The sequence below is a fragment of the Ascaphus truei genome, unplaced genomic scaffold, assembly GCF_040206685.1.
Source record: "Ascaphus truei isolate aAscTru1 unplaced genomic scaffold, aAscTru1.hap1 HAP1_SCAFFOLD_692, whole genome shotgun sequence".
Lineage (NCBI taxonomy): Eukaryota > Metazoa > Chordata > Amphibia > Anura > Ascaphidae > Ascaphus > Ascaphus truei.
In genome coordinates this window covers 44,237-116,325 of record NW_027457026.1, presented here as the reverse complement: position 1 = coordinate 116,325, position 72,089 = coordinate 44,237, and positions in this window count along the sequence as shown.

Here is a 72,089-nt window from a genome sequence, read left to right as displayed (position 1 = left end):
GATGGCTATATAATCTGACTCAAAATCTTCAATAATCAGGAGAACAGTTTTTGACAAAGCTTCACTGGTTGTCTGACTCAATTACTGCTTTCCTCCGAGCTCGTCCGCCATTTTGTCTTTCCAGATAATCAGCGCTTTAAGAGTGGGTTTGAAGCCTCCGGAGGTGAATCATTACAAGTGGCAGGAGACGATTCTCACGCAGCGACGTTAGAGAATAGGATACTTTCAGCGTTAGTTACCCTTGGTGCCCTTTTGCGTTCTCTGGTTTTTCCATGTGCATGATAGCTCACGGTGGTTGCTGGCACAACAAGGCCAGAAGTAGCTAACCAGCGTTGGATAGCAGCAATTCGGTGTCCGCTCGTGTACATCTCCTTAATTCGCATGCTGAGATCCTTTGAAATATTTTTAACAGGCATTGCTGCAAGAAGAAAGAAATACAAACACAAGAATGTATATTCGATGTTTAGTCGATGTGTATTCAATGTGCAGTGAATCCACAAAATGGATGGTGTATTTATACGGTAATGACTCACATTAGACTACGCCCACTTTTAACACCTGTACCTCGCTGCCATGCATAAAAGGTTACACACTTTGCATAGCCCACCACTCCATGATCTTTATCTGAACTTGCCCTTGTCCAGATACTGCATTGTGCCATCTGCTTCCATGGATCAACCCCGATTCTACGGACGCAGGAACCCACTCGCCTCTGCCGTGCCTGTCATGCAGAAAAGGCGGTTGCCATTTCCACGCCAAGGCCAAAGCGACAGACTAAGGTAAATAAAGAAAACCTTCTGCTGACCCCAAAGGCTAAGGGTTTTAATAGACGTCAAACTTTAAAAATACTATTTCTATTCCTATCCTTTAACATGGTGTATGCTTGTTTTTAATTCCTCTATGTGTATTAGCATACATGCAGGTTATATCTAGGACCCTCTCTCTTTAAACATAGTGCATGATTTTCCTCTTTAAACCAGACTACTGCGCTATTGGTCTACGGTTGCTATACCAACCGAGCATGCTATTTAAGAGAGTCCCCTGATATTCCTGTACTTACCAGCCTCTGAAGAAGCTCCCAGGTGGGAGGGAAACGCGTTAGGCAGTGCACGTGGTGACATAATCGGACGCAGGCACGTGGTGACGCCATCGTTGGGGGAGTGACAGACTCCGTGTATCGACACTGTGGCAGTTTGCAGCATGCATTGTTGTATCAGGCTGAGAGAAAACACCGCCGAGTGCTAGCTTACTATGAATTCCTACCACTGGCTTAGTTGTGTGCATTAAGTGAGACTGTATCACCATTTATTTGAGCAACAAATGACTTCCCATTGTTGGTAAAATTGCATGTTTAGGGGGTCACAGAAACGGAATCAATCCACTTACCTCTCACCATTTACTGTGTAGTGCATTGCACCATATCTCATGCACTGATTACTCCTACTAATATTATTGTGTAATTATTGTATTGCTATTAGTTAAGGGTAAAATTATACAATGATGTTGGAACTGTGTCATATAGATTGTGACGTTTATATATAGTGAGGGACATTAGATCTGAATCATCAGCAGTTTCATTAAGGTGTTTATGCACTAATTGCATGGTCTATGGTGAGCTATTAGGTAAGCTGTATCTCTGACCCACCTCCATTTACATAGCAATAAGTCATATATCAATTAGGACTACCAATGTGTTCAATTCCTTATGCATAGATATTTCTTTTCCTGTGGTAGGGAGATATACAGACAAATGTCTGAAAATTGATGTCAGCATTACCACTTTAACTGCATCCAGAAATATACACCGATCCATCATTGGAGGATTATTATATCATAAATATCCTATGACTATATAATGATGGTTTTGGACTAACAACAGAGTCTCCAATTGGCACCCCCTATTGAATTATTTTTAATAACACAATACACACAGTTTAATTTTTTGACATTAGGTTTATTAATATAGATGTGTACCATTATTTTATTCAAGCAATATAAAGGTTAAGTTTTAACAGCCTACGTGTGCACCGTGAATGTGCTCCTTGTTGGAGAAAGTCTTTACAATATGAAGCCTTCCACCTTCTTTGTAAATACATTTCAGATTAGCACATAGGTAGCACCCATTATCAAACTTGATATCTTAGGCTACAATCATAAATACAAACCTCAAAATTACACTTATTAGTGAGCGTTATACTCCATATGGTTTTTGCAGAAGTAGCTAACCATTGTTTGATAGCAGCAATTCGGTGTCCGCTTGTGTACATCTCCTTAATTCGCATGCTGAGATCCTTTGAAATCTTTTTAACAGGCATTGCTGTGAGTAGAAAGAAATACAAACACAAGAATGTATATTCGATGTTTAGTCCATGTGTATTCAATGTGCAGTGAATCCACAAATGGATGGTGTATTTATACGGTAATGGCTCACAATAGAGTACGCCCACTTTCAACACCTGTACCTCTCCGCCATGCATAAAAGGAAACCCACAGGCCATCTTCTCCAGTTCTATTCGACGATGCTGCCGCGGGTGCCTCTGAAATCCATGGGTCACTTTCTCCTTTGCGCTTAGACGACTCTGCTTCTCGCCCGGAAATCCAGAGGTCACTTTCTCCATCCCTCTTCGACGACGCTGCCGGTTCTCCTCTACCGGATATCCACAGGTCACCTCCTCCACCTTTCTTCGACGATGCTGCCGCTTCTCTCCATGGAACCCCCATCTCATCCTCCGTAGCACCCATCCACCCAGATTTCCACGCGCCATGCACAAGAAGCAGCTCGTTAGACCGGATGCTGAATGGGATAAGTGTGGATATCCCCGTGGACTCCATTATGCTGACAAAGATAGATCTGCTTCTGGAGACCATGCTAAATATGGAGCAACGGATGCTACATATGGATCAATGGATGGATCGACGGATGGAGAAGATAGAGGCTGACATAGTGGGGATACATCATTTGCTCGGTGTTCATGCCCCTGTTTCCCCGACGCCGGAGCAGGAGGGTGGCATGGATGTGATGAATGGGAGCATCGACACCCTTCCATCACCAAGCGCACCCCCTCAACAAGTAGATTTAGTGTACATGTATGCCGTTGAGGAGGACATGACAACCCCGTCAAGACCACGCCAGGAGACAACACGGCGACCAAGACCGGAGGAAAGCTTCCTCCCAGACAACCTACCATCGCCCGCCGCCGCAAGGACACCCGCTCACAGAAGACCTACATTCGCTATCATCGATACGGTGCCCACCATCACCCTGCGCGATCTGCCACCGGCACTCAGGGAGAATTATAGGGTGATGAGTGCTTGTGCACCCCATAAGTATGCCTTCTTCATTTTTAAGCACCATGTGCCCTACTCGTTGTACTGCGACTGGGCCTTCAGAGTGAACTACGAAGGAAATCGCGTAAAAAAGGCGCTTCCTGACAATTTAAGAAAGACTATTCTGGAGGAATTGCAGCGCTTTTATTCAATTACAGATCCTGTAATGAAAGGCGTTCGAGACTGCATTAATGGCGTTCTGCGCCATGCAAGGCATCGGCCATGGAAGGACAATCTGGTGGGGTACGCATTTGAGTGAGTGTTCAACTGTTGAAAATGTTTGGTAAATCTTTTATTCCAGTCCCCAAGGGCCACAAACAGGCCCGGTTTTCAAGGTTGTCCTGAAAACCGGGCCTGTTTGCTGCCCTCGAAGACTGTAGTGGTGCATGCCTGACTGACTGTTCTGCACACCATCCCACTGTATATGTTTTGACTTGCTGTTCTTGTGTAAAGGAGATGTTCTGTTAGTATATTTTATGAATAAATAAAAAAAATTAATCACAGGTAAGATCATACTGTTGTGCTGAACTGTACTGTACATGTTTTGACCGGCTTTACTTAAATAAAGGAGATGTTGTTGTGTGTTTTAACTTGTATTTATACAGAAATGTTTTAACTTGCTGTACACACACACAGGACCTGCACAATTCCAGTCCCTGAGTGCCGCGAACAGACCCGGTTTTCAAGGTTGTCCTGAAAACCGGGCCTGTTTGCTGCCCTTGAGGACAGTCAGTGGTGCAGGCCTGACTGACTGTTTTGCATACCATCCCACTGTATATGTTTTGACTTGCCGTTCTTTAATAAAGGAGATGTTGCATTTTGTATACTGTATTTTATGAATAAAGATTTTTTTTTAATCACAGGTAAGACCATACTGTTGTGCTGAACTGTACTGTACTGTACATGTTTTGACCTGCTGTACTTAAATAAAGGAGAAGTTGTGTGTTTTAACTTGTATTAATAAAAAAATAATTGTATTTACTGTACACAAGACCTGCACAATTCCAGTCCCGAGGGCCGCAAACAGGCACGGTTTTCAAATGTTACCCTGAAAACCAGGCCTGTTTGCTGCCCTCGAGGACTGTAGTGGTGCAGACTGTTTTGCACACCATCCCACTGTATATGTTTTGACTTGCCGTTCTTTAATAAAGGAGATGTTGCGTTTTGTATATTTTATGAATAAAGAATTTGTTTTTATAACATGTGACTGTAAACCATACTGACTGACTGTAAATGTTTTTACTTTCTATACATAAATGTTTTCACTAGCAGCAAACCATACTCCTGTTGATGTTTTGAATTGCTGTGCACTTAAAATGTTTTTACATTGTACAGTATTTGTAAATAAATGTTTTTGTACTTACTCCACCAATAAAAGAACATGTTGATTTGTTTTAAATTGTTCCATTGGCTCCTTTGATGCTGTAACAAAATACAGTGTTTCTAGAATGTTCACTACTGTCCTGGCATACTGTACTGTATACTATAGGCATGCTCAGTACAAGAGTATTAAAAAAAAATAGAAGACACATACTGTACTGTATGTACTCTTACTGTATTGAAGACACATATTGTATGTACTGTAATACATGTAGAATAAATGCATACTTTTAATTTTTTTCGGGTTTATTACACAGTATACTGTATATAAAAAAGTATTGTATACTGTATGGTCGGAAAACTTCAGCATACTGTTTCAGGTACTGTATTCTATCCTAATCAATAACAACGGCCACTAACTGTAGACTCCGGTACGTGATTTTTTAAATCCGATTCAGCAATGTGCAGGCATTGTCACACAAAGCGATATTATCCATCGAAATCCCTCCATTAGCCGTTTTCTTTTCTGAGGAAAAACAAAAAGAAAAGTTTTACTGTAATGGTCATTCCCCTTAAGAAGTTCCCAGGCAGTCCAGCCAATAATTTTCTCGGGGGGCGTCTCATGTTCACATGCGCATGCGCCTACCGTGGATGCGATGACACGCATATGCGTTTCAAGAAGGTTCCAATGCTCATGCGCCTATCGTTCCACCAATTATTCAGAATCTACAGTACTGTAGAAGCCGCTCAGCAAGTGATATTGCTTACAGTAGAATCGCTTGACTTTTGAATCGCACCGATATTGATATTGTCAAAATAAAAAAAACACAGAAAATAATACGGCAACAATACTCACCATAGACGGGCCACTGCCAGTCCAGTATTCTTGATCATACATGTTGATAGTTGGCAGCGGGACTACTACACCAGTCAGCTGATGAGGCTGGAAATCGCTTAGGTACAGTACATGCAAGCTTTATCGAAACTGCACGAGAAATCCGGCTCAGGCTTGCTTTACAGACAGCAAGGGTTGTCACTGATGGTGGGACTGTTATTGGAAGCCGGTGCTGGTGCTGGCGCATTGCTTGGAAGCAACTGTCGTTTCACAACCTTTCGCCTTTTGCCGTCTGCATGATCATAGATACAGGAAAAAGCCGGTGATACACACCAATACCCTCCAATAAATTGTGGATCAATACGATAAAAACATGGATCGCTCCATAACCTTTTCTTTATTGCACGCTTCCACACATGAGGAGCTGGCGAAAATTTGTAAAAGTCATAGTTTTCGATAAAATACTGATACATTTGAACAACTGTTGCCATCTTATCATCAGTTGTATTAATCGCGGCCCATATCAAATACGCGTAAGTTCTGTCGGGTTTTTGGAAAATGGGCTGCACTTGAACACTCATGGTGGCAGGTCTCTGGAGAATAACAGAAACTGGTCTTTGTCTTTCTTTAATATGAAAAGCCTAAATTGATACATTATTGTAACCTCTTCCTTCAGTCTCAAGGCCAATTTACAATAGCACACTGTGGTATCTTTTTTAAATGAAACACCTGCAAGTCGACACATTAATGAAGCGCATGCACATTACAATTCATGAATATCTGCCATCTGGCAGACACGCGAAGAATTGCAACCTATTAAATCCGAACCATTCTCAATAAACGCATCAACCGCGTGTCAACCGCGCATGACCCGCGCATGACCCGCACATGACCCGTGCCTGAGAACGCAAAATGAATGCGGCATGCTCCCGGTGAAGTGCATCGCATTCAAGAAAAAAGCCAGGAAAAAAGCGGCCATGTTTTAGAATAAAATGAGCCGCAGCAGTAACACTAATATAAATTCTTAATAACATGTATGTTACCAGGAAGAATGATTTATAATAAATCTGTCAAAATTAGTTGCATAGTTCTAAGTCTGATTGAAGCTCTTATTAACCTGTACATTACCTGGAAAAGCACTCTGTATTAGAGTTGTCGCAATCAACCTATAAGCAAGTTCCCCTGAGACTGGGATTTGCAATGGAGTGAGCTTTTAACCATTTAAAAGTGGGAGGGGGTGAGCTCCAAACTAGGGAGGAGGAGCCACCTTCCAAATCAGCCATGACCAGCTGAACAAGATATTGTAAAACATACAGGACACCTACAAGCTCATATTGAACCCCCAAAATAACCACAATATATATATAAGCGTATAAGTGTCACAGAGGAGTGCTACTGAGCATGGCAATATATTTTTAAAACCAGAGACAGAACATGAAACACAGACAGAGCTCAGTTATTTTGGGGGTTCAATATGAGCTTGTAGGTGTCCTGTATGTTTGTTATAGTTTTAACCATTTATTTCTGTTAATCAGGCACAGGTAAGAATTAATTCGTGTTTGCCAAAAAAAAAAATTGTTTTAAAAATTTTTTTTTGAAATAAATTCTGTATTGTTATTGTTTTAACCATTTTTTCTGTTAATCAGGCACAGGTAAGTATGATACAGGCACTTTACTGCACAGTAAGTACTGTATGGCACTCAAACTAACCATGTCTGCATTTATTGTTTCCTTTTTTTTTTTCAGAACTGCCGCAAGCAAGGAAGGTGGGGGGGATGTGTAAGATAATAGTATGTGTTCATGTACAAACCAGCCTGTGTCTTACACAAACACCCCCTCTCTCAGTAGTTACTGTATAGAAATTCGTGTTTGCCAAAAAAAAAATGGTTTTAAAAAAAATCTTTGAAATACTATATTTTCAGAGCTGCAGCCCCTTCTCTCCCCATCTCGCAATGCCATAACGAAGAGAAAGACAAGAGCTATTTTATGTATTTTTGTACTGTATAATGCATTAAAAAATAAAATCTATTTTTTAAACCGACACCCTCTTGCAGACCTGAAATTCTTATGAACAGTTCAACAAACAAAGCATTGCACTTCACATTAGTTTCGGAAAAAATATATATAAAAACCAAAAATGCTTTATAAAAATTATTATATTTTTATTGTTTAATCATTCATTTCTGTTAATAATGCAATAAAATTCTATAGAAAAATACTATTTTCCTGCATTAAGGATTATCCAACATGTCTTCTGCCCAGGTCATGATAATCACGCAACAGTACATTTACGTTAATGGCTCTGTTGGAGGGCTCTGTTGTTGTGTTGTTGATAAGCGTTGAACTTCAAGTTGACTTTTTTTGTTACAGTACAATAGGAGTTTTAGAAGGGCTTGCTTAGATAGGCCTTTATCTCACACAACATGTTAATCTTATTACTAGTGGAGGGGGGGAGTGTTGTGTTGAAGAAAAGGCAAGTTAGAAGGGCTTATCTTTCGCACTTGCGCATGCGTGGCATGGTTTGTCAGAGGTGTTGATAATCAACAATTAATAATCAACAAGGTCCCAGGTCCCAACCAAAAAGAATTACACGCAGGCGCAGAACTGTGAGAGCAGGCTCGGGAAGATTAATGCAACCACAAAGCCAAGCATTTGAAAATGGATGGTTTGTCAGAGGTGTTGATAAGAGGTTGAAATCCTTGAGCCATGTGTGTACGGGAGGGTGGGAGGGGGTGCGTGCTGTGCTAGCTGTATGAAGTTCCAAGCTGTAGTTCAAAGACATATTCTCAACAGGTTATCATAATTTTTTGATCCCCATACCCCCAAATAAAAATCACAGTACTACAGTATGCTACTCACCTCAGAAAGAACGTACATGACAAGTGTGGAATTAAAAAGCAACAGTGCTGTCTGATTCTCATAACCCCCAAAAATATATATTTGTAAAACTTGAATTAAAATAATAAAATGTATTTTTTGACCGACCCCCTATTGCAGACCTGAAATTCTTTTTAACAGTTCAACAATGCATTGCACTTCACAAACTGTAATGTAATGCAAGGGCATTTCTCTTACTGTATCTATTATTAAAAAAAATGTCAAAATGAGACATACTATACAACACAGTACAGTACACGCATGCGCATACCAGCAAAAGAAAAACAGTAGTACTTTTGCAAAAGTTGAAAGCATTGAATAATAAATACTGTATAGAATACATACTGTATAGAATAAAAGATACAGTATACATTTTTATTTTTGGTGTTTATAAGAAAAGTTGTGAAGATGACAGTACTTTACAATGAAGAAGTCGCAGGCAGCGATGAAACGTACTGTACGTCGGGTCTTTGCCGACAGATTCTGTACTGTACTGCACCGACACACTTTATTCGAGCAAATACCCGGTATGTACCTGGCAGATACCTGGAATGCGCCACTCCTCACCTCTGACAAGCCCCGTTGCATTTGCCTTCCCAGCCTGGGTTCATGCCTGGCTGATGGGCAGCTGATCTGTTAAATGATAATGATTAGGATTTAATAGGCTGCAATGCTTCGCGTGTCTACCAGATGGCATAAATTCATGAATTGTAATGCAGTATATATATATATACTGTGCATTATTGCAGCCAGCGGGAATAAAATGCTTCAATCCCTGCTTGGAAAATACCTCAATGCACTCGGGCAGAAAACAGTCACAAACCTCAATACACCCGGGTATACCCGAATTCGTGGGACTAGCCAAGCTCGAATAAAGTGTGTCGCCAGTGTAGGTAAACTCAGCTGGATCGTGGAGTTTACCGGTGTGCTGACAGTCTACCAGTTATATACTTGACACGCATGTGTCAGACTGTGGCACTATTTCGCTATTCTGATACACCCATTTAAAGAGGTGTTGTTAACGCATTACCAGAGGGTAATGCATTTTGCTCTCACTGCATAGGGATTTCGCCCGTATCGATCAAGCTACATTCTCTCCCTTGTATACAGATAGGGACCGTAGGCATACTAAGCTTACCATAACTACATCAGAAGTGTTACGAGCGACTTGTGTAACATTCTGTATATGTGACTCACCTAACACTTGTTTTGAAAGACTGAATATAGCTTTATTTCACATATTAGGAATTACTTACTCCGTTCTCCCCTTGCACATCGCTCTGTTCACCAAAGCAGGACACTCACAGGCTGACAGTGACGCATGCGCACTGAGATTCAGGCAGCCTATTAAGGTTATAGGGAAATGCAGCTACACTAAAATTTGGAATCAACTAGGAAGACATACCTGATATATGATTCATACAGAGCACCCACAAGGCATCTGCAAAAAACAAAGAAGTATTTTGGCTAGTGTGAGTGGCTAATACAGCACTAAACAAAAGTAAATGATAGAAACCCACACAGCCAATGTGATGATTTTTTTCTGCAAGGAATTAGTAAAGTACCAATTCCTCCCTATTTACCCTGATGTGCAAGTAGTGATCTATGCACCATTCTATCTGTGTAGTTCAGAGACCTTCCCCTCATAAAATTTCGTTCTATAAACTAGGTGACACCTACCCTGTCTCTCCTCCGCATATCGCCTTGATCACCAAACCAGGACTCTCACGGAGTAATGGTGACGCATGCGCAGTGAGAGGCATATAAATTACCTCACGCAATAGGGAATTGCAGCTACACTATAATATTCATTTGAATGGAGGATGCAACTTGCATCGGGTCTGTGTAATACTGGCAAAGAGCACACATCAGGCATTTGCTAAACCACAATATTACATCTGGGTAATACTATTGGCTACTATAGCACTACACAATACTATATGAGAACAAGTCATCACAGCCGTTGTGACTTCCTTTGCAAGGGACAACCGAAATATTCATCCTTCCCTAACAAACATTTATCAAAGTGGTGTAGACTTATATTTCTAGACCTGTATCCTCTTCACCTGAGATAACTATGAGAGTAATGTGTGAGAAAAAATACTAATCTCAAAATTCATGATAACGCACAGAGACAGGTCAAAGATTCTCAAATACCAAACAAAATAAACTACATCTCCGGCAAATAACACTTGACTAAGACAAAATGCTCTGCAAACCTACCTTAGCTTGAATCAATAGGATCAACTGAGTGACCACAGTACAATACATAGACATATACTGTATAACACTCAACTATATATATATATATATATATATATATATATATATATATATATATATATATATATATATGTCCAGTTTTTAAACACTCCATACTTATGTTAATAAAATTGATTTTATGTATTTTTTTTCTGCTACCTCTGACCGCAATATAACATAAAGGTCTGCGGTGCGCCTTAATAGGGATCTTACTGTATCTAGCTGTGGATACAGAACACTAAATTACTGTACAATGTAAAAAGAAGATTTGAAGATTTAAAAAGCAGCATACTGTACAGTATAAGGTTTTCTATAAAGCTCACAATTGTTATATAAATAAAAATGGCACTGTCACTAAATGTTTGCCTACATGGCAAACAATGCGCAAGCAACTTTTAAAAAAAAAAGCTATATTGGAGGTCCATCCAAATCCCTTCTTTTGTCTTTTTCCGCTTGATGACAAAGTTTATTTTCTGGGAAAAAGAAACAAATATGCTATTATTACCGGTATTGCACATGCGTCAAGTCGTGTCATTGGGAATTAAAGCAGCCGTTCAAGCAATATCCTACATCTGTGTCTGTAGGATGAGAACAAACTTCTGATTGGCTCTGACTCTTCAACCCCACCCTCTCCCTACATTTTAAGCTGCAGTGTCACGTACTTCGACAGCCAATCAAATCATTCTTCACAGTGCTCTCAACAGAGTAACATCCAATCAATTCGCATACAGTATTGTATTGATGCACTGTAAAGTACGTACCAGTATAGTATTGTTTAAAAAATCATTTTGTTTTGACACGCAAGCTTGAACTGCATCTCTAAACTTACAGTAATACTGTCATGTACTGCACAGTATAGTGTAATACAGTGTAGTACATTACTGTCCTGTATATTTACCTTCATTATAAACTTTGCCAAACGGGAGGTGATGACTCACTGTGACTCCTCAAGTCTGCATTATAGTTGACAGGAGACAGCTGGCCTGGTACACTTGTAGTTGACAGCTGATGAAGCTGTAAATCATTTTGGTACTGGTAAATGCAAGCTTGCTGGTACATGTACGCAAAATAATGCTCAGGCTGGAGATTTTCCAGGTATTCAGGCGGGGACACGTACAAAGGATTGCCGTTCACCAGGTTATCACTGACGGTCAGACCGGCCGGTGCTGGTGCTGTTGCCGGCACATTGCTGGATCGGGATTGACGATTCTTATATGGGTTAAAACCGACCTTTCTTCTTTTGAAATTGCCATGATCAAACATACTGTGAAATTTTGGCATGACAACCCAATACCCGAAAATCTCTCCGGCAGGAGGGGCAATGCGAAAAAAACACTGATCGTTACTTAAGCTTTTTCTTATCGCACTCTTCCACCCATGAACATCTGGTGAAAACTTGTAAAAATCGTAGTTCGAAATTAAATATCCATATATTTCAGATACAGTCGCCATTTTATCTGCTGCAGCATTTATTGCCGAATATATTAAAAATGCATAACTACAGTCAGGTTTTTTAAATGCCTGTGGTGCAGCCATAATGTCCACTCAGCTCAGCAATTGTGGGGAAAGAAAAAGGCACACATTGAGTATTTCATGCTTTTTATTAAGAACGCTGTTGCAGGGTACATGCAACTACACACGTGGGTTTCTTGCCAAGGCTTATTTATTAGCCTTAACAGATATACAAGGAAAAAGAGAAAATTTGCGCCAAGAAAAGTTTTTTGCCTACTATTCAAGGTGTGGCTTCAGTCCTTTCCACAGAATGATTCCGCTGCCTGAGTCTTTCAGAGGTTATTCACCAACCTCTGTATATGTATGAGTAGAAAAAGGGGGGGAAAAGTCCTCAGGCGCGTCACTCTGCTCCCAGCTCCACGACGTATGTTACGTATAAAATAGAAGAGAGAGGGGAGGGCCACAATAAAAAACAACTCAAAGTTATACACACTTCTTTCTTTAGAGTGGGAAGGGAGGGGTGGGAGGGGAAAACAGGGGAAGAATGATATTACAACACACTGTTTGGGTAGAGACACACTCACATGAAATTTCTAATATCATGAGCTGGTGTTCTCTCCTCAACACATGATGACACAGGTTGTAGGTGAGGAAGTGCCCTCTGGTATCTTCCTTGACAAAAATAAAAGGGAAAACAAAATAATGCAATACAATTTAATTAGACAGTGGGTGAATGAGATTTAAAACTTACAAGCGACCGATATTTTCAGGCATAGAAAGGAGATGTCGCCAGACTCCACAGCATATCCCTTTCTGGGTTGCAGTGTTGATTCTCGGCTGATCCCTGCTGGTAAAAGGTCTTTGTATCTGTATGTGGGGATGGTTCTGGCTGCAGTGTGGATACTTAAGGCCCGTGCACAGGCTATGTTCTCCTCCGGCCGCCTTTCTCCTCCACAGATGCAGTCTTCAGCTTCCTTAGTCCGTTGCGCGTGCGCATGCGCAGACGGCAAGACGCTGTGCCAGGATACAGGGAAAAGAAACTCCTCGCTACGGTGGCTTGGAAGAACCAAAAACCGTCAGACGCGTTTCGCCAATGCTTCCTCAGTGACGTTGCGGAGAAAACACCAGCTCATGATATTAGAAATTCCATGTGAGTGTGTCTCTACCCAAACAGTGTGTTGTAATATCATTCTTCCCCTGTTTTCCCCTCCCACCCCTCCCTTCCCACTCTAAAGAAAGAAGTGTGTATAACTTTGAGTTGTTTTTTATTGTGGCCCTCCCCTCTCTCTTCTATTTTATACGTAACATACGTCATGGAGCTGGGAGCAGAGTGACGCGCCCGAGGACTTTTCCCCCCCTTTATCTACTTAACAGATATACAACACACAAAACAAAAATAGCTTTTCTTCAGCAAAAACAAAATTAAACAGTTTCTCTTTAGCAGACAGTGTGTAACTCAGGCAGCAACCCTTTTCTAAGCAGGAGACAGACAGTTTATATTTCAGTTACTTTGTTTATCAGACCTTGTTTTCAGGAATCACTTTAGCAGCTTACTCCTCTCTCATCAACCGCCTCCCTCTGCCTACAGCCTGGGTTTTAACACACCTTGATTAGGCAGCTGGGATCCAACTAATTATCCTGAGGTTCCCAGCTGAAGTTAACATAGTCAGTGCTGCACTGCAGACTAGACATAGGTTTTCCAGGCATATAACTGGTGGCTTTTGTTTACCCTGTCAAAAACACCTAATTTGATAACGTCTTCGAAAAATCAATGTCAATTCACAATGGGCCACTGTAAGTATGTACCAGTATAGACGTGGGTGCTATCTGTTTTAAACACCTGCACCCTTACATTGTAGCAAAATAATGTATACTGTAGCACTGTACCATGCACATTACACTTCAATACAATTCATTAAATGCATCAATTTCTGCCACCTGGCGGATACGCAAAGAATAGCAACCAAATTATAATTCATTAACTTCTGCCACATGGTGGATATGCGAAGAATTGCATCCAAAGAAACAATAAACCATTAAATTAAACAGATCAACCGCGTGTGGCTGCCCGGTGCCGGATTGCGCGAACGCGGCATGAATAGTGGTCAAAACGCAGAAATACCGAATGGAATACAGCAGTCAACACGAAAACTGATTTGAGATCCGTTCGAATAACGGCCGTCCTATCAGTATCAGAAAACTAACAAATGTAGTGCTCAGACAATAGACTATAAACAAACTACACCGGTCTACTAAAAGATACTTAAAAGGATAAACAAATATCCATACAGATGTGCAGATAGTAACATATCTCATAAGGGGATCTATAACCTTATAGCACTCTACCAGTTCAGAGATGCCTTGAGGAAAAGCTACAAAGTAACTGGCACAACCAAGGATCTCAATCAGTACAGATGCCTGCGGAACATGTGCACAAGGCAAACAAGGCATGCAAAAGCACAATATTACTCTGACAATCTCCTCCAGAATACATCAAACCCAGCTAACTTCTGGAAGGTTATCAACAACATATTCCAGCCTTCTAACCATCAACAGCCAAGTAACATCACTAAGGGGGATATTACTCTGACAAACCCCACCGACATTGCAAATGCATTCAATGATTACTTTGTGGGGTGTGCTACTAACTTATTAGCGAAATGCAACCCAAACCACAAACCTGAATCTCATCCTGGGAGTACCCATATAGCCACACACCCTCCCAACACTGCCCACAATTTTCAATTTGACCCAGTATCCGAAGAGGAGATTACACAAGTGCTCCTCAAATTAAAACTAAGCAGCCAATGTGGACCTGACCTACTACAATCTAGGTTCCTAAGACGTGGTGCCCCAGCAATTGCCAAACCAATTGCTTCCATAGTCAACTCTATCCTGTCTGCAGGCCATATCCCTAAGACCTGGAAAACTGCCAGAGTTGTCCCAATCTTCAAAAGTGGGGACAAAAACTCAAACTACAGGCCAATCTCCCTTCTCCCAATCCTATCCAAAGTCATGGAAAAATGTGTCCACTCCCAATGAAGTGATTACAATAGCAAGACAAATTTCCCTAGCCAATTCCAATCAGGCTTTCGCCCCAAACACTCCACGGTAACTACCCTGCTAAAAGTTTGCAATGAAATCCAGTGTGGAATGGAACGGGGACGGGAAGGGAACGGGGTCAACTCACTGGTGCAATATTCCTAGATTTTGCAAAAGCTTTTGATATTGTTGATCATGGTATCCTGCTTAACAAACTCCAGACCTCTGGAATAGGGAAGCATGTTTTAAACTGGTTTCAGTCCAACCTATCAGGTAGATCCCAACATGTTTCCATCTCAGGCTCTAACTCCAACCCCTTGGATATCACCTGTGGCGTCCCGCAGGGCTCTGTTCTGTGGCCCCTACTCTTCTCAGTGTTCATCAATGATCTTCCCACAGTTTGTAAGGAAGCCTCAATACACATGTATGCAGATGACACAATCCTATATGCACACAGCCATAGCCTCTCTGACCTTGAACACATACTTCAGTCTGACTTTTTGAGACTCGAAAACTGGATTTCCCAAAACAAACTGTTTTTAAACACTGACAAGGCTGTAACAATGGTATTTGGGACCAAGACTAAATTTTTCAAGCTTCCAGTGACTGAGCTCCAGATCAGAACCAACGCTAACACCACCCTAAGTCCTGTTACTAGTTTTAAATACTTAGGCATATGGTTTGACTCCCACTTAACATTCGGAATGCACATTGATACCCTGACATCCAAAACCTATGCCAAACTAGGTGTACTTTACAGGAACAAATCCTCCCTAAGCCTGCTGGTCAGAAAGTGCATTGCACAAGAGATGCTAATGCAAATTATCGACTATGGAGACATAGGGGCCTATGCAGAGAGCTGCGAATTTTCGAAATTCGCCATTTTTTGGAGATAATCGCGCAGAAAACAGCAGAAAATGGAGATTTCCGAAAAACGCGCCAATTTTTCTTTTCTATTTGTAAAACTCGCCTCGCGGCTGGCGAGAACCGCAATCTCGCCAGTTTAAAAAATATCCGTATGCAGAGAGGCGCGAACGGCATCTAGCGGCTGTTCGCGCCAATAAAATGGCGCGATTGTCTCCGTTTTGCCTCGCCAAAAAAAACTGCCGCTCGCGGCCATTGCAAAGGGGAAAAAAAGGCGCGAATTTGTTTTAACACATTTCTGAAGCGCGCATCTCGCCAATTTAAACTCGCCAGACGCATCCATGTTAAACATAGCAGAATTCGCACTTTTCTGCATATGGAGATTAAAACTCTCCAAAAAAGCTCCTTTTTATTAAATTCGCCAATTTTAAAATTCGCTGCTCTCTGCATGAGGCCCATAGTATATAGCTCTGCACCCCAAACCCACCTTGACAAACTTGACACCCTCTACAATTCAATTTGTCGTTTCGTTCTCCAATGCAACTACAACACACATCACTGCGAAATGCTCAAAGAACTAGATTGGTCATCACTCGAGTCTAGGCGCAAAGTTCACCTTTCATGTCTTGCCTTCAAATACTTTCTGGGCAAGCTACCCATCTATCTGAACAAGCTCCTCACCCCTACCACATGCAGCACTTATCATCTGAGATCTGACTCCAAAAGACTGTTCATGGTCCCAAGGCTCAAAAAAGTATCCGGCCGCTCCTCCTTCTCTTACTGTGCACCCCAAAACTGGAACAACCTACCGGAGACTCTCACATCCACCACCAGTTTAAGTTCTTTCAAAACTAAGGCTGTCTCACATTTTAATCTGGTCTGTAACTGTTACAGAAGCCGATAATATACATATACTCTAACTGTGCATGCAATGTATTGTATATAATGTATACCCTGTTCATTTATGTAACTGTATTTGTAACCATGTATTATTTGTCATATTAACTATGCCCAAGACAAACTTGAAAACGAGAGGTAACTCTCAATGTATTACTTCCTGGCAAAACATTTTATAAATATAAATAAATAACCCCAATATTTAAGTGCAATGTGGAGCAACGTAATGAGTTACAATAAAAGGAGATACCATGATTAAATCATGGGGGGGAGGGTAGGGAGGAGGGTGGGGTAGGGGAGGAGAGGGGAGAGGGGGGAAGAGGTGGGGGAGAGGTGGAAGGAAAGGAAAGAGGGGAACCAATCAGGAATATGAAAAAATGAAAAGCAAACACCCAATGAATTCATCAACATGGAAATGGTGTCTAACTCGTAAAAAAATGGGTGAGCTCCCAGTCCACGTTGATGCCAATGGGATACATGGCAACCAAGCTGTAAATCCATGCCATCTCACGTCTATTCAGTGTATTGAGTCTATCCCCCTCCACGTTTAGGGGGAGGGACATGCTCAATACACGAAAATTTTAAATTTATAATACCTCCCTTTTGACAAATAATGAAGTGTTTGGTGACTAGATGTAGTGTATCTCTTTTTTGATTAAGCGAACATGTTCGCTGATCCTTTGTTTCAATGGTCTGATCGTATGACCTTTATAATATTGACCACATCCACATTTTAAAGCGTGGATCACATAGCTTGTGTTACAATTAATAAACATTCGTATTTTCTTTTTTTGTTTAGGATGAACACACTCAATTACCTTTTAGGGGGAGTGTTGCAGGGTACATGCAACTACACACGCGGGGTCTCTTGATAAGGCTTATTTATTGAGCCTTAAAAACATACAGTACACGGACTTCCGGTGGTGACGTCACCACATATGCACACCTAACTCGGAGCTCCCTATTTCCCTCCGCTATAAGGTGTTAGAAAGAGCATAAAAACCTCTCGAAACGCCAAAAAAACGAGTGGGCAACGCACACCAACAATCAGCATGGCTAAGCAGCAAAAAAAAGGGCCGATCCAGAGTGTCTCGGCATACTTCACCCCAACGAAGCGCCCGGGAGACCTGGAGGAGCTCAGCCAAGATGGCGCTGACCCCAGCGTGCCATGCACTCCCGCCCGCGAGCAACCCCTCCCGGAGAATATAACGGCTAGTCATCTTATAACTAAGGACTTCCTGGAGGACTACATGTCCCAAATGTTTTCAAAGTTACGAAAAGATGTTAGCCAAGATGTTAATAAATCAATCAACAAAATAACTCAGGAAATTACTGAAATCTCCCACAGAACAGAGACCCTGGAAACCAAGGTTGAGGAGGTGGAAGCAGTACAGTCCTCGGCTGAGGACGAGATTAACCGTCTCAACCAGGAAATTAACCGCCTGAAAGACGGTTTAGAGGACCAGGAAAACCGGGACCGACGTCAGAATTTAAGGTTCCGGAATATCCCAGAGTCGGTCCCCGCCGAGGCCCTCACAGCCTACCTACAAGAACTGTTCCTGCAACTAGTCCCTGAATTAAAAAAGGAAGATATGGAGCTAGATCGTGCTCACAGAGCCCTCGGCCCAAGACGCGAGGACCCAAAGAGAAGGAGAGATGTCATCGCCCGCTTTCACTCCTATACGACGAAGGAGAAAATTATAACGAAGAGCAGAGGGATGAACCAAATCCCGTTCCAAAGCGAGCAGATTCAAATTTACAATGATCTCTCAAGAATAACGATCTTCCGCCGACAGGAGCTGAAGCCCCTAACATAGCACCTGCAAAGCCACAATGTGCGTTATAGATGGGGCTTCCCCGTTAAACTAAGTGTTCTTGCGGGGGGGTAAGCTCCACTCTATAACCCACATTGACAATGCCCCCGGCTTGCTGAGGATCCTGGACCTGCCAGCTATCCAGAGACGAAGACCCGATGATGATGAAGAAGACGCCAACTTACCACGTCACCAGCGTGGCTCCAGGTCCTCCGAACGCCTGGCCCTCCAGAAATCATCTAAGACGCCGTCGGGGCCTTAAAGACAAGGAATCAACAGCCCAAGAAAAGCCGTGCCTTCGCCCAGCCCAGCTGAGAGGAAATCGCCAACCCAGACGAACGCTCATTCTACCTGCCTCCTAGCCCCCCCCCCCTTCATCTCCCCGATATACCAAGAAAAGACCCCCTTCCACTTGCCCTCCTCCCTCCCCCCTCAACAAGCTAGCAACCCTACGCTACAGTCACTGCCCCTTCCTCTCCCCTCCCCCTTCCCCTCCCGCAGTCGCCCTCACCCCCCCCACCGCCCCCCTCCTAACCCCACGCCCTAGGTCCCCCCCCCACCCCTTAGGTGTACCCCCCCTGACCATTACCCCCCCATCTCTAAATAAATACCCACCCCGGAGGCCTCCTAAAACCCTCCCGACCCCACTTACCATCTATTTCTCCCCCCCTAGCGAACCGAGAAGGAGAGAAACCCCCCACCCCCTCCTCCCCCTCCGCTTTTACTTACCTGAGAAGGAGATTCGAGGAGCGAGGCAAGCAGAGGGGCAGGACGGTGCATAACTCGGGATCCAACAGAAGCCTGGTAAAGTAAGCCCCCCCCAATAAAGCATAAGTTACTCACCAGCTCCAACACCAACACATGACCCTAACATAAACAAAGGGAGGCAGCTCATAAGCCGCAGAGGCTCACCACAGAACCAATCCCCAATTGGATCACCTCAACCCCCCCCCTTCACCGTGCCACCCCCCTACCCCTGAACACGACCCTCCCCACCTACCCCCCCCCCTATCCCATGGCCACCCACTCTCCCCCTCCCCACCCTCTCCCCACTGACAACCTAATCTCCCCCCTCAGTCCCCTCAGTCCCCCCTCTTCCCCTTTGCCAGAACCCTGGCGCCACAAAGGCAAAATTAAGCAGCAACAATCACCCTTACACCCTCGGCACCCCCTTCCCATCTCCTCTCCTCCCCCATTCAAATTCCGCACACTTGGAAAACACAGCACTTCATAGCTATCACCCCTCACCTCCCTAAACCCACCTCCCCTTCCCCACACACGCCCCCTTTCCCTCCCCAACCACCCCTGTACTGCTCTAACCCCCTCATCTCATCCTCCGAGAAAATGTAGACGCTGAAGAATCAAGAGTGCTGAGACTTACCCAGAGGACGCAGGCAGGAGAGCAGCCCCAAAAGACTGAGAGGAGATCGTGCAGCCCCAAAAGACTGAGAGGAGATCGAGCCGCACCCACTGACTGTCTCCAAACCAGCCGGGTACTGTAAACCCAAAACGTGCAACACTTACCAGACTTGGCCACAAGAGGGCGCTCTCCCACCAAACAACAAACTCTGGTCTCAAATACAAAAAGAACTATTCAACTAGAAGAGGACTCAAAAACCCCCATAATAAATGCTCCCCCCCCATATATTCCCCCCTCCCATACTCTGACCCCTCCCACCCCCAACTTACCCCCAATACAACCCCTCCCCTCCCCCTCACCTTCCCCTCCCTCCTCGTCCCCCTCCCCCCCTCCGCTCTCTTCCCCCTCCCCCCCATCCCCATCCCCCCCTCCCCTACCTAAGACTCAAGTAACACCCTTTCCCCCCCCTCCCAATTCCCACAAGGCAAGAGCACAACCGCTCTAACCCACCAAGCAAGGTGTGCACTCCCAAGCCTAATGATTCCCATTATCTATCTCCCCCCACCCCTTCCCCCCTCCCAATTCACCCTTCAACCCCCCCATTCTCCTCCCCCCCCACCCCCCATCCCCCCCATATGCATATGCACACAGCTGCATCCCTAGATATTACCTCCGTAGCCCCCCCATGGCGAAGGGGAAAAAAACCGCAAGATCTATAACCCCAAAGACTGTAAAATTCTGCAATGTATGGCTGAAAATGTTTCATGTATGCTTAACCCCCAACACACGCCTCCCCTCCTATCTCCACCCCCTCCCCCATCCCCAACCCCCTAAATCCTAACCCTTCCCACGTCCCCCCCCCCCTTACCCCCCATACTCAGAAATATACTGAACCATGCGTTCACAAAATTCCACCTAACCTATCTCACCACAAGGGTTAAACAACAGACCTCGATAAGCATAAGCCCTTCTCCTTTTCTGAAATTACAGAAAATACCCCCACTCCACCTCTATACATAGGAGATTTCCCCAATACTAAACAAGGAGGACATAGGACCCTCCATCATGCTCCCTGTTGGGCCCATGTGCCCGGAGGTCCCCCTAGGGGCACATTGCCCCACTACCTTTGACACACAAGTGCCAAAGGCTATCATTCTTAGGCCCTTCCAAGGCCTACCCAGTTCTCCCCCCCCTTATGTGTTTCCCCCCCCATCCCTGTCCCCTCCGCACCCCCTCTCTCCGCTACTCCCCTAAAGGGTGACTCAGATCTGAGCACCGCCCCTCACTCTCACGCTCCTGACATGGGAAGAACAGGAGCCTCAGGGTCAAAAGCCCTGGAAACACCCTCAGCTTAACAATGGCTTCCATTAAATTAATATCGATTAACGCCAAAGGCCTTAATTCTGCGAAAAAAAGGAAATTAGTCCTCTCAGATCTTAAACGCTCCAAAGGAGATATAGTCCTAATCCAGGAAACCCATTTCAATTCACAGACGCCCCCAAACACATTTAAAAGTGTATTTCCCCAGGCATACTATGCCTCCTCCCCTAGCAAAAAAAGAGGAGTAGCTATCCTCATCAGAACTGGAGTCCCATTCGTTCTTACAAAATCATATTCGGACCCAGAGGGACGATCACTAACAATCTAAGGCACCCTAGCTGGATCCCCGATCACGATTGTGAATATATATGCCCCCAACGACAACCAATTACTCTTTCTATCCAATATACTAGAAGCCCTAGACCAGCAATCCCTATCCTCCTTGATCATTGGAGGCGACTTTAACATGGTCGCATCCCATACAAATGACAGATCTGGTCCAGAACATAAAAGCCCAAATTATTCCCCCTCCCCGAGTAGCGCTCAAACCCACAAAAAAGCCAAAAAATTCCGGGAGATCATGCAGACCTACTCACTAATTGATATTTGGAGGGCCCAGCACCAGGGTCAAAGGGACTACACTTTTTTCTCCTCCCCTCATCAGTCCTACTCGAGAATCGATTATTTTCTGGGTACTGGTAACATCTTCCAGGCCTCCTCCCAGTCCAATATTGGACCTATCACTTGGTCCGACCACGCCCCGATTGATCTTTCCCTAACAATCCCCTTTGTTAAACACATCTAATATAAATGGAAACTGAATGACGCTCTCCTTAACTGCCCTGACACAGAGAAATCATTACGCCTTAAACTAACAGAATTCTTTAAAATTAATAAAGGCTCTGTCTCAACCCCGGCTATGTTATGGGAGGCCCACAAAGCCTCTATCAGAGGAGACTTAATCTCCATGGCCTCGTACAAACAAAAGCAAAAATTTAAACTTCAAAAGGAGCTCACAGAGAAGATCTCCCAGCTCGAAGCCCAGCACAAAACCCTGTTATCTAAAAAGACCCTAAAGCCACTAACTCTAGCTAGAGCAGCCCTAAAACACACACAGCTAGAGGAAGTCGAATAAGCCCTTAGATGGTCAAAGCAAAAATACTTCGACAAAGGCAACAAAGCTGACAAACTCCTCGCCTCGAAGTTACGAGGTATCAAAGCAAAAGCTCAGATCGCAAAAATCAAGACAGACAAAGGTCAAATTACATATCTAGAGAAAGAAGTAACCCAAGAATTTGCGAAATTTTACTCTGACTTATACAATCTCCACCCCCTAGACAAGGACCCAATAGACATAAACAAAATAACTCAATACTTAGACCACTTCCCCACACTTTCCCCCCAAGAGTTAGAATCTCTAAACAAACCTATAACGCAAGAAGAACTTTCCCAAGCCATAAAATCTCTAAAACTAGCAAAAACACCGGGCCCTGACGGCTTTTCTAACATTTACTATAAAATGTTTCAACCGATATTGTCCCCCCATCTCATCCAAATGTATAACTCATTCCTACAGGGGGAATCGATACCCTCCACCATAACAGCAGAAAATTTAGCGATCATCCATAAGGAGGGTAGAGACCCACTCCTGTGTGGGAGTTATCGACCTATATCTCTGTTAAATACCGATCTCAAAATCTACAGCAAGATCCTGGCAAACAGGCTAAACCCAATTCTCCCTAGGTTAATACATATAGATCAAGTAGGATTCGTGTCCGGAAGACAGGCCTCCGACAACACCCGCAAAATAGTGGATATAATCGACCACGTGCATCTCTCTGGGTCCAGGGCAATGATCCTTAGTCTTGACGCTGAAAAGGCGTTCGACAGGATCAAGTGGTCCTTCCTTGACCAAACCATGCTGAGGTTCGGATTCTCAGGTCCTTTCCTGGAAGGAGTGAGAGCTCTGTATCATAATCCAACAGCATATGTCAAATTAGCAGGTGGATTTTCAGATCCCATAAAGATTAAAAACGGAACCAGACAAGGTTGTCCACTCTCGCCCCTACTATTTGCCCTATCAATAGAACCCCTAGCAGCATCAATAAGGGAAGAACCCAACATAAAAGGAATTAAAATCGGGGACAGAGAACACAAAATTTCACTGTTCGCAGATGATGTAATATTGACGCTAACCTCCCCCCATACCTCCCTCCCAAACCTCCAGCAGCACCTGACACAATTTGGCCATAATATCTGACTATAAAATAAATATGGATAAATCCGAGGCCCTCAATTTAACCCTCCCCCAACAGGACTGGAATCTCATTAAAGCTAATTTTAAATATCGCTGGAGTTCCTCCTATATTAAATACTTAGGTGTTAAAATCTCTAATTCTTACAATACCTTATACCAATACAACTACCCTCCCTTATTTAACCAGATTAAAAAAGACCTTGAAGTCTGGAAAAAATACCAAATCTCATGGTTTGGAAGAATGACGGCAGTAAAAATGAACGTTCTTCCAAGACTGTTATATAACTTCCAAACCCTCCCAATTCCGATCCCACAAACAACTCTTAAAAACATGCAGTCACTAATCCTCCAATTTATCTGGAACGATAAAAAGCCCAGAGTCCCCCGATCAGTGATGCTTGCGAGTAGAGACAGAGGAGGTCTGGGGGTCCCCGACTTAGCGAAATATTATCTCGCTGCATAGTTGAAGCAGGCTGTAGTTTGGAATTGCGACCCGGCCTTAGCTTCATGGTTAGAGATAGAGACTCACTACGCCTGTCCCCTCTCCCTCCAGGTGGCAATGTGGCCGTCTGGGAGCAGCGGGGCCAAACCACAAAGGTTTGCCCTGGGAGCAATGAGATGCACGTGGGAAGCATGGTTTAAAAGCAAGGGGAAGTATGGTCTGCTAGCATCCCCCTCACAGCTCACCCCCATCTTCGGGAACCCCAAATTCCCCCCAGGGTGTTCCCCTAGGCAATTCAACCAATTTCAGAGTCGCAATATTAGGATGGTGGCCGATCTGCTGCAGAAAGATGAGATCGCTACATTTCAGATGATTAGACACAAATTTGACATCCAAGATTTACACCTTTTCAAATATCTGCAGGTCAGACATTTCCTATTATCTCTCTCACCAACCGCCAAATTCCCCAAATTAACCAAATTCGAATCCCTATGCACTAAAAGGACTTATCAAAAAGGACTGATATCACAGATATACAAAGGACTAGAGTCACCCCCCACCCCACCCGACCATCGATACAAGCAACGATGGTCTGCACAACTAGGCCTCTCAATTGACCTAGAAGACTGGGAGGAGATCTGGGAGCAAGCATCCAAAACTTCAATTTGCACAATCATAAAAGAAAACATATACAAAATTCTATTTCAATGGTACCTGACTCCCGTTAGACTGAGCCAGATCTACCCCGGCGCAATTGACTTATGCTGGCGTGGATGTGGTCAAAAGGGCGACATGGCCCATATTTGGTGGTCATGTCCGGAGATACAAAGATTCTGGATACAGATCCAGAATCTCATAAAACAAGTCACAGGACTAACCCTACCACTAGACCCACTGACCCTGGTGCTAAACAAACCAATTTCAGACCTTTCCCCACCAATGTCTAAACTAATAATGTCAATTTTGACTGCAGCCAGATGTGCCATTTCGGCCGCTTGGAAGCAGATCAAAGCCCCATCTAGAGCTACGGTCACAAGAACGATCAATGAAGTAATGTTGATGGAGAAATTAACTGCCCTCATCCATAAAAAAAATACCCCAATTTCTGAATACTTGGGGTCCCTGGCTGACAAAATAACCTCAACCGAAAAGAGTCACGGAGACAGGAAAACACCCCCCCCTCCCCCCATTTCCCCCCCCCAAGGAACCAAGAACGGAAGAAGATGAACCCGAATCTGTTGGAAGACAACCCCCCCTTCCCCACCCCTCCCCTCCACTATACCCCTGTATGTCCTCGTACCCCCGCCAATCTATCCCCAGTTATTCCCCCTTACCCAGAAAAAAAGAAAAAGATATGCGGACACCTTCAGTATGTCAAAAGCTGTATGGTCATGGGATCATGACACCCATATGTGTACTGTACTAACTGTGTGTACCCAATAAAAAAATTGATACAAAAAAAAAACATACAGTACACAAAACAAAATAGCTTTTCTTCAGCAGACAAAACAAAATAGCTTCTCTTAAGCATAGAAAACAAAAAAGCTTGTCTTCATCAAGGAAAAAGAAATAGCTTCTTTTCAGCATAGCAAACAAGGCAGCTTCTCTTCAGCATGTAGGACACAGACAGTTCATAAAATATGTACTTTGTAAACAGACCTTATAGCAGTAATCTCTTCAGTCTTTCAGTCCTGTCTCCTGACCAGCCAGCTTGCATGTGTGTACAGCCTGGGGTTTTAAACCACCTTGATTATGCAGCTGGGGTCAGACTAATTTAGCAGCCCTTCTCAACTGAAACTTAACCTCGTCACTGCTGCACTGCAAGCCTAAACATAGGTTTGCCAGGTATATGGCTGTGTCACGCTGTGCTCACCACGGACAAGGAGGACCCCGAAACTGAGGTGAGAAGGGTAACACCTGCACCCACAGCTAAGGGGACACGCCTGGAAAGTGGAAGATAGGCATCTGGAACCGTACGGGAGTATAAGATGAAAATTATACTCGCCGGATGAAAAGGGAGGTTCCAGAAGGATAGTTGGTACCGAGAGCCTGGGGTCCAGAGCCGGGAGGTAGGTCGGAATCCGTAAGCCGAGGTAAAGGGTCGGAGAGTTCGGGAGGTCAGAGTGCAAGCCAAGGGTCGAAGTCCAGAGCGGGTCCACAGCCAAGCCTGTTCGGTACACAAGAGATCACTAGGGAAGACAAAGAGACAAGAGCTAAGGCAGGCATGACCGTGGGTAACACAGGTCACACAAAGCTATGCTCAGCCAATGAAGGAATGGCTGAGCAAGGTATAAATAGGAGGAAGGGCCAATAGGAAGAGGGGGAGTGATGAGGGAGTGGCCCCAGGGAAGATAGGGATTGGTAAGGAACTTCATACTATTTAACCACTTTAATGGAGCATGGTCCGTCACCAGAGTAAAATGGACTCCTGCCAGGTAATGCCTCAAAGCCTCGATTGCCCACTTTACTGTGAGGCACTCCTTCTCAATCACTGAGTAGTTTTGTTCCCTCGGGAACAATTTCCTACTCAGAAAAAGGATCGGATGTTCCACTCCCTCAAACTGTTGTGACAACACTGCCCCTAGGCCTATCTCTGATGCATCGGTTTGCACTACAAAAGGCCTGTTGAAGTCTGGGCTTCTAAGGACGGGACCCTCTGATAGACACCTTTTTATGTCCTCAAAGGCTCTCTGACACTCCCTTGACCATACCACTTGTGTAGGGGCACACTTTTTTGTGAGGTCCGTTAATGGGGTTGCAACTTCCGAGTAGTTGGGGATGAACCGCCGATAGTACCCTGCTAAACCCAGCAGAGAGCGTACCTGTGTTTTTCTTTGGGGGGTCGGAACTTCTTTCAGGGCAACTACCTTGTCGGCTAGTGGCCTTACTTTTCCACCTCCCACTGCATACCCTAAGTATTTGGTTTCCGCCTTACCTAAGGCACATTTCTTAGGGTTGGATGTGAGCCCTGCCTCTCTTAGAGATTTGAGGGCCCCTTTCAGCCTATTTAGATGGGCCCGCCAGTGTTTACTATAAATGACAATGTCATCTAGGTAGGCTGTGGCATAAGCCCTATGGGGTCTCAGCACTTTATCCATGAGTCTCTGAAATGTGGCTGGGGCTCCATGCAGTCCAAATGGCATTGTCACAAACTGGTATAAACCCATGGGAGTGGCAAAGGCTGTTTTGCACTTGGACTTTTCCTCTAAAGGTATTTGCAAGTATCCTTTTGTTAAGTCCAGCGTGGATATATATTCCGCGTTACCAAGGGCTTCAATTAACTCGTCCACCCTTGGCATCGGATATGCGTCAAACTTGGATACCGCATTGACCTTTCAGAGGTCCACACAAAATCTTACCTTCCCATCGGGTTTAGGGAACATAACTAGGGGACTACACCACTCACTTCATGATACCTCAATAACTCCGAAGTGTAACATTTCTTGTACCTCCTTCTCTACCAGAGCCCTACGACTTTCAGGCAACCTATAAGGACGGGAACGTACTTTTACCCCAGGTGCTGTCTCCATCACATGTGAAATTAAATTAGTTTGCCTTGGCAAATCAGAAAAAACATCATGGATTTGTGTAATTATTTCTAACAAGTCCCCTTTTTTTCAGAGGACACCTGTCTACCTATCGGAATTTTATCGTCACCCACGATGTTCTCCCGTGGAGGCTGAGGACCCAAGTCTGTCTCCTCCTCCACCGGGTGGATGAATAGAGACTGCTGCATCTTCCAGGGTTTCAGCAAGTTCACATGGTCAATTTGTTTACCCTTCCTGGACCCTGGTTGAGCGATCTCGTAATCCACATCACCCGTGCGGCGGAGTATTTCGAATCGGCCCTGCCATTTGGCTAGGAGTTTTCTCTTACAACTGGGTAACAACAACATCACCTGATCTCCTGGGTGAAACACTCTCAAACGAGCATTTTGATTGTAATGTCTCTCCTGACTGTCCTGGGCTGATCTAAGATTCTCCCTAGCAAAATGATTGACCACATCTAGGTGCTTCCTAAGGTCCAATACATATTGCAGGGTATTCTTAGAAGGGAACCGCTTTTCCTCCCAGGACTCCTTTAGGAGGTCTAGGATACCCCAGGGTTGGTGGCCATACAGCAGTTCAAATGCAGAGAATCCCGTGGATGCCTGGGGAACTTTCCGTACTGCAAACAGCAGAAAAGGGAGAAGTTCATCCCAGGCTCTCTTTTCTGAATCTACACATTTTCTCAGCATCCCCTTTAGAGTTTGGTTAAATCTTTCCACCAATCCGTCAGTGTGTGGATGGTAGACCGATGTCCGAACAGACTTTAACTCTAGTAATTTCAAGACATCCAGCATCAGTTTAGCCATAAAATTCGTACCTTGGTTTGTCAACATAACCTGGGGTAGTCCAACCCGTGAGAACAGCTCCAACAACTTGTTGGCTACTTGCTTTACCGTTGCTGTTCTCAGGGGGAACGCCTCAGGATATCTTGTTGCACAGTCAAAAAAAGAGGAAGAACAGTGAGATCAGCACTAATGCTTACAATACAAAACTGTGACAATATATGTAACAGTAATTATCATAATAAAACTTTAAACTTAAAGTTGGGGCTGCCTAGGCAAGACAGGATTAACAGAAACCAATACAAACAATGAATACAGAAAGCCGGCGCCTCCAAAGTGAAAATGTAAAAATCTGACCAAATATAAAGTCCAATGGGGATGGCAAGCAATCTTGCCCCATTGGGCATTATATTTTTTGCATAGTCAACTATTACGAGAATAAACCTGTGTCCTTTCGCAGAAGGTTTTAGAGGTCCTACCAAGTCTACCCCAATCCTCTCAAAGGGAAACTGACACCAAGGGTAGAGGAACCAAAAGGGCTGTTTTTTGTCCCTTCTGTGACAACTGAGGAGTCACGCCGCCCTCGGCGGGCTCCCCACTCACCTGCAGCTCCACCGGGTCCTCCCGTGGCACGCAGGCAGCCTCCCTCCAGGATGCCGATCGCAGCTCCACGTGGGCGCTCGCGCACGCCGGTGCTCCTCTTCTGATGTCGGCCCTGCGGGCATGCCCGGTCACGCGCCCGCAAGTGCAGCTACACGGAGGCGTTGCCACACGGAGGCGCACCAGCCTCTTAAAGGCACAGCACCTCAAACCATTGCTGCAATCAAATGCAGCCTAACTACTGGGCTTTATTGCTCCTCCCCTGGGAGTCATGCTGGACCTATCCCTGCCGCAGCCTGGCCCTTCCACACACCCCCACCTTGCTGCCCTGCCATTGGACCCTCTCTCCTACATATAACCTACAGTTTCACAAACTCGGCGGCTGAGCATAGAACCAGTTGTTCTCATTACTCTCTGCCTCCCTACTCCTGTCTTGTCTTGTTTTGCAGTCTTCCTCGTGTACCGAACCGGCTTCCTCTATGACTCTCCGCACCTTTGGCACCTCGAACTTGGCAAACGGTAAAACGATTACATCTCTCTCTCTAGCCCCGGACTTGGCTAACAGCACCCACTACCATCCGTACCTCTCCTGCCCCGACTCGGACTCCCAGACCATTCTACTCTCAAGACGTGCCCTCATGGCTGTGGGTGGCGTTATATCTTTCCCACCTCAGCACCGCGGTCCCGCCTCGTTTGTGGTGAGCTCGACCTGACATTATGCTCAGCCAAACAAACATGGACCCCGCTGAGGTTGAGCGTACTTTAACTTCCCACTCGAATCTCTTCACCAGGCTAGAGACTTATCTGGAACAAAATGATAGACGGATTGATTTGCTTCACCAGAACCTTCATTCCCTTACCGTTCAAGCCCGAGCTTCCAGTCTGGGACCTTCACCAATGGCCTCAATGTCCTCCGCAATGGTCTTTGCATATCCTCCATCTGCTATGGAACCCCGAATTCTGACCCCCAACCACTATGCTGGGGACCCCCAAGGATGTAGGGGCTTCCTTAATCAATGTTTCATCCAATTCCAAGTCTCACCCTCTCGTTTTGTCTCCTCAACCTCTAAGGTCGCCTATATCGTGGCTCTTCTCTCCGACGAGGCGCTGGCCTGGGCCTCCCCCATTTGGGAACAACAATCTCCCATCACACAGGACATCGACCTCTTCACCCGTGAGTTCCGAAGAGTCTTTGACACACCTGGATGGCAGTTAACGGCAGCTTCCTCCTACCACCACATAACCCAGGCAGATCATCCCGTCGCCCGGTACGCTGTGGAGTTCCGCACCCTTGCTGCCGAGACAGGGTGGAACAATGAAGCACTATCTTCGGTGTTTTGGCAGGTCCTGTCAGAGTCCCTAAAGGATGAGCTTGCGGCGTGGGAACGTCCTACTCACCTAGAGGATATGATCGCCCTGTGCATTTGGGTGGACCAGCGTCTGCAGGAGCGGAGGACTGAACGTTCCCGTCACCGTCAACGGGTTTCAAGGTCTACCGTCCCATCGTTCGTGTCTCCAGCACCTCCATCTTTGGACGTCCCGGAACCAATGCAATTGGGAGGGAATAAGCTGTCCTCTGCCGAGAAACAACGCTGGCGCAGAGCAGGTCTCTGTATGTACTGTGGCAATTCCGGTCACTTGGTGCTCCAGTGTCCCCACAAACTGGGAAACGCCAAATCCCAATGAGATCCCGGGGAGTCTCATTGGGAACACTGCCTCTCTCCCCCATCATCAAGGAGGTCCTTCCCACCAGGATCCTGCTGCCAGTGACACTGTCTGGAGAGGGGTTTCACACTCAAGCACTGGCATTCGTGGACTCCGGCTCCGCAGGCAATTTCATCGATCAAGCCTTTGCTAGACGGAACAATATTCAACTTACTAGAAAGAGGATTCCAGTGGGCCTGGAGGCCATTGATGGTCGACCTCTACAGCCGGCCTTCATCACGCTACAGATGGTGCCTCTCCTACTGCAGTTTGTCGGGGCTCATACGGAGACCATTACCCTCGATGTCAGCCATACTCCCTCCGTCAAGTTGATTCTGGGCCTTCCTTGGCTCCAAGTTCATAATCCTCACATTGACTGGACCAACCGGGAGCCCATCCAGTGGGGTGCTCAATGTGCCAAGACCTGTACCAGGCTGTCCCAGAAGGTTGGAGGTTTGTGTACCTGTCAAGGATTGGACTTCGGCTGAAGTGGATACCAGTGGCAGGAACAGCAGGGAGCAAAGTAGGGGTCACAAGCAGAGATCAGAGGCAGGCAGCAGATAGCAAAGTCAGGTAACAAGCAGAGTCGGCAACAAAGAAACTGGAACAGGATGATGGCAATAGCTAGCACAGCAGTAAACACAGGAACCTTGCAGGAGTGAAGGAACCAGTATAAACAGGCAAGGAGGAACAGGAAAGGTAGGTTTATATATGCAGGCTGAGAGGTGGAGCACAGGTGCAGAGGTGTCAGGTATCAGGGTCTGGAATGTTCCTTAGTTTAGCAGCAGCAATCCCAGTGGACAAGTATAGGTACTGCAGGCTAGAAAAAGACATTGAGAGTGGCAGCAATCCCGGTCGCCAAGCATGGGTACAGCAGGCTAGAGAATATGACAGTACCTTACCAGAGGAGGTCAACTCCTTGCCCACTGTATATGTAGAATTCCGCGATGTGTTCGACAAAGCACGATCCGAGGCCCTACCTCTGCACCAACCTTTTGACTGTCCGATCGACCTGCTGCCCGGGGCAATTCTTCCCAGGGGGCGATCCTACCCACTCTCTCTCCCAGAGACTAAAGCCATGAACACATAGCGGGCTATGCACTAAGCTCAATGGCTTTGCGTTCTGATTTGGCCAAAAAGTAGGTTCGTTAAAAAGTGAAGCCAGGGACGTGATGCACTAAGGCCTTGAGGCCATTTTTTAACGTACTTGCTCAAAATAGCTCAAACAGCCACAGCGTACGTGATGCTTTTTTTCCCCCTGCTAGCGTTCTGAACCTTTCCATTCGCTAGCTGATAGAAAAAAAAGCCGCATGGTACATTTGCATGGAGATTTGCTATCTCCATGCAAGACTGTTACAGGCGATCGTACAGTTAATAAATACATTTTAATAATAGTGTACATGAGCAGGGGGTCTCCCGAGCTGAACCGCATTGGTTTCAGGTCCAATGACCCCCTACTTCAGGAGTTACAAGCCCCGTTATGGTGTGCCGGTATCCCCTGCAGTTTAAAGCTCCAGCGTCACGTGACCGGGTTATTTACATTCTGCAGAGGATACCGGCACCCCATAAAGGGGCCTGTATCTCCTGAAGTAGGGGGTCCTCTGACCTGAAACCAATGCGGTTCAGCTCAGGAGACTCCCTTCACATCTACACTAGTATTAAAACATACATAACAATAAACAATAATTCATTACCGTAGCGGCTATCCGCTATGGTAATGAAGCAGCATTAATGTATTTTAAATAATAGTGTGCGGGAGCAGGGGGTCCCCTAAGCTGAACCGCATTGATTTCTGCCTCAGACACCCCCTGCTTCCCGAGTTACAGGCCCCGGTATGGGGCATCGGGTGCCAGTGCCGCCGCCATCTTTATAGTGTCCAAGACGCAACGTGGGCTCAATAAAGATGGCGTCCGCACTGGCACCGATGCCCAAAACCGGGGCCTGTACGTGGTGCCTATAACCTGTGCGCATCAGGAAGGGGGATGAATGGAAGACGGCCTTCAACACGCATAGTGGACACTACGAATATCTAGTAATGCCTTTCAGCTTATGTAATGCTCCCGCTGTCTTCCAGGATTTCATCAACGACGTCTTTCGTAAGGTACTCAATATTTTTGTTATTGTATACTTGGATGATATACTGATTTTTTCCAAAGATCTCCAGGACCATATACGCCACACCTCCTACGTCCTTTCCCGTCTCCGTGAACACCATTTGTACGCTAAACTGGAGAAGTGCACCTTTCATACGACCTCTACTCCGTTCCTGGGGTATATCATTTCCGATGAGGGGTTTATGATGGACTCCGGTAAACTTCAAGCAGTCACTGAATGGCCAAGACCCATTTCTCTCAAGGCCATACAATGTTTTTTAGGGTTCGCTAATTACTATCGTAAGTTTATACGGAGTTTTTCCACCATTGTGGCACCCCACACTGCGCTCACCAAAAAAGGAGCTGATCCTTCTGCTTGGTCACCCGAGGCCATCTCCGCCTTCGAGACACTCAAGGAAGCCTTTATATCCGCACCTATTCTCCGTCATCCCAACATCGAACTTCCCTTCGTCCTGGAGGTCGACGCTTCTGATTGCGGCGCTGGTGCCGTTCTTTCCCAGAGACCCACGCCCCAAGATAAGTTACATCCCTGTGCATATTTTTCCAAGAAATTCTCGTCTGCCGAGAGGAACTATGACGTGGGTAACAGGGAACTTCTGGCCGTGAAGATGGCTCTTCAAGAGTGGAGACACCTGCTGGAGGGGTCAAAAGAGCCGTTTACTATTCTCACGGACCACAAGAACCTTCTTTACATAGAGAACGCTCGACGCCTTGGTCCACGACAGGCTCGTTGGGCTCTTTTTTTTCTCGATTCGATTTTCACCTGTCCTATATTCCCGGGACCAAGAACGTAAAGGCAGACGCACTTTCCCGTATACATTCTTCTGAAGAGAGGCCAGAGGAATTGTTGGAGACTATCCTTCCACATGAGAGGATACTCGCCACGTCTACTTTCAAGAATCTTGACAAGATTTTGCACTCCCAGAGACGCATTCCCAAGGACTTGGTCATTCCCGACAACAAACTCTTTGAACCATCCAAATTTGTTCCAGAGGTCCTGTCTTGTGGTCACTCCTCTAAATCTGCAGGTCATCCAGGTTTTAAGAAGACTACTGATCTCATTCGTCGGAATTTCTGGTGGCCAAGGATGTCTCAAGATATTCTGGAGTTTACCCGCGCATGCCCCACGTGCGCTCAAAGCAAGACTCTCCATCAAAAGCCTCAGGGTTTTCTGTTACCCCTTCCAGTTCCCGACCGCCCCTGGTCCCACATTTCTATGGACTTCATCGTGGAGTTGCCCAGGTCCAGAGGAATGAACACTATCTTGGTGGTCGTGAACAGGTTCTCGAAGATGTCCCATTTCATTCCACTTAAAGGATTACCCACCTCCCCCGTCCTTGCTGATATCTTTACAGATTCATGGGATCCCTTCGTCCATTATGTCTGACAGAGGTTCTCAGTTCGTATCCAAATTTTGGAGAGCTTTCACGAAGAGATTGGGCATCTCTTCTTCCTTCTCTTCCGCCTATCATCCTCAGTTCAATGTACAAACGGAGAGAATCAATCAATCCCTGGAGAAGTACCTGAGATGTTTTATATCCGATTTCCAGGATGATTGGGCTCAACTCCTCTCTTGGGCAGAGTATGCCGTCAATTCTGCAAAAAACGAGTCCACCCGGGAGTCACCCTTCTTTATAAATTATGGGTTCCACCCTCCCTGTCTTCCCATCCCCAACATTCCTTCTGGAGTACCAGCCGTAGATGAACGCATTTCTTCCCTCCAAACCGCATGGTCCAGGATTCAGTCTACCCTTCTCAACTCCTCCCGCAGATCGAAATTACAGGCCGATCGTCATCGTCGTTTGGCACCCAGTTACAAACCAGGGGATTTGGTATGGCTCTCCTGTAGGAATATCCACCTCAAGGTACCATCTCCTAAACTGGCACCTAAGTTTCTGGGACCCTTCCCTATTTGTGAACAAATCAATCCTGTGGCATTCCGGCTACAACTACCACACAGTATGAAGATTCCCAATGTCTTTCATGTGTCTCTCTTAAAACCATTTATCTCCAGTCACTTCTTTCCGGATCAGACTCGTAAACCGGATCCCATTACGGTACAAAATAACGAGGAATACGAAGTTCACTCTCTTTTGGATTCTCGCCTATCCAGGGGTCAGCTCCAGTTCTTGGTGCAGTGGAAGGGCTTTGGCCCTGAAGAGAGATCCTGGGTACCTTCAAAGGACATTCATGCCCCGGCCCTTCTTAAGTGCTTCAGGAAGAAGTTTCCAGAGAAACCGTTCTTGGACCATCCTGAGGCCGTTCCTGAAGAGGGGGGTACTACACCACGCCCTCCTGCACGCACACCTACACGCACGTCAGCCTCAGACGTTATGTGCATGCATTCCCAGCTTACAGAGCACACGCCTAACAGAACACTTTTAACCACTGCTCCTGCAGTGAGGCGTCGCCCCCAAGCATCACACAGTTCCATCCAAATCAATGATTACACTCAGCTGGGCTGTAACACCACCCTCCTATCAGGGAGGACTCCTTGCAGTCCTCCAGGCCTGCCCCCTTTTCCCATTGGCCTGCCCAGCTTTATTATGCCTGTGCTTCCCATCACTCGTCGCTCGACATAGTTCTGTATGGAAGCATTTGACTACTCTCTCAGTGACTCCTCAGGTATTGACGCGGATTGGACGACTACCCACTCTGGCTCTCGACTTCGGCTCTACTTGGACTTCGTGACTTCTGGCATCCCTGTAACACGGCTTATAGCTTCGATCATCCGCAACTCTCCTATCCCTGATCTTGGCAACGGCAATAACTACTCCTCCTCTACTACCGGTACCGGCAAGTATTGTCTTTATTACTATACCTGGCCTTGCAACACTAACACCACACTCCGGACGCGCTCCCTTTGCTGCGGGTGCGTGTATCCCTACGTCCCACCACAGCACAGGGGACGGGTCTTGTCTGCGGGCAGCACTGGCGTAACACTCTGAAACTTCGGCTAAAGTTCTGATTCCAGTTAAATGTATTTTGGTACCAGGTTTTTCCCTAAGCTTGGTCGCAGAGTTCCCACTCCCGGGTATTTCACTGAACCAGTCTGTCACCCAGAGAGCGGTGATCCCTGCTTCAGCGCATAGTCCCCACCTCGTGGAATCTGCAGTCATTTCTTGTTTCCCAGACACTCCTTGCCAAATACCCACTTCAGAGACCAGTACAGTTGAGATTACCCCCCTTGTTCTGTCTGTGTTCTCCTCTTCTCAAAGCTTAGGGTTAAAAGCATACAGTGGTCATTATCCCCCTTCTGGGGTTCATGTTGTGTTCCCAGGAATGTTTGCTGACACACTGCTATCACTCAAAAGTGACGCTTTTTCATATGTGCTTGCTAGAAGCCTGTACACAGTCTCCCCTCTCTCTGAGATTTGCCTTGTCGGTCCCGCTACTCTGAGAGGTAAAAACCTTCCTTCAGATTCAGAATCTCTTCCTATAGAGGCCGTCCTTGCTTTTGGTTCCCCTGATTTCTCTGCCCATGCAACCCCTCCAGGGATCAGCATATCTGTTGTTACTCCCTTAGTAAAGTCTGAGACCACCCTGCCTATATTACAAGTCCTGGTGTTTAAATCTGAGCTATTTAGTTTTCCTGCCCTTGCTAAACCTCAGTCCCTCAGCACTGCATCTACTTTCGCGGCCGAGTTTATTCTAACATTTACCCGGTCTCGGCTGCAACAGATACCGGCCGTGCGCCGTGGTGTCCCGTGCGCGCGCCGGAGCCTCGGAGGATCAGTCTTCCGATCGAGGCACCCCCTCCCCGGGTCCACCGGGTCCCCCAGGTCCCCCGGAGCCCCTCACCACATCCCCCACATTGCGGGACACCAGGGCTCCCTTTGGGGAGCCCTGGACATGCACGCCGTGCGTGCATGCTCCCGATGAAGCATGACCGCGCATCGGTGACGCGCGGCACCCCGAGGGGATTCTCCATCAAAGCCAGGAAACCTCGCGGCTTGTGGCTCTAGCCGTATTAGAATAAACTCGGTCGGTACAGTAAACGTGCTCCAGCAACCGTTGGGTTATTCGGGGTAAAAATTAAAACTCCTGTCTTAAAGGGTACTTTCTCACACATGTCCAGCTAACCTAGAACCTCAGTGATGGATTCTAAGTCACTTATCACTATATCTGATTTTCTCACTAGTCAAACCCAGACACCCTCACCACTGGCTAGGAGTTCCGTTATCAGAATTTTTGCACTAGTAAATACGCCTATTTCTGTTTTTGTCATGACAAGCACCCCTGTTGTTAGGGCCCTTGCAGTTTTGGATAAGACTCCTTTTACTTCTAAGGTGTCTGCTATTAAGAGTTTCCATGGTTCCAACTTACCGCTAATTGTCTCTTTAACTCCCATCATTACTCCCCCATTACCCGTCACTGACTCCCAGGCACCAGCTCCAGACGCTAATTCTCCTATCAGTACCCCTGCATTGCTAGATGTTCCTGTTATGGATTCTGAGCCTCCAGCTCCGGAGTCGATTCCTCTACTCGCTGCTACTTTTGTAGTCTCAGGTCCCTGTCACTGAAGTACAGACTTCAGCTTCTGATGCTAGCTCCCCTCCCTCCGCTACCCTTGCCCTGCCTGATTCTCAAGTTCCTGATATTAAAGCCCCAAAGCCTATTCCTACTCCCCAGACAATACTATCTCCCACTGAGGGTTCTACAGTATTTGGGAGCTCCACTGCTGATTACTTCTCTGCCTCTGCGAATCCATGGTTATCCCCCTTGGAACCTTCTGTTGCCCCTTTTATTTCCTCTGTGTTGGAAATACTCTGTGTAACGGATCCGCACCTTAGTTTGCTGTTTGCCTTGCTATGCAGCCCTGGAACACTGCTAATGATCTTTGCTGCAGCTCCACCCTGGGTTAACTCATTGAGGCAATGCTGTCACACGCCCCTTCTGCTATTGGTTCACTGACCTTTAAAGAAACCTTTCCCACAATGCTTCCCTGCCGAGCATAACCCTTCCTGGATGTCACACGTGTTCTGCCACAAACCCTAGGCTTGGCTCTGTTGTGTACTAACCTCTCTAGTTCTATTCCCTAGTTCCTAAGGCCTGCTGCTAGTCTTCATGCAGGGGCCTGTGTTTCCTGAGTATCCTGAGGCCAGCTACTACTCTCTACATAGAGGCCTGCTGTGCTTCCATAGCAGAGGCCTATCTGCATGTTCCTGAGGCCTGCTGCTAGTTTCACGCAGAGGCCTGTTCCGGACTCCTGTGCTGAAACGGAGGGCTCTCCAGTGTGTACTTCAGCTCCCTGTTTCCTGAGCCTGCTGTCCTTCCATAGCAAAGGCCTGTCTACTGGTTCCTGGGACCTGCTGCTCTCTCACCATTGCAGAGACCATGTCCTGGTTTCTGTGCTGAAGTGGAGCACCTTCAGTGTATACTTCAGCTCCCTGTTTCCTGAGGCCTGATGCCCTTCCCTTAGCAGAGGCCGGTCTATGAGTCCTGAGGTCTGTAGCTCTCTCTCTCCTTACACAGGCCCGCTCTGGACTCTTGCGCTGAAGCACTGGTTTACCAGTGCTGCCAGGCGGTGCGCCCACTCCGGTCTGCCTATCCCTTCCTGAGACCAGTACCATGGGCTGTGGTCGCCGCACACGCAAAACCCGCTCCCGCCCTGCAGCTATTACGCTGAAGCGGGACCTAGTTGACTCCCTGTTGCCGAAACTACGCTTGGATAATGTTTACCCTGAAGTCTCCAATCCTGACCCTGGCTTGTCCACTGATGATGCTGCCTTCTCCAGTCCCGACCCTGCTATGTATGACTATGAACTGCGCAATCTGGATCAGCCTGCGCGGTCTAAGGTCGGTGCTTATACAACCCCACCTCAGCCACGCGGTCCGACCCAGGATTGTGGCGAGCACAACTGTGACAGCCGTGTATACATTCTATACTCCATGGGGAGTCAAAAGAACACACGTTAGGCGGTAACAGTTCCTGGAAGACCAGAGTTTTCCCAGAGCTCGAATCTACAAGGGCCTGGACGGTTTTACCCCCAACCTGTGCTGGACGTAGCCAGGGCTTGTAATTTTCTCCAGTGAAGGCCGAGGCAACAGTCCTGCTGAAGGAACAATCCATCTGAGGACAGTCCAAATGCTGGTGGCCTTGTCCTCCGCAGGTGGATCATGGAGAGGGTTCCCTCACAGGAGGGTGCCGCAGATAGCGCTCCGCTGGACTGGATACTGGAGACCAGGCATCTGATGGGTCCTGTGGGCGACGTCCTCGGAAGTTCCTCTCATTTGGCGACGAGCCGACATCAGGAAGGGGATGAGGGTCTCGGCGGTTCCTGGCGGTTCGACTTCTTCCTTGTTGGAAGGACTGCTCCTTTTGTGGCACTTGGCAGTTGCGCATGGAAGGACCGTAGTTTCCCTGTTGTTCCGATCTCCCTCTTTGGGTGTCCGCAAGTTCTGGGGAAGTTGGATCCGTCGGGTCCAGGGCACTCACCTGATCCTCGGCTCCAAAGAAGTTCTCAATGAGTCGGACCGCCAAAGCTAGGGTTTCAGCAGCATGGCGTTTTACCCACGAGCATGCGGAAGGGGGTATTATCTGTAGGAATTGTTCCAAAACAACTTGCTCAAGAATTGTCTCCTTAATGCGCTCCTCGGGTTGTATCCAGCGAGTACACAAGTCCAATAACTGCTGAGCGAGGACCCGGGGTCTCATCTTAGTGGTGTACTTCAGGTTCCGTAACTGCTGCCGGTAGTTCTCTGGGGTCAGACCTAAGCGATCCAGTATGGCGGCTTTTACTTGTTGGTAGTCCATTGCCTGATCTGGTGGGAGGTCCTGATATGAGGCCTGGGCTTCTCCTATAAGGAGCGGGGCCAAAGCAGTTGCTCAGCGATCTGTAGACCAGCCCTGAGCTTCGGCAACCCTTTCAAACGTCAGTAGAAAAGCCTCTGGATCCTCGTTTGGAGCTATTTTCCTCAGGAGGACCGGGGGTTTGTACGCAAGTTCTGGACTGGCAGACCCCTGGAATTGGGTCAGCAGCCTGGCCATCCGCTCATCCTGTGCTGCCTGCTGCTGGGTTAGGAGCTGGGTTTGCTGCTGCAATAGTCTTTCATCTCTCTCTGCTTGTAGTTGGGCCTGCTGTTTGGTCTGCTCCTGCATTTCCAGTCCCTGCTGTGTGGCCTGCTCTTGCATTAACAGTCCCTGCTGTCTGGTCTGCTTGCACAGAAACTCTTTTAAAAATTCTTCCATTTTTCTCATTCTTGTATGTGTGTGGCCCTTTAACTGCAGGGGCCTTTAAAAATTCCGGCACTTCTGACACCATATGTTGCAGGATACATGCAACTACACATGCGGGGTCTCTTGATAAGGCTTATTTGTTGAGCCTTAAAAACATACAGCACACAAAACAAAATGGCTACACTTCAGCAGACAAAAGAAAATAGCTTCTTTTCAGCATAGAAAACAAAATAGCTTCTCTTCAGCATAGCAAACAAGGCAGCTTCTCTTCAGCATGCAGGACACCGACAGTTCATAAAACATGTACTTTGTAAACAGACCTTATAGCAGTAATCTCTTCAGTCTTTCAGTCCTGTCTCCTGACCAGCTAGCTTGCATGTGTGTACAGCCTGGGGGTTTTAAACCACCTTGATTATACAGCTGGGGTCAAACTAATTAAGCAGCCCTTCTCAACTGAAACTTAACCTCATCACTGCTGCACTGCAAGCCTAAACATAGGTTTGCCAGGTATATAGCTGGTGACGTCATTCACCCTGTCACAGGGAGAGCATAACGACACATAGAGCAAAACCCACATTTGTGGAATCCTATTGGGATCCCTTTAATGCCTGCTGGTCTGGATTGGGAGCTGAAGAGACTCAGAGACAAAGATGACGCTAATGACCTAGCTTTTTTTAAAACAAATGTAGGTCTATTTTGTGTTATGGATGTCAATCCCTTGTCCAGTTGCAAAACACTCCAATGTTTAGAAATAATAGAGCGTATGGCCCCCGCTTGTCTACTTTGTTGAGTAATAAAGAAAGTTGATCCTTCCTGAGTTTGTGTAATATTTGTATCTCTACATCTTTTTTTTTGTTTCAATTTTATTATTGATTTTTTTAACAAAGGAGTACATCACAATATCATGGGCATTCTTGGGGAAAAGGTACATATGAGTCTCAGAAAAGGTTTAACAGTAAATCACAAAAATGAATACCTTACATCATACGGAAGCGAATCGGGACTGGCGTTCACACTGTGAAACCGCACATGGGTTTGCCGTCAGGCTAGAGCTTGGCCCCTGCCCCCGGGTAGAGGCTGTTTTAATGTACTAACATTCCGTTGTACTTCTCTGGGTAGAAACAAAGGATAGAGAGAGATAGAAGGAAAGAGAGAAAGAAGGGGTGAGAGGAGAGGGACGGGGAGGAGGTGTGGGGGGGGCTGGGATAGGACCGAGGGATGGGGAAGGGGAGAGAGGGTGGCCCCCTCCCACCCTGCCGAGGACCCCCTGAGGCTGGGATAAGGTGGCACACGACCCGGACCCGGGAGCCTGGAGGCAAGACCTAAAGGATCCACCCCCGGTCATCCACGAGCGGCTTAGCCATAAGACAGAGGTCCCAGACCCTGTTAAACTGTTTGGTCTTTTGGTTCAAGAGAGCCGTTAAGTACTCCATGAGTTTCACCTCATTCACTCATCTAAGAACCATTTGTTTTTTGTTTTTTTTCCAGCAAGCTGTAAGCGTGTAGCGCGCTGCTGTGAGTACATGTGCAATCACTTTTATGAGGGGCTGAGGCTACCTCCGCAGGTTTTGCCGGGAGGAACATTAACGGATCCAGGCAATTCTCCTCCTTGGAAATTTCCTCTATCAAGCATTGGACCAAGCTCCAGAATGTCTGGACCCCGGGGCACATCCACAGTATATGGACAAGGTCTCCACACTGACCACAACCCCTCCAGCAGAGGTTGGGGAGGCCCGGGAAAATCTGGCTCAACCTACTCAGGGATAGGTACCACTGGAATAGGATTTTGTAGGTGTTTTCCTTGATAGTTGTGCAGATTGAGGTTTTAGCTGCCTCCCAGATGTCCTCCCAGTCATCTCTATCTATTTCCTAATTGAGGTCCTCAGCCCATTTCATCATATAGTTATGGTTGGCGGGTATCTTGGATCGTGCTAGCTCCGAGTAGATCTCTGAGATCAGACCCCTCTGGTACAACTGGACCCCACAAACCCTTTCAAAGGGCGTTGGGCCTTTAAACTTAGAATTTTTGGATACTGTTTGAAGAAAATGTCTGTTCTGGAGGAACCCATACAGAGGGAATTTCACTTGTTGATGTTTCTCCTGCAGCTCCGCAAGTGCCATCACTGATCCTTTGTTCAGCAGGTCTGATGCTTTTTGTATGTTAGCCGTGCGGAACTGCCTAAAATCTTTAAGGTCACACCCCGGGGGGAACTCCGGGTTCCCAAAAATGGGAGTGAGAATGGAAGGGGAGGATTCCAGTCCGTTACAGGCTTTTGTTTTTGCCCAAATCTTCCACATTCACATCATGGCCCCCAGTCCCGTCCTGCCGATAATATCTCCCCTCCTCCTTTAGACCAAAGTATCGCTCCAAGAGACAGGGGAGAGACGTATGAGGCCTCGATCTCCAACCAGCAGCAAGACGCTGGATCATTGTTCCAGATCAGCGCTTCTTTTAGGTGGACTGCGTGTAATATTTAATTATATCAGGTACACCTAGACCTCCACACTGCTTTGGGGCTAACATTACTGATCTAGATACTCACGGTCTTTTGTCTTTCCATATGAATTGGAAGATACTATTTTGAATATGTTTTAGGTCTCCCAGTGGAATGCAGATCGGAAGAGTTTGGAAAAATACAGTAGCCTGGGAAGGATATTCATCTTAACCGATGCCTCCCTTCCGAGCCACGAAATGTGGTATTTATTCCATCTCTGAAGGTCTCTTTTAATTTCAGAAAATTACTTTCATTCATTACTTTCATTCAAAATTAATTTCAGAAATTACTTTTAAATAGTGCTGAAAACTTGGCAGCTATTTTAATCCCTAGATATTTTATGCTCGTGAAGCTCCATTTATAATTAAAGTTAAGTTGTAATAGCTTTACATCCAGGGTGGGAAGGGATAGATTCAGGGCTTCTGATTTGTCTCTGTTAATTTTGTACCCTTATATCTGGCCAAATTACTCTAATTGAGACTGGAGGTTAGGGAGAGTCACCATGGGGGAGGTCAGAGATAGAATAACATTGTCCGCAAATAGGGATATCTTGTACTCTGTGTCCCCAATGATGAGTCCTTATATGTCCAAGTCTTGTCTGATTTTCGCCGCGAGGGGCTCAATTGACAATGCAAAAAGGAGAGGGGATAAAGGGCAGCCCTGTTGTGTACCATTCTTCATTTTTTTGGGGGGTCGAGGCTCCGCCTGGGAGTTTTATAAAGGCCACCGGATTTTTATCCAGTGATCGCACTCCTTCTAGGAAGGGGCCCCTGAAGCCAAATTTAATCATTGTTTGGTCTAAAAAATCCCACCTGATCCTATCAAAAGCTTTTTAGGCGTCCAGGCTCAGCAAAAATGCCTTAGACCCCACCAGATGCACGTGGTCGATAATGTTTAGTATTTTCCGAGTGTTGTCCGAAGCTTGTCTGCCTGAGATAAATCCTACCTGGTTTTTGTGGATCAAGCTCGGCAAGATCGGGTTAAGTCTGTGTGCTAGAATTTTGCTGTATATTTTTAAGTCCGAATTGAGGAGGGATATTTGTCTGTAGCTGCCGCATTGTAGCGGGTCCCTACCTTCCATGTGAATAATTGCCAGGTTAGCTGTAGACATTGGGTGAAGTGCAAACGATAAACCGGGCGCTTACCTAAGAATAATAATACAGGGTAGAGAATACAGTAAAATACTTATCCCAAAACCAATGATGTAGTCTTTCACAGCGGGATCCGTAACTTGCGATGAGTTCCTCTGCTCGACCCCAGAGAGGGGTATCCAAACCCTCAAGGTGTAGGAGAACGAAGAGAAAAAAAAGGGGGAGCAAGGGATTAGAGGAGATTGACCTGTATTAACGGTACTAAGATGACTTCATAGCATATCTAGCTGTTTAATAAAGGTGTGGTGATGAAATGACAGTAGTAAGTACCGTTAATACAGGTCAATCTCCTCTAATCCCTTGCTCCCCCTTTTTTTCTCTTCGTTTAGCTGTAGACATTGACTGAGGGACATCTTCCCCCTCCATGAAGGAGTTGAAAACCACTAATAGATGTGGAGCTAGCACAGCCTTGAATTTTTTTATAGTATTTGTTGGAGAAACCGTCTGGCCCTGGAGTTTTGTTTGTTTTGAGCTGCTTTATTACCTTGAATAGTTCTTCGGGCGATATTTTCTCATTTGACTTGAGAACAGTTTCTTCAGGAAGCCAGGTAAGCTAGAAATAACTAATAGTATACCGCTCACCAGATAGCAGATAGTATAGCCGGTGCAAAGGGATGGTACTGGCATAGCAAGTAAAAAGGAAGACAACAGAGAGATCTCCCACAGATCCCTTTTACCACTGCACAGACAGGCTAATAAAGTGGGTAACAAGGATGTAGTGCTTCTTGATATAAATTGGAGTGAACTGTAGGGGAGACCCTGGTAATCGCACCCTGTACTAGGAGTGATCAATTACCTAAAACCGCCTTATAGGCAAAACAATAAACTTTTATTAAACATATATATACACATTATAACGACTCAAAAATCAGTGGGTAATAAAAACAACTAAAACACAGGTATATACAGGAGGTAAATGATAGATTAATATCTATAATTCTAATTCATAAATGGAACCCTCCTGATAGGTAGCTCCGATAGGGGAGGTATGCAGTGGGGATGATAATGCCTGGTAATGTACGTGTAGCAGATAATACTAGCAAATGCAATGGCAAAATCCACCACCTAAATCAAGGAGAGGGTGGAGTAATTGTGTGTGTACTGCCACTGATATAGCAATACCAGAGAAAGGTGCCTCAGTCTGTGTCAATCAATGGTAGTGTAGGAAGTGCCATGGTCAGTGTGACTGCATGTGGTAGTGTTCAGGTAATTACACCGCCACCATATATATTATGTGCAGCCCACACTCTTGAGCCCACAGCTAACGGCAATGGCCTGTGTAATGCACTGTTGAGGCTAAATCGCTGAAAATAGCCCAACCTCCGGTACACAAACTTGCACCCTACCTCCCCCGTAATGGAGCGATCTCACCCGTGACCTCCGACGTCAACGCGATGACGTCATCCCGACGTACGTTTCGCGCTCGGGGGCTGGCGCTTTCTCAAGGTACGAGGTCCCTACTGAGTGATTGTGTGGCGTATATGTACATCTTAGTCTAGGCGGGGCTCGAGATCTCCCCAATCGCACTCCAGTGTATTGATTGACAGTCTAAGGAGCCAATCGCGGCGCTCGAGGGGTATCAAGCGTATAACTGTGACTTAACCCTAGATATGCTGTGGACAGGATAGCGGCTTAAAGCAGACCTGTATATGAGGTTAGGTAATAGAAGAGAATATGCATAATAGGAAGCTACAGTACAAAATACATGACTGCACCTAGTGCAATAAATGGATATACCTAGTTGTGAGCATAGCAGGTAGTGCCACTTAGAGGAGCAGTGACCAAATGGTAGATAGCGTATCTCCCTCCATATACACTAGCTATGGGCCAACACCTGGATGTAGAATGGAGTTCATGGGTCATATAAATGCATGTACCTGATTGGTGGTATATACGGTGGTGTTGCCCAGAGGAGTAGTGACCAGATGTTAGTTAGTTAGCGTGTATTCCTCCATGAATATACTCAGTGTTGTAATATGCGCTAGTGTCACTTAGAGGAATGGTGACCAAATAGTGGTCAACGTGAATCCCTCCATGCATATTACCCTGGGGCCAACATCTAGAGGGTCCATAAGTCAGGTAGCCAATGTCTGGGGTCATGGATATGTAGAGATCATATGGTGGCTCTGAATAGGTATAGAGATGTAGGACTGTACTAACCTATGGCATCCGACCCGTAGGTCAAAGCGAACTCTAGAATTAGCTATATACCTGGATCCCCCTCCAATGCAGTGTATTGATGGATATTAAGTATTAAAGGTAGGATTTATAGATAAACCCCTCATTGAGGCCGATGGGGCTGAGTGTATTGAGTGTGTATATCCATTTACACTCAGTCTGTAACAGTACCCTGTCCCAATCACCCTTACGTTGGCCCCAAGGAATATGTTGGATAGCAATAAAAACCAATTGATCACTGTTGCCTTTGTGTTCATTTGTTACGTGGCGTGCTACCGGAGTGTCTGCGGCATTTCGAATAGAACCCAAGTGCTCGAGGATTCTCTTTTTGAATTGTCTGAAAGTTTTGCCTACGTACAGCTTGCCGCAGCCGCAAACTATCAGGTAGATCACCCCCTCAGTGACACAATTGATGAATTCATTAATTCTAAATGTCCGCTGTTTATGAGAGTCCATAAAGTCTGTTCTTTTAGGTACATACCTGCATTCCTTACACCTGCCGCATGCATATGAACCAGTGGGTTTCTTATCAAGCCAGGTGGTATGTGGTTTGGCTTGGTAGTGGCTCTTAACAAGGATATCCTTTAGATTACGGCTTCTTCTGCTGGTGAGCTTAGGTGTGTGTGATATAGCCCCCTGCAGATCTTTGTCATCGAGTAGTATATGCCAGTATTTATTGAATATCCTGTAGATAGAGCCCCACTGATCACTGAAGGTACCGATAAAGTGGATCGGTTTATACTCATTGGTGTTATCATTATGAGAAGTGTCAGCTAGGAGTTGTGTCCTACTTGTGTCAATGGCTCGATTGTAAGCTTTTTTCAAGTTCGTCTTAGAGTGTCCACGTTCGATAAAACATTGGGTCATGTCTTTGGCCTTATCCTTGAATTCACTTAGGGTAGAGCAGTTACGCCTAAGGCAGAGATATTGACCTGTAGGAATTGCCTTAACCACATGTATAGGGTGCTGGCTGTCCGCCCTCAGTAGACTGTTTGTGGCTGTCGGTTTCCTAAAAATCATGGTGTCTAATTTGCCATTACTGTCCTTAGTAATTGTGATGTCAAGAAAATCAAGTTTGGATTCACTTGAAACCAAAGTGAGTCTAAGGTTATGTAGATTGGAATTCAAAATGTCTACAAATTCTCTCAGAGATGCCAATGTACCTGTCCACAGAACCATAATATCGTCAATGAACCTTACCCATAATTCAATAAACTTAGTGTATTCATCCAGGGCATCAGTGAAGACCACCGTTTCCTCCCACCAGCCTAGATATAAGTTGGCATAGGTGGGGGCACATGTGGTCCCCATGGCAGTGCCCTGGATCTGATGATAGTACTTATTATTGAATATAAAGTAGTTTTTGGTCAGGGTAAGGTCCAGTAATTGAAGGATGAATTCATTATGCATCACTAAGTCTTGGCCTCTAGATCTAAGGAAATGTGCCACTGCTCGCATACCTACCGCATGGGGGATGCTCGTGTAGAGTCCCTCAACATCTAGGCTGACCAAAAGTGTATTGCGGTCTGTTGTAACATCATCTAATTTCCGGAGCGCATCCTTCGTGTCACAGAGATAGGAAGGCAATGCGCTTACAAATGGGCGAAGTAGTTGGTCAACATAGATGCTGGCATTGGATGTCAGGTTACCAATGCCAGACACTATTGATTTAGGTGGTTGATTTTGCCATTGCATTTGCTAGTATTATCTGCTACACGTACATTACCAGGCATTATCATCCCCACCGCATACCTCCCCTATCGGAGCTACCTATCAGGAGGGTTCCATTTTTGAATTAGAATTATAGATATTAATCTATCATTTACCTCCTGTATATACCCGCACCTGTGTTTTAGTTGTTTTTATTACCCACTGATTTTTGCGTCGTTATAATGTGTATATATATGTTTAATAAAAGTTTATTGTTTTGCCTAAAAGGCGGTTTTAGGTAATTGATCACTCCTAGTACAGGGTGCGATTACCAGGGTCTCCCCTACAGTTCACTCCAATATATATCAAGAAGCACTACATCCTTGTTACCCACTTTATTAGCCTGTCTGTGCAGTGGTAAAAGGGATCTGTGGGAGATCTCTCTGTTGTCTTCCTTTTTACTTCCTAGCCCAGGTAAGCTGCATTCTTCCAGATACTTAGGGATAGCTGCCAACCCGGACTGAGCATTTTGGGGGGGGTTCAGGTTATATAATTTGATGTAGTACTCCGAGAATTCCTGGGCAATTTCTTTGTCTTTGAAGGTTTTTACAGCCGCGGCCCCTTTAATCCTCCTGCTTACACGTAAAAATTCGGGGATGTTCTCAGTTTGTCACAGGTTTCCCGTGCGTCAGCCGCATTGATGCATAAGCGCTAATGGCGCTTAACATTGAAAGCGCCCGCGGCCGCCCAAAACGGCCGAAAACGGCCCGCATCTGCCCGTGATTTCGAAAATCGCGGGGAAAAGGCCGCAGAAGTTTAAAGGCGGTCTTAGCACATTCGCCATTTTACTTAGATCGTCCTCTGTGTTAGATTGGGCGACTGCTATGTCCTCCACCCCTTGCTTTGTGGCCTCCATTCTCCTTGTTAGGGCCTCCATATCTCCCCGTAATTTATCAATACTTGTGCTGAGGTCCTCCTGAAATCCTTTTCTCATTCTGAAAAAAGCTTTTCCATAAAGGCCCTATTGAGGTCCCCCGCAGGGGCCGCAACCACCGCTGCCATCTCACCCTTGACCCCCTCCGGCGCACACGCCGCAATGCCTTCTTGGAAAGTCTCGTTAGTTGGGGCCGGGCGTTGACTCGGTGAGAAGTATGCTTAAACACTATGGGCAGGTGTTTTTTTTATACTTGCCTGCCATCTCCCCCGTCTACCTTTGGGCCGATATGTAGGCTTATCAGTGCAGTTGTTCTTTTCTGTCCCCTCTGCTCAGACAGGCTGGCTGGTCCCTCGTGGAGTGCTCCATCAAGATGGCAGCTCCCGTCCCTGCATTGAGGGCATGTGAATCCATGAGCCTGGGGACTCACTCTTACCTCCCAGCAGCGGCTATACAGTAGCAGGCGAAACTTTGACACCGCCGGGGGCTTATCAGAGCAGCTGTTCGTTATTTATTTTTTTCCTTTTCCCCCCTCTCCTCTGAACACACCGGCGGGCTGATCCTTCGCAGAGTTCCCCGGCAAGATGGCGGCTCCTGCCTTCGCAACCCCGCCACCAGGGCAGGAGAATCTCACAGCCAGGGAATTTCCTCGATCGTTCCCCTCCTCTGAAGGTGCTCTGGGTCAAGTATTTATTTATTTGTTGGTCTGATGTGAGCCGGGAGTGGGGGGGAAGGAGCGGGGCCTGCAGCGGAGCACGCCGTCTCCACCTTAGGCTGCGTTCCCAGTCATGTCTGTGACACGCGCGCCCGGCGGGGGTGCGGCACGTGCACAGCGCTAACCGCGATCTGTGGTCTGAGGGGAGAGAGGGAGCTTGCGATGGGAGGGGGCATGGTCGGGGATTTGCGGGGGTGTGCCCATTACGTCACGTGGCTGGTTCACCCTCATTGGGTGAAACGCCGGTGGGGGCGTAGCCACGCCTCCGTCACATGTTTTAAACTCAATTTCATCGAGTTTTATAAAACTTGCAGTACGGCACGGCTGCACCTTCAGCGTGAAGGTGCGTACTGGGCCCTTCCCCATTGAGGGGCGGTGCTTACACGCACAGCGCATGCCGTACCGTGCGCTGTGGTAGTGGCTTGGACCGCAGCCTTATTTCGCAGCAGCGGGAGGCTACTGCAGTCGAGCCCTTGAGCCCCTGACACCACCGGGGGGGCTCCGCCGCCGCTCCCCGACTCCGCAGAGCTCCTTATGTCTTACCGACCCTCTCGCCTCGCGGGCTTGCTTTAGAGGCGCTGGTTCTTCGGGGTAGAGGGAAGTTTCACACTGGGGGCCGGGTGCTATCCGGGGATCCGTCAGTGCGCCAAAACGTTCTTTAAGGGAAACTGGAGAGGTTGCTCTCCTGCTCCCGAGGGCTCTAGATGTCAACCTGGGTATTCAATTTCGGTTGGCTCCAGTTTTTGTTGCTATTTTGGTTCTTTTTATGCTCAATCTTATCAATTTTTTCTGAGGGGGCTCTGGAGCAGATCTCTCAGGCAGCCATCCTCGTCGACGGCACCGTAAGTCTCCCGTATCTCGACATCTTTTAACATACTGTCTCTTATATTTTGATAACAAGACACTTCTATCTATTTGTTTCACATCTAGCAATGTCCGTTCAAGCTGGGGGGCATCATTTCCGCTCTTTATAAACCTGTTGATCAGATCTCTTGACTGTAAATCAAAGCTATCCTCGGTGGAGCAAATCCTCCTGAGGCGTAATAACAGTCCCTTTGGGATCCCTTGTTTAAATGATCTTGCATGGTCACATGTAGCCAAGATTAACGAATTCCTTGAATTGAGTTTTCTATATAAGTCTGATTGTATTCCACCCTCCATATCAATATATAACATGAAATCCAAATAATAAATATGATGTGAATCAAATTCAAAACTAATGTGTAAATTCTACTCATTAATATTTAGTGCCGTGATAACGTCTTGTTAAGTGTTAACATCACCCTCCCACACCAAAAGTAAATCATCAATATTGTTTGTAATATATAATATGTGATCTAAAGGGGTTGTGGTCACCATAAATAAACAATGATTCCCACAACCCCATAAATAAATTTGCATAAGAGGGTGCAAAAGAGGTGCCCATATCAGTGCCCATGATTTGTAAATAAAACTGTGAATCAAAATTGAAATAATTGTGTGTTAAAAGAAACGTGATGGAATCTAACAAAAAAGTGCAAAGTGCTGATGCAAGATGTGATCGATCTAAAAAATATTTTACAGCCGAGGTGCCTTGTTCATGTTTAATAATAGTATATAAGGAGGTTACATCCATCGTAACCCACTGATAATTGGATTTCCACTGTATAGTTTGAATGTCCATAAGTAATTGATTTGTATCTTTAAGAAAAGATGGTAATGAAGTCACTAAAGGCTGTAAAAACCGATCAATATAACGTGAGAGAATATCTCCCAAAGATCCAATCCTTGACACGATCGGCCTACCTGGTGGCCGTGTCAAGGATTTGGGGATCTTTGGGAGATGGTAAAAAATGGGTACGATAGGGTGTGGTGGAAACAAAAATTCTAATTCCTTTTTATTGAGGACATATACACTGGCGACACACTTTATTCGAGCTCGGCTAGTCCCACGAATTCGGGTATACCCGGGTGTATTGAGGTTTGTGACTGTTTTCTGCCCGAGTGCATTGAGGTATTTTCCAGGCAGGGATTGAAGCATTTTATTCCCGCTGGCTGCAATACTGCACAGTATATATATATATATACTGCATTACAATTCATGAATTTATGCCATCTGGTAGACACGCGAAGCATTGCAGCCTATTAAATCCTAATCATTATCATTTAACAGATCAGCCGCCCGTCAGCCAGGCATGAACCCAGGCTGGGAAGGCAAACACAACAGGGCTTGTCAGAGGTGAGGAGCGGCGCATTCCAGGTATCTGCCAGGTACATACTGGGTATTTGCTCGAATAAAGTGTGTCGGTGCAGTAACACATCCCCCAGCTCCAACAGTGCTCGTAGTTCAATTTGGAACCTATGTGTGGGCTCATGTGATAATTTTTATAACATTTTTGCTATATATATTTTCCCTTCGTACATCTCCTGTATTATTTTATCACAGTGTATGGTGGTATTATTTGTTTATATGTGATGCACGGTTCCCACTGGTGGTTGCTGATTGGCCATTTAGTTAGACAGGCATTGGCTGTAGTTCCGATCCTCACCCACACAGACGGTGATGTCAGAGGTGGGTGGAGAAGGAACGGCATGCCCGTGATCTATACTTATGGCTGGGAAGCAGCTCCGTAAGAATTATGGGTGGAGAGCTCAAGGGTTCCCGACGAGTGATACCACCCACATTCGTGACGTGGGCCGTGATGCCAGATGTGGGTGGGGTAACAGGATGGAGGGGAGGGAGGATGGGGTGGAGGGGAGGGAGGCTGGGGGGAGGGAGGATGGTGGGGAGGGTGTAGACGGGGAGGGGAGGGAGGAGGGGGGTTTGGATGGAAGGGGGTGGGGGGGAGGGGAGGGAGGAGGGGGAGGGTGGAAGGGGAGGAGGGGAGGGAGGAAGGGGGGGGGAGGGAATGGGGAGTGTGTGGGGGGAGGGGGGATGGGGAGTGGGCAGGGGGGAGGGGATAGGAGGGAGGGGAGTGGGTGGGGGGAGGGGAGTGGGCGGGGGGGAGGGGAGTGGGCATGGGGGAGAGGGGAGAGGCGAGTGGGTGGGGGGAGAGGGCAGGGGGAAGGGTGGGGGTGTGTGGATGGGGCAGGGGGGAGTGGATGGGGTGGGGATAGTGGATGGGGGGGAGGGAGTGAATGGGGGGGAGTGGATGGGGGGTGGATGGGGGGAGGGGAGGGGAGTGGGTGGGGGGAGTGGAGTGGATGGGGTGGGGGAGGGGAGTGGGGGAGAGGGACGGGGGGAGTGGGCAGGGGGGAGAGATTGGGGGGAGGGGAGTGGATGTGGGGAGGGGAGTGGATGGGGGGAGGGGAGTGGTTGGGGTGGGAGAGGGCAGGGTGGAGAGGGTGGGAGGTAGATGGTGGGGGGAGTGGATGGGAGGGAGGGGAGTGGATGGGAGGGGAGTGGATGGGGTGGAGGGGAGTGGATGGGATGAGGGGGGAGAGGGCAGGGGGGAAGTGGGCAGGGGAGAGAGAAGGTGGGGGGGAGTGGACGGGGGGGAGGGGAGTGGACGGGGTGGGAGGGGGAGTGGATGGGAGGGGAGTGGATGGGGGGAGGGGAGTGGATGGGGTGGGGGAGGGGAGTGGGCAGGGGGGAGAGGGCAGGGGGGAGAGGGCAGGGGGAGTGTGCGGGGGGAGGGTGGTGGGGAGTGGATGGGGAGAGGGAAGTGGGCAGGGGGGAGTGGGGGGACTGGAGAAGGCAGGGGAGGGGAGTGGGTGGGGGGGAGAGGGCAGGGGGGAGAAGGCAGGGGGAGGGGAGTGGGCATGGTGGGAGGTTGGTGGGGTTATGGATGGCGGGAAGGGAGTGGGCAGGGGGGAGGGGAGTGGGTGGGGGGGAGAGGGCAAGGGGGAGGGGGTGAGGGGAGTGGATGGGGTGGGGGAGGGGAGTGGGCGGGGGGGTGAGGGCAGGGGTGGAGTGGGCGGGGTGAGGGGAGTGGCCGGGGGGAGAGGGTTGGGGGGAGTGGATGGGGGGAGGGGAGTTTAGTGGGCGGGGGGGAGAGGGCGGGGGGGAGTTGATGGGGGGGAGGGGAGTGGGTGAGGGGGGGAGTGGGCAGGGGGGGAGAGGACGGAGGGGAGTGGATGGGGGGAGGGGAGTGGATGGGGGGAGGGGAGTGAGCAGGGGGGAGGGGAGTGGGTGGGGGGAGGGGAGTGGGTGTGGAGGAGTGGGTGGGGGGGAGGGGAGTGGGCAGGGGGGAGAGGGCAGGGGGAGGGGAGTGGATGGAGGGGAGTAGGCGGGGGAGGCTTGTGGGCAGTGGGCGGAGTGGGTGGAGGGGAGTAGGCGGGGGGAGGAGAGTGGGTGGGGGGGAGTGGGTGGGGGAGGGGATATGAGAGGGCGGGGGGGAGTGGATAGCAGGGAGCGGAGTGGCTGGGGGGAGGGGAGAGGGCAGGGGGGAGTGGATGGGGGAGGGGAGTGGCTGGGGGGAGGGGAGAGGGCAGGGGGGAGGGGAGTGGATGGGGGGGAGTGGATGGGGGGGAGTGGATGGGGGGAGGGGAGTGGCCGGGGGGAGGGGAGAGGGCAGGGGGGAGGGGAGTGGATGGGGTGATGTGGGTGGGGGGGAGGGGTGAGGGTGGGGAGAGGGGAGTGGGTGGGGGGAGAGGGCGGGGGGAGTGGAGTGGGTGGGGGGGAGTGGGTGGGGGGAGGGGAGTGGTCAGGTGGAGGGGAGTGGGTGGGGGGAGATGGCGGGGGGGAGGGTAGTGGGCAGGGTGGGGGAGGGGAGTGGGAAGGGGGAGGGGAATGGGTGGGGGGGGAGTGGGTGTGTGGGAGAGAGGGCAGGGGGAGAGAGGGCGGGGGGAGAGAGGGCGGGGGCAGGAGAGAGGTCAGCGGGGAGAGAGGGCAGAGGGGAGAGGTTGGGGGAGAGGGTGGGTGAGAGGGTGGGGGAGAGGGTGGGGGGAGGCCCGCACATGGAGTAGACCCACACGTGGAGTCAGCCTGCACGTGGAGTAGGCCCATGACACATGACCCATGGCCCTGTCACCAAACATGTATCTCATGGATCAGGTAAGGTTTCTTCTCTCCTTTTCGGCTAATCCTCCCCTCTAGGATTCCTCAGCGAAGCGATCCGCTCCAAAGTCCTCGGGCATCTTCGTGGGGAAGGTGATCCCCGGGGGTCCTCATCCTCGACCCCCTCCTCCATGGGGGAGAGACCCAGCTCCTTCTGAAATCGGGGGATGTCCTCTATATAGGAAATTGTGTGGAATCTGCCTTCCATCAGCACTGTTAGCTTTAAAGGGAAGCCCCAACGGTATTTAATTTTCTTGTCTCTCAGCTCGTTTGTAAGGGTTCTCAGCTCTCTCCTCCTTTCGATGGTAGCTCTTGATAGGTCTGAGTATATCTCTATGTGTGTGTTTCTGAAGGAGATTGTTCCCTGGTTTCTACTTACCGCGAGTATTTGTTCTTTCTGGGAGTATGAGTGGAACCTGCCAAGTACATCCCTGGTTTTTTTGGGATCAGGAAATTTGGGACCCAGGGCCCTATGTGCTTTGTCCAGTTCTATAGTTTCCTGGGACAATTTGGGGGCTAGATCAAGGAATAGATCCTTCAGGTATGATCGTAAGGACTCTGCCAGAATTGATTCTGGTATGTTGCGCACCCTGAGATTCTGCCTCCTGTCTCTATTCTCTTGATCCTCAATGTTTTCTTTCAGGGATCTTAGCTCATTCGCCATTTTACTGAGATCGTCCTCCGTGTTTGATTTGGCGACTGCTATGTCCTCCACCATTTGCTCCGTGGCATCCGTTCTCCTTGTTAGGGCTTCCATATCTCCCCGTAATTTATCAATACTTGTGCTGAGGTCCTCCTGAAATCCTTTTCGCATTCTGGAAAAAAGCAGTTCCATAAAGGCCCTATTGAGGTCCCCCGCAGGGCCCGCAACCACCGCTGCCATCTTACCCTCGACCCCCTCCGGCACACACTCCGCAACGCCTTCTTGGAAAGTCTCGTTAGTTGGGGCCGGGCGTTGACTCAGTGAGAAGTATGCTGAAACACTATGGGCAGGTGTTTTTTTTTATACTTGCCTGCCATCTCCTCCGTCTACTTTGACTTTTGGGCCAATATGTAGGCTTATCAGTGCAGTTGTTCTTTTCTGTCCCCTCTGCTCACACAGGCTGTCTGGTCCCTCGTGGAGTTCTCCTTCAAGATGGCAGCTCCCGTCCCTGCATTGAGGGCAGGTGAATCCCTCAGCCTGAGCACTCACTCTTACCTCCCGGCAGCGGCTATTGCAGGCGAACCTTTGACACCGCCGGGGGCTTATCAGGGCAGCTTTTCGTTATTTATTTTTTTCCTTTTCCCCCCCTCTCCTCTGAACACACCGGCAGGCTGATCCTTCGCGGAGTTCCCCGGCAAGATGGCGGCTCCCACCTCCGCAGCCCCGCCACCAGGGCAGGAGAATCTCACAGCCAGGGGATTTCCTCGATCGTTCCCCTCCTCTGACGGATCTCTGGGTCAAGTATTTATTTATTTGTTGGTCTGATGTGAGCCGGGAGAGGAGGGGAAGGTGCAGGGCCCGCAGCGGAGCACGCCATCTCCGCCTTAGGCTGCGGTCCCAGTCATGTCTGTGACACGCGTGCCTGGCGGGGGGGCGGCGCGTGCACAGCATTAACCGTGATCTGTGGTCTAAGGGAGAGAGGGAGCTTGTGAAGGGAGGGGGCGTGGTCGGGATTTGCGGGGGGCGTGCCCATTACATCACGTGGCTGGTTCGCCCTCATTGAGTGAACGGCCGGTGGGGGCGTGGCCACGCCTCCGTCACAAGTTTTAAACTCAATTTCATTGAGTTTTATAAAACTTGCAGTATGGCGCGGCTGCACCTTCAGCGTGAAGGTGCGTACTGGGCCCTTCCCCATTGAGGGGCGGTGCTTACACGCACAGCACATGCCGCGCCGTGCGCTGTGGCAGTGGCTTGGACTGCAGCCTTACCTTGCAGCAGCGGGAGGCTTCTGCAGTCGAGCCTTTGAGCCCCTGACACCACTGGGGGGGCTCCGCCGCCGCTCCCCGACTCCGCAGAACTCCTGATGTCTCGCCGACCCTCTCGCCTCGCGGGCTTGCTTTAGAGGCGCTGGTTCTTCGGGGTAGAGGGAAGTCTCACACTGGGGGCCGGGTGCTATCCGGGGATCCATCAGTGCGCCAAAACGTTCTTTAAGGGAACCTGGAGAGGTTGCTCTCCTGCTCCCGAGGGCTCTAGGATGTCAACCTGGGTATTCAATTTCGGCTGGCTCCAGTTTTTGTTGCTATTTTGGTTCTTTTTATGCTTAATCTTATCAATTTCTTCTGAGGGGGCTCTGGAGCATATCTCTCAGGGACCCATCCTCGTCGACGTCACCGTAAGTCTCCCATATCTCTACATCTTTTAACATACTGTCTCTTATATTTTGATAACAAGACACTTCTATCCATTTGTTTCACATCTAGCAATGTCCGTTCAAGCTGGGGGGAATCATATCCCCTCCTAATAAACCTGTTGATCAGATTTCTTGACTGTAAATCAAAGCTATCCTCGGTGGAGCAAATTCTCCTGAGGCATAATAATGGTCCCTTTGGGATCCCTTGTTTAAATGATCTTGCATGGTAACTTGTAGCCAAGAGTAACGAATTCCTTGAATTGAATTTTCTACATAAGTCTGATTGTATTCCACCCTCCATATCAATATATAACATGACATCCAAATAATAAATGTGATGTGAATCATATTCATAACCAAAGTGTAAATTATACTCATTAATATTTAGTGCCGGGATAACGTCTTGTAAAGTGTGGATAGAAATTAGCAGTGGAGGTAAAAGTATAAAGAAAATGTTTGTGGGAATATGCTATAAACCACCAAATATCTGTGAGATTGAGGAAGCTAAAATACTTTTGGAAATGGAGAAGGCATACAAACTGGGTCATGTTTGCATAATGGGGGATTTTAATTATCCACACATAGACTGGGGCAATGAGATTAGCGTTACAACAAAAGGAAACAGGTTTTTGGGGGTGCTTAAAGATAAATATATGACCCAAATTATTGAGGAACCAACCAAGAGAGGGGCAGTTCTGGATTTGGTCATATCAAACAATGTAGAAGTAATAACAAATATTCAAGTCCTGGAACATTTGGATAACAGTGATCATAACATGGTCTCATTTGAAATAAATGATCAAAAAACAGATTACTTGGGGTAAACAAAGACTTTAAACTTTAGAAAGGCAGATTTTAATAAACTGAGGTCTAATCTAGTAGTAATACAATGGGATGATGTTTTTGCAGGGAAAAATGGGCAGTCTTTAAAACATTGTTAGAAAAGCACACTTATCAGTGTATACCCTTGGGTAATAAGTATAAAAGAAATAAGTCAAAACCAATGTGGCTAAATAAACAGGTAGGGAGGAAATGGACAAGAAGAGGAAGGCGTTTAAATTCTTTAAGTCAGAAGGGACAGAGACATCGTATCAGAATTATAAGGAATGTAACAAAAATTGCAAAAGGGCAATTAAATTAGCAAAAATGGATAATGAAAAAAGGACTGCAATAGAAAGTGAGGTCAACCCTAAAAAGTTCTTTAAGTACCTTAATAACAAAAAAACGAGAAAAGAAAATATAGGACCCTTTCAGTGTGAGATGGGAAGGCATATTATTGGAGATATGGAAAAAGCAGAGGTATTAAACAAATTATTTGCCTCTGTGATAGTAGCACCACTGGAGGAAGCCACAACCTCCATATTAATGACCAATTGGTTAACTGAGGAAGAAGTTCATAAGCGACTTAAAAAAATTAAAGTAAATAAGGCACCTGGCCCCGATGGCATACATCCAAGAGTTCTCAAGGAGTTAAGATCAGTAATAGCAAAACCATTATATTTAATATTCAAGGACTCCATTTCCACAGGCTCAGTGCCACAAGATTGGTGTAAAGCAGATGTGGTGCCTATATTTAAAAAGGGAGCTAGATCACAACCGGGGAATTACAGACCTGTAAGCCTGACTTCAATAGTAGGGAAACTACTTGAAGGTTTAATACGGGATAATATTCAGGAATACCTAATGGAAAACAAATTTATTAGTAATAGTCAGCATGGATTTATGAAGGATAGATCTTGCCAAACTAACCTTATTTGTTTCTTTGAGGAGGTAAGTAGGAATTTAGACCAGGGTAATGCAGTTGATGTGATCTACTTAGATTTTGCAAAGGCTTTTGATACGGTTTCACACAAGAGGTTGGTGTACAAAATAAAGAAAATTGGACTCAGTAATAATATATGCACCTGGATTGAAAACTGTTTAAAGGACAGACAACAGAGGGTTGTCATAAATGGAACTTTTTCAGGTTGGGCTAAAGTCGTGAGTGGAGTACCTCAAGGATCGGTACTGGGACCCCTGCTTTTTAACTTGTTTATTAATGACCTTGAGGTTGGGATCGAGAGCAAAGTCTCTATCTTTGCTGATGATACTAAATTGTGTATGGTAATAGTATCAGAGCAGGATGTAATTTCTCTTCAGAAGGACTTGGAGACACTGGAAACGTGGGCAGGTAAATGGCAAATGAGGTTTAATACAGATAAATGTAAGGTTATGCATTTGGGATGCAAGAATAAAAGGCGACTTACAAATTAAATGGAGATATATTGGGGGAATCCTTGATGGAGAAGGATTTAGGAGTGCTTGTAGACAGCAGGCTTAGCAATATTGCCCAATGTCATGCAGTAGCTGCAAAGGCAAACAAGATCTTATCTTGCATCAAACGGGCAATGGATGGAAGGGAAGTAAACATAATTATGCCCCTTTACAAAGCATTAGTAAGACCACACCTTGAATATGGAGCACAATTTTGGGCACCAATCCTAAGAAAAGACATTCTGGAACTAGAGAAAGTGCAGAGAAGAGCCACCAAATTAATAAAGGGGATGGACATTCTAACTTATGAGGAGAGGCTAGCTAAATTAGATTTATTTACATTAGAAAAGAGGTGTCTAAGAGGGGATATGATAACTATATACAAATATATTCAGGGACAATACAAGGAGCTTTCAAAAGAACTATTAATCCCACGGGCAGTACAAAGGACTCGGGGCCATCCCTTAAGGTTGGAGGAAAGGAAATTTCACCAGCAACAAAGGAAAGGGTTCTTTACAGTAAGGGCAGTTAAAATGTGGAATGCATTACTCATGGAGACTGTGATGGCAGATACAATAGATTTGTTCAAAAAAAGGTTGGACATCTTTTTCGAAAGGAACGGTATACAGGGATGTACCAAATAAGTATACATGGTAAGGATGTTGATCCAGGGATTAATCCGACTTCCAATTCTTGGAGTCAGGAAGGAATTAATTTTTCCCCTTAATGGGATTTTTTGTTTGCCTTCCTCTGGATCAATAAGTAAGTATAGATATAGAATAAAGTATCTGTTGTCTAAATTTAGCATAGGTTGAACTTGATGGACGTACGTCTTTTTTCAACCTCATCTACACTGGCGACACACTTTATTCGAGCTCGGCTAGTCCCACGAATTCGGGTATACCCGGGTGTATTGAGGTTTGTGACTGTTTTCTGCCCGAGTGCATTGAGGTATTTTCCAGGCAGGGATTGAAGCATTTTATTCCCGCTGGCTGCAATACTGCACAGTATATATATATATATATATACTGCATTACAATTCATGAATTTATGCCATCTGGTAGACACGCGAAGCATTGCAGCCTATTAAATCCTAATCATTATCATTTAACAGATCAGCCGCCCGTCAGCCAGGCATGAACACAGGCTGGGAAGGCAAACGCAACGGGGCTTGTCAGAGGTGAGGAGCGGCGCATTCCAGGTATCTGCCAGGTACATACTGGGTATTTGCTCGAATAAAGTGTGTCGGTGCAGTACTATGTAACTATGTAACTATGAAATATTTGGTGTTTTTCTCTTGTTTCTGGTTGTTGGAGGTACTTGACCCATAAATAATTGGTGTTGCTAGTGTGTAAAAATGGATACAAAAAATGCTAAAAATCATATTCTAGGCAAGTGACCTTTCTGCTGCTAGCTAAAGAAAATGGCATCTATCTCTATCATCATATATTTTGAGAATTAGCACAACATTCTATTACTGAGAATTGAAGGGGGTTGGTATCTGTGGAAGTGAATGCATGATCATCACTCCTGCACGCATCATATACATCATTCACTCAGAAAAACAGAACAAAAAATGAATGTGATGGTCAAAATGGCTGACTTATGATCCTTTCCTTGTGGCTGAAACACGCCCCTGGGTGAGCCCCTCCTCTCGGTGGGGGTGCAACACACTTCTGGATCAAATTTTTGCTGAACATGACACATACATAGAGAGTGATGAGTACTGCCAAAACACATACAAGAGCATTCACAAGCCTCACATCCAGGGAACCAATAGATTTTGTGATGTTTGTTGGTGAGATGGTGCTTAGTGAAGTGTTACCTTGACCATGGTGATAGATATCTGCGATGTATAAGGAACACAGGCAGATGAGTATTGCTGACAAGGCTCTGTAGAGAGCATTCCCATGACAATCTTGTCATCTCTCTGTGGATTAAACCTTTGCAGACCCAATGGTGCATACATCTTAAAATTCTAACTTAAACACACTATAAAAGAATAAAAATATTGAGTCTTTGAAAAAATGAAATGTTCTGATAAAACCAGGCCTCTGCCTGGTATCTTATTTTCCTCGTTGGTTAACGGTCAGAGTTTTATGACTGGTCAAAACGTTAACTTGATGCGGCTGTGCTTTAGATGACTTTGATCTTTGGTGGAGCTGGAATGAGTTTTATGTGAGACACGTGGATCCAGGAAGAAATCTCTGACACTTTAATTGTGGTATTAGTGGTGAGAAGTATTTGAAATGGTCTTTTCATCTGGGATGAAGAGCATGCTTGTGTAGGAACTACTTAACCTTTAACTCCGTCTCGCGTATGTGCACTTTTATCATACCTTATGCCTAGAGAGACTCAAAAATATGTTAGTTGCATACAATACTTATTAATTGTTTTATTACCAATAGATGGTTCTTAATTTGTTCGTTTGGACTACTGATAGTCATGACATCCCAAATGTGTCTCATTGGGAGATAATTTATGCCTAGGAATAAATTCTTGTTTCAATGTGTTTACTACTGTCTTAACATCCGTATATAGACAGAGGTATCTCCTATTAATGCTCCTCACATTTAAAACTAAGCAGCAAATGTGGACTTGACTGTACTACAATCTAAGTTCCTAAGACTTTGGGGCCTCATCAATTGTCAAACCAATTGCTTCCATAATCAACTCTATCCTTTCTGCAGGCCATATCCCTAAGACCTGGAAAACTACCAGAGCTGTCCCAATCTTCAAAAGTGGGGATAAAAACACTATCTCAAACTACAGGCCAATCTCTCTTCTCCCAATACACACTTGCTCTCATTCATGCCTCACTGTCATCTTCTCCAATGCAAATGGTATCACCCTTTTCATTAAATACTAACTAACCTTAAAACTCGCCCCACAAATCAAGCATCCCAAAAGCCTGCACTCATGGCTATTATCCCACACACAGTCACACCTACCACCCATTGTGGCCAAGCACTGCCATCTACTGCACTTATTCCCTCACCTGCTAGCTCTGTAAATTCCCCTCAAACCTTAGATTGTAAGATCTTAAGGGCAGGGATTTCCTTTCCTATTGTCTGATTTTTTTGACTATACCAAGCCAAATTTCCTTAGCCAATTCCAATTTGGCTTTCAACCCAAAACTCCACAGTACTATAACTATTCTGCTAAAAGTTTGCAATGCCTTGTATATAATGTATACCCTGCTTATTTATGTAAGTGCATTTGCAACTATGTATTACTGCTGCGGCCAAGTTTATTCGAGCATTTGCCCGTTCTTGGCCGCAGCAGTAGCCTGGCGCGCGCCCGAGTGTGACGGGCGCGCGCCGAAGCAGCGGAAGAGCGCCCTCCGATCGGGGCGCTCTCCCTACCCCTACCGGGTCCGCCGGGTCCCCCGGAACCCCCTGCCGCCGTCCCGCAGATCGCGGGACACCAGGGCTCCCTCGGGGAGCCCTGGACGCGCGTGCAGGGGGCGCAGGCTCCCGAAGACGCGTGACCGCACGTCTATGACGCGCGGCACGCCGAGGGGCAGCCACAAGCAAGCCGGGAAATATCCCGGCTTGCGGTACCGGCCACACTTTAATAAAGTGTGTCGGTAGTGTACCTGTCCTTTAACTCTATGCCTAGAACATACCCAAAAAAGAGAGGTGACTCCGAATACACCACTTCCTGTCAAAACATTCTACAAATAAATAATAAATTAGCAACTAGGATGTTGTTTGCTTAATCAGCAGAATTAGAATTATATTATACAGTGATTTTAACAATAACTACTGCTTATAATAAAATAGGACACCTATGGAAAAATAAATGGTTAGAAGTTATAAAATACATCACATATCAGTTGATAGTCAAATGCTTTAGTATAGGACTTCACACTAATTTCTTGTAATATAATCTCTTTGCACAGTGCCGATCACACTGCCAGCTTTATTTTTTAATTAAAGACACTCAGCATTATTATTCATTTGACTTCAAAATAATTTCAGAGTTTGTTTATCTCGGGCAATTAGCCAGCCCGGGCGTTTCACCAAAAAACCTTGAGAGTGCCGAGCAGATAACAAAACAGCTTCTCCGTCTTCTAAATATTAATTACTGGATTGAAACTTCAACTTAAAATAAAAAATGGAGCTTTCTCCACAGTAATAAAAACGAAAAAATGTATGGCCTCTCAAAAATAAAAACGAGACAATTATACAACTGAGAATAGATAGCGTATGTACACACCATATATAATTTAAACAATACGTGTGAGCTAAAAATATTTCCAACATATCCTAATCCTATAGAAATGCAATTGACGTGTTTTTACTGGTTTACACAAACAGAAACCACAATACAGACACACAAAGAACAGAGACACAAACTTCTCTCCTACACAGCCAATCAACTTCTCATAAATAACCTGCTTTTGGAACTAATTTTTTATGCTCCGGAACTTTTGAGTTATCTCTCATATCTTTTGCACATTCATTTGGAGAAAAGGGGGGTGTCGCGGTCTGTGCTGCTGTTATTCTGATTCTTTTTCTAGTTGCCATTTGAACAGAAGGAAAAATAATATTTTCTGGTTTAAAAGACCTATTCGTGTGGCCAGTACGAACAAAACCTTTTAATTTTTTACCAGTTACAGGGCTACTTTTTCATATGCCCATTCTTTTCCGTTCTCTTCTCTCTCTTAAGGCTGCACTGCAATTACTAGCAAAATGTCCTGCCTTTTTTACAATTATAACACTTTCTGTCCCTTCCAAACAATATACACTGTCTCTAATTGTATCCCAATTTCTGCATATGAACCTTTCATAAAAATAACCCTCAATACCTACTTCCTCAACACCATCATATGCCTTGATTATCTATCGGCAAATTCACTTGCTATTTCTTTCCTATTCACTTTCTATTTATTTATATCTGTCCTGGCAATGGTTAAAATAAATGCAGCGGGACCATTCTGTCCCTCAACAGAATTTCTTTTGGCCCATATTAACGTAAGGTATGTTTCCCTGTGGGATTCAAAAACACACGAGATGACGCTCCCTGAGCTTCTCAATCCCACAGAAAAAGACCCCTCTTTCATTTAGTCATCTGGTCAAATAGTTGATAATTGTACAAACAGTGCCATTCACTGGCAAACAAAATATATTTATATTGTCTCTTTTCTTCTCTGTATTCATTCTTTATTATTTTTGTCTGCAGACACACAATCTTTTGAGAATTTTTGGTTTCCCATTATTCCCATTATTCCCCTGTTACAGTAATCAAATTTATTGATCTGTACAATACTCCTGATACAATAATCAAATTTAATTGACCTGTACAATACTCCTGACACAATAATCAAATTTAATTGACATGTATAATACTCCTGATACAATAATCAAATTTAATTGATAATGTACAATTTAGCGTTACAATAATCAACGCAAGCTGATTACATACAACTCTTTTGGCATGTTATTGTTCTGAATAGTGTAAATATGTAAATAAGGACCCGTCACAAGACTGTTCCCTAATCATATTTTTTCACCATAACTATACCAAAGAAAAAACTTGAATTACTTCAGCGGGCCCAACCCAGTCAAGATAAACCTTATGCTTTTAGAACTTGGATACAGATAAGACCTTCTAAACAGATATCCATGAATAAACTCACTTGGTATGTTAATGACAATACAGAGCAAATGTACAATCAGGGACCCGTCCTGCTCAGACAACAAAAATATATCACAACCCAGGACGGTCTGAAAACAATCTCTTAAGCATACAAACACTCCCTCTTTTCACCAAAAACACCAAAGCTTTTAACGGGACTCTCACTTTAGCCCCTAACAACACTTAACTCTTACACTTTAAAATGAATACAGGAACAGAGAATAATAAACTCACTTGATACTGATGGTTTCTGTCACTCATAGAAGACACCCTTTAAGGACCAGCTCTCTACACAGCACTCAAACAATTTTAAACTCAGGCTTTCCTCAAAAAGGTGCCTTTTACCTTGATTCTTATGAGCGCGCAGGTTTGAGTGACCGAGGAGTGGCCTGTCCAGGTGCTCTGCATCCGAGATATTGGAAACCATCCTCTGCTACCATCTGTAAAAGCTGTAAAAATGTTACAACAAAAATTCAGTTATCAAATGAGTTTATTCAGAGTGCACACAGTGGAGACAGCTTCAAAACAAAAAGTTCTCTCTCAGATAATACGGTATGAGATACATTTTGTACCCTAAAAACTAATGCTCCACCCCTTTATGGGGGGGGCTTGCACGTCACTAAATATTACATCATTTTGTAATACATAACTATATTAAAACTGATGTAAGTTTGCAATACATAACAAAGGATGTAAGTGTGCGTCAACTAAAATGACAATCTTGTAATACATAATAATACTGGATAAATGTACGGAAGCTAAACATCATTATGGGGTTAAATGTGTTGTTTCTGTTCTGCCACCTGACATATTAGTATGATAAACAGTTTCACTGTAAGAATCTGAGACTGCTAACAAGGCTTCTCATAACTTCTGGCCTGTTTACATTTTCATTTGGAGCTGATTGGATGAGAAAAGATAAATAAAATCAGCTAGGAGCTAAAACATTCCATTCTTTGTTTCAAACGTTCATTCACACAGATTTCTTCACATAGAAAGATGACTTAAAAACTTACACAGACACGATGGCGGACTAAAATAGTCAAACAAAATGGGTTTTTAGATCCTAATGCTGTTACTGCACCGACACACTTTATTCGAGCAAATACCCAGTATGTACCTGGCAGATACCTGGAATGCGCCGCTCCTCACCTCTGACAAGCCCCGTTGCGTTTGCCTTCCCAGCCTGGGTTCATGCCTGGCTGATGGGCGGCTGATCTGTTAAATGATTAGGATTTAATAGGCTGCAATGCTTCGCGTGTCTACCAGATGGCATAAATTCATGAATTGTAATGCAGTATATATATATATACTGTGCAGTATTGCAGCCAGTGGGAATAAAATGCTTCAATCCCTTCTTGGAAAATAACCCAATGCACTCGGGCAGAAAACAGTCACAAACCTCAATACACCCGGGTATACCCGAATTCGTGGGACTAGCCTAGCTCGAATAAAGTGTGTCGCCAGTGTACATCAGACCCCATAATGTCTCAACTTTGTCAGTAGTCTCCCCTTCCCATCCTTCGTGGAATAGGTCCAGTGGTCCCCGTACCCTGCGACCATATAGCAGCTCAAAGGGAGAGAAGCCTGTAGATTATTGCGGTACCTCTCGGTATGCAAACAGCAAGTGCTGCAGGTAAATCTCCCAGTCTTTTCCCTCTGCCTCTATTAAAGTCTGAAGCATCTGCTTCAGGGTCCCATTGAACCTCTCACATAATCTGTTGTTCTGGGAGTGGTAAGGGGTTGTGCGCTGGTGCTTCACCCCGCACGCAACCCTGAGACACTGGAGCAATTAACTCATGAACTGCAACCCCTGATCGGTTAGAATCTCACTAGGGAAACCTACCCTGAAAAAAATGGTTAACAGAGCCTTAGCTACTGCCCTAGCATTAATAGCGGCAAGCGCTACCGCCTCAGGGTATCAGGTGGCAAAGTCCACCACCGCGAGGATGCAGCGCTTCCCTGACCAGCTGGGAACCATGAGGGGTCCCACGAAGTCCATAGCTACCCACTGAAAGGGTTCCCATATTACCAGTAACGGGTTCAGGGGTGCCTTCACATGGTCACCCACTTTACCTACTCGCTGGCAGGCATCACAGGAGCGGCAGAATTCTGCCACTGCACTGGATGCCCCCGGCCAGTAGTAATGCTGCAACAGCCGGGCTCGCGTCCGAGTGATCCCCTGATGCGCCACTAGTGGAATGGAGTGGGCTACCCACAACAACTGCTGCCTTTACTCCCACGGTACCACTAGCTGTCTCTTCCCCGTCCATATTTCATCTAACCCTTTAGTCCCTTGCTCTCTATACAGTAGCCCGCGGTGCAAGAAGTAATCAGACCCATTGCTTGATTTAGTTTGTTTGTGAATGGTGCTCTAAAAGTGCTAGGACTGTGTATAATGGAAGGGAGCATAAACTGGGTATAATTATATAAACAGTACTAAACCTTAGGTGGGCATAGGATACCCTGAAGGTTGGGGTTGGTTGTCCAAAGACACCCCCCCTTCCTCATTGGGTTAGCCCCAGGTAATGTACTCACGTATTGTCCTTCCCAGGGTCTCCCTTCCAAAGCGTGCAGCTGTATGGTAAAACGTTCCAAAGGCCAGGGTGTGCAGCGCACAGCAAAGATGAAAGAGCAGGTCTTGCAATAAAAATCCTTTATTATTCAAACATCTGGTTGTGGGACAGCAGCAAACTTCAACGCGTTTCGTTCAAAGAACTTTTTCAAGAAGTGCTGTATACAGTAAAATAGTCAGTTTAAATGCAGCTGTTCGCCCCGTTTTCGCGCCAAAAATGACGTCATAATGCGTCATCCGACCAATAGGAATCCATCAGGCCGCGCATGTGCCGCGCGCCAGAGTGTCCCTGGATCCCCTATGAGCCTCAGCCGAGCTCAATCAGGATTGGCACGCCTCTCAGGGTGGCCTCTGCTGAGAGCACGCCTCTGACAGCCGCATAGGATCCTCCCTCACTCCCCGCTTCCGGCGCATGCGCAGATGAAGCCTCTGAATCCCCTAGCTTTAAAACCTGGATGACGGTCCACAGCTAGCCAGGGGAGATATATAAAAATAATTCAAGCTATGTGGAGGGTATCTATACCATTCAGGCCACTAAAATACTGGGCGGGCAGCTTGCAACACCAACACACACAAACACAATAGTGTAACTATACATGAATCGAAAATAATATACAAAAAGTTTATAAATAATGAAATAATGTTTACCAACTAATGAACTAAAAAAATCAACTAAGGGAAAAATTTACACATATATATTTACATGGTGAAAAATATAAACAAATCAACATATATAGAAAAAACATATATATATATATATATATATATATATGAACTACCATAATTATATATTTATAAATTTAAACAACACTATTGTAACAAAATAACTTTATTGATTAAAAGAAATATTTTATTAAAAAAAAAAAAAATATATATATATATATATATATATGTATATATATATATATATATATATATATATATATATATATATATATAATATTGTTAAAACAAATTAAAAAGATGTAATATCTTGTACCTATATTTAAAGAACAGCAGATTGCTTGCTCACATTAATGAGATGGGGTTATATCATTTTTAACATTTATAGTATTTATACATCATTATGGAGTGGAGTGCTGTATATTAGGTATATGAATCTATATACACAAAAATTTCTCATAAACAATCTTATTATACTATGGTCAGATCAATGAGAGCATAGAGGAATACATGCATAACTTATCACAATTTGTTTGGTACAATATGCATAATTCCAAAAAAAACAGAGTATATTAATTAGGCAAATGGCAATACATATGCTAAATAAAACAGGGCGATGTCATAGGGATATACTTAAGTTGGGTATAGACCTTTAGGAAAAAGGGGTAGAATGTATATCTATATATTAGGGTTAAATAGAACATAGTATTATTAAATTTATTTCAGAAAATGATTAATATTCCATTCTACATTCATCCCATCTGGGTACCTAGTTTTTAATGTGAATATCCAGTAGGATTCTCTGCAATCTAATGTTTTAAGGGTATTTCCCCCTCTTTCTTTTTTAAGTATCCTCTCAATGCCCACAAATGAGAAGCTATTTATGCCTCCCTGTCTGCATTCCGTAAAATGCTTAGACACAGGATGATTAGTATCTTGTTTACGAATTAATCTACAGTGTTCCTGCATCCTCGTTTTTAATGCCCTTGTAGTCCTACCGACATATCTCTTCCCACAGCCACAAGTGATGAGATACACCACAAAGGTGGTGTTGCAATTGATAAAACTATATATGGTGTGGGGTCTATGTGGGCTGTGGGAGAAGACATGTCGAGCAGGCTTCATGAAATTGCACATACTACAGTGATTACATCTCAATGATCCTTTAGTAAAGAACCGTTCTTGATCTTTAACAGGTGTAGATATCACACTAGGTGATAGAAATGTGGCCAATGTCTTAGCTCTTCTATATACGAATTTTGGGCCTTCCTCTGTGTAATCACGAAGTATGGGGTCCATTTTTAGTAATTCCCAATGCTTATTCACAATTTTGTTCACTTGATGACTTGATTTATTGAATTGTGAAATAAACAAAGGACAAGTCCCATCTTCCTTAGTCTCTTTTTTCTTACTGTTAGTGCGAGAGCCATCCCTCACTCTGGATCCGGACGGTAGTATAGTTTCACGTTCAATTTCCGTGACTTCTTGTAGTGTGGCCTGGAGTGTCTCCCGATCATACCCCCTCTCTATGAATCTGTTTGTCAATTCCCCAGACTGAGTGACAAAATCGCTGTGGGTTGAGCAGTTTCTCCTCAGCCTGAGGTACTGACCCTTGGGTATTCCCTTTATAACAGATCTTGGGTGACAGCTGTCCGCTCTAAGAAATGAATTCCTTGAATTAGGTTTTTTGTAAACATCAGATTGTATGGTTTGGTTAATGTCTATATAAAAGAGAATATCCAGGTAGCTTATATGATGTGAATGATAATTGACAGTGAGGTGAATATCTAAAGTGTTATCATTTAAATAATTAATAAATTCTGATAATGTGTCAGTGCTCCCGTGCCAAATAAAAATGAGGTCATCAATAAAATGTTTATAGAAAACAATATTGTGCCTGTATGTGTTTGTGCTACCATAGATAAAGTTATTCTCCCACCACCCCATAAAAAGGTTGGCATAGGAGGGGGCAAAACTTGTCCCCATTGCCGTACCCCGAAGTTGTAAATAAAATTTGTGCTCAAAAAGAAAATAATTGTGAGTGAGTAAAAAGAGTATCGATTCCATAATAAATGTGGTTGTGAGTATAGAACTACCTGGACATTCTATAAAATGGCGGACAGCTGTCATACCCATATCATGTTGTATGATCGAGTATAAGGAGACCACATCCATGGAAACCCACAAATAATCCTGTTTCTATGTGATTTTTTGCAATTTAGTCAGTAGGTCCCCTGAATCCAAAATGAAGGAGGGCAGTGCCCTCACAAAGGGCTGTAGATATTCATTAACATATTGAGACAAACCATCTCCCAAAGATCCAATGCTGGAGACTATTGGCCGACCAGGAGGGTCGACCAAAGTCTTGTGGATGGTGGTATATGGGAATGACAGGATGAGGATTGATGATAAAATCTGATTCACTTTTTGTCAATATGTGTGTGGCCATCCCCAGATATATCAGCTCAAGGAGTTCCTTCAGGAAACAGTTCGTGGGGTCCCGTGGTAGCACAGAGTAGGAGGACACATCTCCAAGTTGGCGAAATGCTTCCTTGAAGTAGGCAGTCCTACTCTGTACCACCACAGCCCCCCCTTTGTCTGCATTCTTAATGACTAACATGGGGTTGTCCTGCAGGGTCTTAATTGCAATTCTTTCTTCCTTACTAAGGTTATCATATCCTGTATGGGTGAAGGAAAACCCCTGAGCCAACAGTCTGAGATCGCGAACCACCAAGTTCTCAAACATGCTTAGGAATGGGCCCTTAGCAAAAGTGGGGTAAAACACCGACTTCTCTTTCAATTTAGACCCCCACTCCCCCAATGTATGGGTTTGTGTGTCGTCTAATGTGTTACCCTGGATGAGAAGATCTTCCATATCCCTAAGTGTACAGTCATCCCTGAAAGAGTCAAGGATTCCTATAGGGGGAGAGGAGAGAGGGTTAGGTACATTACAAATAGATACATCATGTTCTTCATCTGGAGTTGTCACACTCTGAGAATCACCTCCCATATTGGGTTTGTGAAAGAATTTTTTTAAGGTAAGCTTACGCACAAACCTATGGACATCAACCACTACACCAAAGAGGTCGATCTCCATAGTGGGGGCATATTTCAGCCCTTTATTTAATAGTGAGACCTCTGCGTGCGACAACTCCATACCTGAGATGTTAATGACATTATTAGTATCAGCTAATAATTCTTTTTCCTCTTGTTTGCTCTTTTTCCTCCCATGTCTTTTCTTCCCCCCCCTCCTTGTCCTCTTTCGTCTCTCCTGAACATTTGATAGTTTTATGACTGTTGATCAGTTTGGTAAGTGTCATTCTGTTTAGCAGATGTCAATTCCCCCCGAGTGGTAGCACTATCTGATGGACGTCTCTCCTCTCTGGATTGTACAATATTCCCACGTTGTGTATTGTTTGATCTATTTTCCATATCCAAAAATGAAACTGAATGTGAGGCAGTTTCCACATCAGATAGTTCAGAATCAGCACTCTGATAATCAAAATTACTTGTCTTCAAAATAGATTTACTGGGAGTTGATCTACGTGGCTGGTTATTAGATGAGTCCCGCATGGAACGATCAAAAACAGGTCCTGTTCTCTGCCAATTATATATCTGGTTTTTCTCGTAATCTATTCTATCATGGTCATATTTGTTTTGTTTGCGTATCATTATCTCTCTCTCTGCGTCCTCCACAGTTTTAGCTAATATCTGATCATATTTTGAAAAGCCCTCAATGTCCTTGAATTTCCGCAGTTTATCCTGTAGTTCTTTAATCTGTGTGTCTAATGTTGTTTTTTCTTTAATCTTATGTTGCAGTATTAATTCCATTAGGCCAAAGGAACAGGTGTTTAGTGTGATTATCCACTGTTCTTCAAAAGTTTTATCTGGGAAGCCAAAAGTTGGCGCTTTCTTCATTCTCAGGCCTCTGGGGATTCTTTTGGTTTTTAAATAATTTTCTGTAGCGACAATATCCCACCAGATTCGGGTTTTATATATCAAGAGTCTTTCTAATTTTTGAAAGTACATTTTTAAATCACAAATGTCATTAGTGTCTGTTTCCACCACGTTATCAAAGACACGAAGGGCCTTCTTCCTTCTACATGAGTCATCTCCACAATTAAATGTATAAGCTGTAGGTAAATTAATTTCCTGTACATCCTCCATTTCATCCATTTTTAAATTCTCACAGCCAAATTGTAATGAATATCCATAAAAACAATGCACAGACCTGCTCTTGTTGAGTTGTATAATTGTATCCTTCACATCAATTCTTGTTGAAGTCTCATGCCCCCTAAGCTAGGATCTGATCGCACCGCTTCCTTAAACTGGGTATCTAACTCTGGCCACCATCCAGTCATACCTGAGTCAGGGGGACAGGGGACGGGGACATGAAACAGTAAGTCAGTGTCAGAAGGTGACATAGTCTAGCTTACCTGTCTGGTCTCCACAGAGACTGCTTGAAATGTAGGTCCCAAATGCAGGGGGACAGGGGCTGGTTCTTAATTCAAAAAGAAAAAGAAA